General features: G+C 37.3%; 4 protein-coding genes, 1 long non-coding RNA gene and 1 other non-coding gene across 14 annotated transcripts; 4 read left to right on the top strand and 2 right to left on the bottom strand.

Moving 5' to 3' along the window:
* The first annotated feature begins 16,095 nt into the window (after positions 1–16,095).
* On the top strand, positions 16,096–23,025 carry LOC110788203 (serine/threonine-protein kinase BSK1). Its single transcript, XM_021992836.2, has 9 exons — positions 16,096–16,809; positions 17,212–17,347; positions 18,632–18,765; positions 18,885–18,990; positions 20,495–20,580; positions 21,225–21,413; positions 21,615–21,779; positions 21,858–21,971; positions 22,103–23,025. The coding sequence occupies exons 1-9, from the start codon at positions 16,471–16,473 to the stop codon at positions 22,352–22,354; spliced, it is 1,521 nt and encodes a 506-aa protein (XP_021848528.2). The 5' UTR covers positions 16,096–16,470; the 3' UTR covers positions 22,355–23,025.
* A 2,987-nt stretch (positions 23,026–26,012) lies between these two features.
* On the bottom strand, positions 26,013–39,338 carry LOC110788161 (uncharacterized). Of its 9 annotated transcripts, none has more exons than XR_008932461.1 (8): positions 39,095–39,338; positions 36,045–37,084; positions 35,751–35,875; positions 35,526–35,619; positions 33,918–34,829; positions 30,592–32,230; positions 29,191–29,335; positions 26,013–26,342 (listed from the first exon to the last, which is right to left on the bottom strand). It is a non-coding gene; the product is annotated as an uncharacterized lncRNA (long non-coding RNA). The 9 variants fall into 9 exon arrangements; XR_008932463.1 differs by lacking the exon at positions 39,095–39,338 and having other exon boundaries at positions 30,592–31,130; positions 31,255–32,230; positions 36,045–36,179; XR_008932465.1 differs by lacking the exon at positions 39,095–39,338 and having other exon boundaries at positions 30,592–31,352; positions 32,109–32,230; positions 36,045–36,170.
* Positions 26,858–28,497, top strand: LOC110788202 (uncharacterized). Its single transcript, XM_021992835.2, has one exon. It carries the CDS (start codon positions 27,070–27,072, stop codon positions 27,976–27,978), a length of 909 nt encoding a protein of 302 aa, XP_021848527.1. The 5' UTR covers positions 26,858–27,069; the 3' UTR covers positions 27,979–28,497.
* LOC110788177 (uncharacterized) lies at positions 39,003–40,484 on the top strand. The gene is made up of 2 exons (XM_056843051.1): positions 39,003–39,232; positions 39,955–40,484. Exon 2 carries the CDS (start codon positions 39,956–39,958, stop codon positions 40,403–40,405), a length of 450 nt encoding a protein of 149 aa, XP_056699029.1. The 5' UTR covers positions 39,003–39,232; position 39,955; the 3' UTR covers positions 40,406–40,484.
* A 19,915-nt stretch (positions 40,485–60,399) lies between these two features.
* On the top strand, positions 60,400–60,481 carry TRNAS-AGA (transfer RNA serine (anticodon AGA)). Its single transcript has one exon. It is a non-coding gene; the product is annotated as a tRNA-Ser (tRNA).
* Positions 60,482–62,061: 1,580 nt separating this feature from the next.
* On the bottom strand, positions 62,062–63,545 carry LOC110788159 (NAC domain-containing protein 6). Its single transcript, XM_021992796.2, has 3 exons — positions 63,268–63,545; positions 62,817–63,085; positions 62,062–62,658 (listed from the first exon to the last, which is right to left on the bottom strand). The coding sequence occupies exons 1-3, from the start codon at positions 63,434–63,436 to the stop codon at positions 62,104–62,106; spliced, it is 993 nt and encodes a 330-aa protein (XP_021848488.1). The 5' UTR covers positions 63,437–63,545; the 3' UTR covers positions 62,062–62,103.
* Positions 63,546–72,089: the final 8,544 nt, after the last annotated feature.

Raw genomic sequence — 72,089 nt, 5'->3', positions numbered from 1 at the left:
GAGAAACCAGCGGGCCCGCTGGTGGGTCGCTGGTTTTCGCGCCCAAGGGGAAGATTGGGCCATCGTTTTGGGCTTCGGGCGAATCGGATAGTCGAGCCATCTTGTTTATGTCATAACTCTTGTTCTACAATGCCTATAAGGACGTGTGACCTGTCGTTGGAAAGCTCTTGAAGTCTACTTTCTAGGCCAATAAAAATCGCCTCATTCCGACATGTAGAACTTGAGATATCATCAAAAGAGTGAACGCTTGTCCGTTTTGATGCTTAGAAAAATAGCGTTTAGCTTCGTTATTGACTCAAAATTATCCCTAGAGATATGCAATGATCCTCGAGTCAACATTCCATCCGTTCATCATTCAAATCAACTCATAACACTCCGAAAGCATCCAAATGACCGTAAAATCACCTGAAACATTAAGAAAACACAAACGGGGCGTAATAGAGTACGATAACGATAACTTATGCAAATGTGATCCTAAATGCAACTAAAATGATATAAATGCCTAATAATGCAACCTAAATGCGCCTAAAATACCCTATACAAATATGACTCATCAGATGGCTGATTAGCCATTGGTAAGTTTGATGCTGTTTGTTTAGAGCCATTGGGCTTTGGACTTAGTGGCCCAATTGAGAATCAATTGGGAGCCCAAACAACATGCCCCCCAGACCCGGTCCATTTAGAATTAAATGGGTGGGTTTCCAGCTGTCAGAAGTCCAAAAGTTCCCTCTCTTTTTTCGAAAAGGGATGATTGGCATTGATGACAAGTGTTGGGAGTTGTATTGTGTCGTGGAGATCGTGGGTTGAGGAAGTTGATGCGCCCCCTTTCTTTTCTATAAATACTGGGTGCTTTGCTCCTTTCGAACTTTTTACTCCTTCTTTCAAACCCATTCTCTCCCTAAATTCCGGCGATCGCAGTTTTCAAGTTTCTTCAGATCTACGGAATTCAGTCAGCTTTGGACTTCGGGAACTTGTGTTGTTCGTTTTATCGGCGAATTCCGCTTCGGAAAAAGGTAATTTGTTTCTGAATTCTCCTTACTTCTTCGTTCTTCCTTCTACCCCTCAATCTAAACCCTAGACCGAGAATTCGCGACCATGGCAAAAAATAGGGGCAAAAGCAAGTTCGTCGTTGGCTCCTCTAGTGAGAGGGAGAATGTGCCTTCGGGAAGGTTACAGAAAACTTCGAGGGGTCGGCCTTCGGAGAGGCCGGTGGAGAGGCGTTCGACTGGTTGGGATGCTTCCAAAGATGATGTTGTTGGCGGGTCTAGCGTGTCTGAACGCGCAACTTCTGGTAAGAAAGCTGGTTCTTCGGGTGTGCGCCGTCCTTATCCTGAGTTTCCAGTTCATTGGACTGAAGCTGATCCGCAGGGCAAGTATGCCCCGATCTTGCATGAGACCACTAAGATCGATGGTCCGTTGGAGAAATCGGTCAGTGGTGACTGGTTGGTGGAGGCGAAGCTGGGGAACTACCATCGGAGGGCCGAGGAGCTATACGGAATCCAGCACGCCTTGGGGTACTGGTGCGAGCTTCCCGATCAGGAGCGTCCTCGGGTGACTCATCCGCCGAGGGGGTTCATCTCTGTGTATACTCATCACTTGGAGAACGGTCTCCGCTTTCCCTTGGATCCATTCATTTCCGAGCTCCTGGTGTCGTACAACATCAGTTTGGCCCAACTTACACCCAAATCTATGAGGCACATCATCGGATTTAGATGGGTGTGCGATTTTGTTAACTTTCCCTGTTCTGTCGCCGTGTTTCGGGATCTCCACGATCTGTCTTTCAATCACGCTTCCAAGGGGGATGGGTATGGTTGGTGGACCATCATCAACAAAAAGTCCCGAAGAAAGGGGGAGCCGAACTACATTACGGCCTACCCTTACCTCAGCTCTGACCATAATTGGAAGACGGAGTGGTTGCTCGTTCGTGTGCCGACAGATCCGAAGCATCCCAATTTTTATCGCCCTCCGAAGTGGTTTGTGACTCCTGATCCTGATATGAGAAGCGTGGCTGCTCCGGATCGGAACCATCACCACTACGTGGATCTCCTCCAGTGGTTTTTGGCTCGGGAGGACAACTACAAACTGCCGTCTAGCTGGCTCCCGAACCTCAACTATATCTTGCGGGAGGACATTCTTGCTGTTGCCGGTCTCAGCAGGATTTTTGACAGGGGTAGGTGTCTTTCGGCTGGGACCGTGCTTCAGTGAGTTTGTCTTCTTCCTTTCTGTCTCGTTTTATTGACTTGTTTTGTGCTTTGTTTCTGCAGAGTACGGCTTTAGCTGCATTGATCCTGTGGTTTTGGGCATCTCTTTGGATCTGAAGACTATTCACGATTCGGCTCCTGATTACAAGTTCGGGAAAGAGAATCCTCGTAATCCTCGCTTGAAGGATTACGTGCTGTCTCCTTCGGGTGTCGCTCGGCTATCTGAAGTTCGAGCTGATCCGTGGGATTCTGCCTCCTCTCCCGAAGCTGTTCCAGTGAAGGTCGTGCTTCCTGATTTGAGGACAACCTCAGATCCGGTGAGTGTTTCTATTTCCCGAAGTCTTTTGTTTGTCTTTCTTTCTGGTTGGCCGTCGGTTAACGTCTTGGTCCTGGACCATCTTTTTAGGGTCCTGGGACTGACGCTGTGCCGCGTGCCGTTCCTTCGGTTTCATCTCCGGCTCGGATAGATATCTCTTTATCTAGGAACCGGGTATTTCCCGCTTTTTTCTTTATTTCTTCCTTTGTCTTCTTTTGCATTTATTGACTCTTGGTCTCCCCTTTTTAGGATCAAAGAAAAAGGAAGGGTAGCACTCTTTTGAGGCCTTCCGCGCATCCGAAGAAAGCGAAGGCTTCTCAGTCCTCGGAGAAGGTATTTGCTCTGACTTGGAGTTTTTTGTAGTCCGTTTTCCCCTTCTTCTTCTTTTTCCTTGAAGCTGATCTTTGAACGCCTGTTTTGTAGGAAGCGGTTTCGGAAGACATGCCTCCTCCCAAGAATCTCCTTCACTTCATGCCCTTGCCAGGGCAGAAGTTGAAGAGTGTGGTGGTTGCGGAGCCGCCGCCCGTGGATCAACCGTTGGCTGAGGAAGATACCATCCCCTCTCCGCTGAAGCCGTCAACTGCTTTAGGGATCGAGATCCAAGATATCACCAAGGTGATGGAGGCGATTGAGGCCGACCTTGTTCCTGGCTCGGTTGCCCCTATCGTGGTCGAGCAGAAGGAGGAATCTGCTGACGTTTCTCTCGAAAGAGAGAAAAGTCCAGATAAGGAGATGGTGGACCTCACCGAAGCACACATTGAGGTTCCCGAAGCTGAGAAGGAGGTCCCTTCTGCTGAGGAGGAGCAGCCCGAACAGGGTCTGACGAGGAAGAGGCGCCACTCGACCTTGGGCTCTACTTCGACCTCGGCCTTGGATAGACTGATCCACGCTGACCCTTGCTTGGATGTTCCGCTGAAACGGATCCCCGAGGAGGTAAGGGAGGCGATGACTCGCTATGCTAGGGCTCCGGTTTTGGGGGAGAACCCCATGGCTCATGTGGGATCTTTGGTGGGTCCCGAAGCTGCTCGGGAGAATCTTCTTCGGGCCAACCCGCAGTGGAGGGTTCCTGGAGCTGAAGAGAGGAACCCAGCTATGATGGCCCAATACTATCTGAATGAGGTAAGTGTTGGATTTTCTCTTTTGAGTTCCGCTTTTGTTTATTATTATTTTTTTTCTACTTTTCCTCATCCTTCCTTCTCTCCCAGGCTGTTTTCTGGTCCTCGTTCGCTTCCGAGTGTAGCTCGGTTGAGGAGAGACAACTGAGGAGATATCAGGAGGCTTATGCTCGTGATATCCCTATTTTGGACCAGAAGGCTGGGCAGCTCTTCACCGAGCTGGTGGAGGTCAAGCAACTGTACCTTCAGTACAGTCGTGAGGCTAGGGAATCGGCTGAACAGATCGGGGCCGAAGTTGGGAAGCTCACTTTCCAAGTCGAAGAGGATGCTGAAAAGATAGCTTCCTTCGACAAGGAGATAAAAGAAATGGCCGCCAGGTTTGCGGGCGAACTTGAAGAAAAAGACAGTCTTCTCAAGGAGATGACGTCTAAATTTGAGGCGGCCATTAAGCAGAGCCAGGAAGCGGAGGCGAGGCTTCAGCAGTTTGTCAAGCATCGAGAGATTATTCAGAATCAAGCTGACAAGGTGCCTGTTCTCCAGCTGAAGATCCGAGAGAAGGATGCGGCCATTCGGAAGTTGGAGCAAGAGCGAGTCGACCTCTACACTGCTGACCAGTGTAGAGAGCAGTACTGGAATGGCATCCTGGGTGCTCGGCGCATGTTTGCGAAGCACATGCCTCATTTCCCTTGGAATGAGAAGGTTCCTCTCTGGATGAGGGCCCAGGATCACTTGGTGGAGTGCCAGGCTGATCGGGACGAAGCTGAAGCTGAACGCCAAGCTGCTCTTGCAGAGGCTCGGGCCCAGAAGGCGACTTCCGAAGGTGACACTACTGCTGGGGGTTCTTCGAAGGATGCTCCCCTAGGGGCCGCTCCTGAGACTCCCAAGAGTTAGGGATTCGGGCAGTCGTCTTCTTCAGAGTCGGTCGGTTCCAGTTGAGGACTTCCGAATGTGTGCTTGCTTTTCCCCCTTTTGCCTCGGCGCTGCGTTGTACTGTTTCTTTTTTCTTTCTTAGTACTTCGGTAGGCCGGTATTGTCTGTTGATGGCTGCCGATTTTAACTGTTTCATTTTGTTTTCAATTTTTGAGGGTCCTCGGGTATGTACCGAGTTTGTTTGATGTATTTGTACTTCCCCCAAATATTGAATGAAAAATAAATGTTTGTTACTTGGCTGCTTCTTTTCACTTTTGTACTTTCGCAATTTTAAGTCTTTGAATCCGTAGATTTTTCGAGCCCTTCTTTCTGTAGACTTGCTAAAAAAAACCCTTTGATCTTGCGAGCTCTTCAAATCCGTAGATCTGTTAAGAGTCTTTTTAATTTGCGAGTTCTTCCAATCCGCAGATCTGCTAAGAGACTCTTTAATTTTGCGAGTTCTTCAAATCCGTAGATCTGCTAAGAGACTCTTTAATTTGCGAGTTCTTCAAATCCGTAGATCTGCTAAGAGACTCTTTAATTTGCGAGTTCTTCAAATCCGTAGATCTGCTAAGAGACTCTTTAATTTCCAGACTCTTCAAATCCGTCGATCTGCTAAGAGATCTGGATTGTTCTTCCGATCTCTTGTGGTTCGGAAACCTGGGCAAGAGATCGCTAGTCTGCCTCTTAGTTATGACTTCGGCGATCCGTGGATCTGAGCCGAAGTTTTATAACTTGATTCGAGCGACTGTTTGTTGCGAACAAATTTTATCTGGGTATCGCGAATCCGAAGATTCTGGACGATTCCCTGAAGTGTATGATTTGGTCATTTCTTGCATTTTATCAAGGAATGGGCAAAGTCAACCTGTTTTTAGTCTCGGATTAATCAGATCCGAGGCTACATGTATATATAAAGGGACAATAAGTATAGAGATAAGTTTAATGAAACACATGGTGCCAATGGCTTTCCTCTTCTCATTAAACAACTTACTTGGTTTACAGATAGAGATCATACAAAATATTTCTTGAGAACATCGGTATTCCAATGGTTCTTCAAAATTGTTCCATCTAACTGTTTCAGCATAAACGTGCCTGGCCTTTTTTCGGAATGGATGATGTATGGTCCTTCCCAAGTGGCTGAGAGTTTGCCATGGATCCGTCCTTTCTGAACTGAGGCGGCGTTTCTGAGTACTAGATCACCGATTTTTAGGGGTCTGGCGTTGACTCTTCAGTTGTAATGCTTGTTGACCCTCTGCAAATAAGCTGCGTTGAGTGTCCTCGCATCGTTCCGAGCTTCGTCTAGTAGATCGAGAGCTTCGGACAGAAGTTGGTTGTTGCTTTCTCCTTGGAGCCCATCATACCTGTTGTATGCCTGGATCCTCAAGCTTTCTATTCCGATTTCCACAGGGATGACAGCTTCGGATCCATATACAAGGTGGAACGGTGTTTGCCCGGTAGCTTCTTTCTCAGTGGTCCGAAGGGACCATAGCGTTCCGGGTAGCTCTTCTAACCATTTGTTTTTGTCATCCTCGACTCTTTTCTTGAGTGCATTGAGGATGAGTTTGTTAGCAGCTTCGGCTTGCCCGTTGCTTTGTGGGTGGCAAAAACTGCCGAGTAAGCTAGGTGTATGCCGAACTGTTTGCACCATTTTTGCAACGGGGTGTTGTCGAACTGCTTCCCGTGGTCGAAGACCATCAGTCTTGGTATGCCGAACCTTGTGATGATGTTCTGCCATATGAACTTGCGGACCTGAGGTTCGGTGATGGAGGAGACAGCTTCAGCTTCGATCCATTTGCTAAAATAGTCGACTCCTACAATCAACCACTTCTTCTGGTTCGTAGCTGAGGGGAAGGGACCAATGATGTCTAACCCCCACTGTGCGAATGGTAAGGGATACAGTGTTGATTGTAAGGTTTGAGCTGGTTGATGGATAGCTGGTGCGAACCTTTGGCATTTCTCGCATTTCCTTGCCATCTGCTTTGCCTCGGAAACCATAGTGGGCCACCAGTATCCGGCCCGAAGGGCTTTGTGTGCCAATGTCCTGCCTCCGATGTGGTTTCCGCATATCCCGAGGTGGATTTCTCTTAGGATATAGTCAGCGTCTGTTGGACCCACGCATTTTAGCAGCGGAGCGGAGAATGATTTCCTCATGAGCTCTCCTTCGGCGCTGATGATGAACCACTTGTTGAATCTTTTCAGTTTTCTCGCCTGCAGCTTATCTTCGGGAAGTTCTCCCCTTTCTTTGTATGCAACTACTGCGTCCATCCAGCTGGGTTCGGTACGTAAACTGCATACTGTGGTGGGTAGCAAGTCAATGCTTCTCTCTTGGTGAACTTCCACGTGGACCGACCTGTTTAGGTCGATGAGTGTTGAGCTTGCGAGTTTTGACAGTGCGTCTGCTTGCGTGTTTTGTCCTCGGGGGATGAGAATGACTTCAAAGGATCTTAACTTTGACGTTAAGGATTTAATTTTTGCTAAGTAAGCTGTCATGCTGGGCCACTTGGCCTCATACTCCCCTCGGATCTGGTTGGCTACAAGCTGGGAATCAGTTTTGAGGCAAACATGCTCGGCCTCCAGGGATAAGCAAAGCTCTATCCCTGCGATTGCGGCCTCATATTCGGCCTCGTTGTTAGTTGCTTTGAAGCCGAACTTCAATGCATACTCTATGCTTTTCCCCGTCGGGGGGATTAGTACAACTCCTTCTCCTGAGCCGTTTATTGTGGAAGATCCGTCAGTGAAGACCTCCCAAGTGCTTTTCGTATCATCCAGCATTTCCTGGTATGAGCACTCGGCCAAGAAGTCTGCCAACGCTTGTGCTTTGATTGCTGTCCTCGGTTGATATTTGATGCCGAACTCTGATAGTTCGAAGGCCCAGGCAGCCAATCTTCCTGACCTCTCTATTTTGTCGAGTACTTTCTCGAGCGGTTGGTCAGTTAGTACTGTGATCTGGTGGGAGTCGAAGTATGGCCTCAGTTTTCGTGCAGCTACCACTACTGCATATGCGACTTTCTCGATGAGCGGGTACCGAGTTTCGGCCCCTGTGAGTGTTCGGCTGGTGAAGTAGATTGGCTGTTGCTTCTTCTCTTCTTCCCGAAGAAGCACTGCGCTGACGGTTCCAGGGCTGACTGCGACATATAGGTATAGGGTTTCTCCCTCCTTTGGTCTGGCCAGTGTCGGCAGTTGAGCTAGGTGGGCTCTGAGTTGCTGAAAAGCTTCTTTTTGCTCCTGTTCCCATATCAGTTCGGGATCCACCTTCCTCGGGACCCCCTTTTTCTTGACTGGTTCTGCTTCTCCCCCGGGGAGGTTCTTTGGTTTCAGTGCTTTGAAGAAGGGGGCTCCCTTGTCCGAGGCTTTTGATATGAACCTTGTTAGTGCGGCTAACCTGCCGGTTAGCCTCTGCACATCTCTTTTGGTCTTCGGCTCGGGTAAATCCAATCCCGCTTGGACTTTGTCTGGGTTCGCATCGATTCCTCTTTCGCTCACCATGAATCCGAGGAACTTCCCTGACTTCACCCCGAAGACACATTTTTTTGGGTTCAGCTTCATGCTGTATTTCCTCAGATTTCCGAAGGTCTCTGTCAAGTCTTTAACATGGTCTTCCTCCTTGATACTTTTTACGATGGAGTCATCCACATAGACCTCGACATTCCTCCCTTTCTGGTCGGCGAAGACGTGATCAACTAGCCTCTGGTAGGTGGCTCCGGCATTTTTCAAGCCGAAAGGCATCATTTTGTAGTTGAACACTCCTGCGCTTGTGATGAATGCTGTCTTTGCCCTGTCGTCGGGGTGCATGAATACTTGGTGGTAGCCTGAAAAGGCATCCATGAATCTGAGCAGTGCATGGCCGCTGGTGGAGTCAACCAATTGATCTATCCTTGGCAGGGGATAGCAGTATTTGGGGCAGGCTCGGTTCAGATCTGTGAAATCCACGCACATTCGCCAGGAGCCGTTCGCTTTTTTGACCATCACCACGTTGGCCAACCATTTTGGGTACATGCATGGCTCGATGAATCCGGCCTCTTGCAACTTTTTCACCTCTTCGGCGATGGCTCTATTTTTCTCCGAGGAGTAATTCCTTTTCTTTTGTTTGATTGGCCGAGCTTCGGCGTTGACGTCCAGCTTGTGACAAATCAGCTTCGGATTTATCCCTGGCATATCTGCTGCCGACCATGCAAAAATGTCTTTGTGATCCCTGAGTAGTTGGATCAAATCGATTCAGAGCCCCGAGCTTAGGCCCTTGCCTATTCGGATGCTCCTGTCTGAACCTTCTTCGAGGAAGATATCCTCCATTTCCTGATCTGGTTCAGGAGACAGGGTTTCGGGGCGGGCATCGACCTCTGCGGGAGATAAGCTGCTCATGCCTGCTTTCCTCCTTTTTGCCTCACTCTGCTCTTCTGGAGCATCTTTCTCCGCCTCCGAACTGTCTCCTAATTTGGGCTTTCGGACGGCGGTGTGGCAGGTTCTTCTCGCGACCTCTTGATCACCTCTAATTCGTTCGGCGAATCCTGCATCCGAGACGTATATCATCAGCTGATGGTATGTGGAGGGGACTGCTTGCATCTTGTGGATCATGGTTCTTCCCATGATTACGTTGTATACGGAATCGCAGTCCATCACCAAAAATTCGTCCCGAAGGGTTTTCGCTGCTTGGCCTTCGCCCACTGTGACTGGCAAGGTGATCTTTCCTCGAGGGATAGCTGCGGATCCGTTGAATCCGATCAGGGGGTAACTGACTTTCGTCAATGCTTCCTCTGACTCTTCGAGGATCAGTTGCTCGAAGCAGTTTCTGAAGATGATATTGACGGCACTTCCTCCGTCAACCAACACTCGGTGTACGTTGTGGTTATTGAGGTCCATGGAAATGACTAGAGGATCGTCATGTTTGTATTGGACTCCGAAGCAATCATCGGCAGTGAAGGTCATGTTCGGGGGGTGTGGTTGGTTGTCTCCCACTGTGCTGAAGTTGACTCTATGGGTGAGAGCTCTCAGGTGTTTCTTGCTGGCTTGGCCAGACTTCTGTCCCCCGAACACCACTAGGATGTCATTCTTCTTGTGCCCTGTTGCTTCGTAGACCCTTTTCTGGGTTTGCTCGTGTTGTTTGCCACTTGCGGCCTTTTCTTTTTCCTCCCTTCGGTCTAACAAGTACTGTTTCAGGTAGCCTCGGCGAACGAGGTCCTCAATGTTGTCTTTCAGCGAGTTGCATTCTTCGGTGTGGTGACCGAAGTCATCATGAAACTCGCACCATTTGTTCTTGTTTCTCCGAGCTGGGTTGGACTTGAGCTTCCCAGGTAGTTTCCATTTTTCATCGTTTCTGTTGAGGCTAAAGATTTCTTTTCGGGGCAGAGTCAGTGGAGTGTAGTTAGTGTATCTGGGTTGAAGTTCACCCCTTCTCCCGTCTTTCTTCGGGCTCATCTCTCTAGCTCCTACTTTCTCCTTCCCTTTCCTTGAGCCGCCCTCGGGCTTGCTCTGGGTATTCTTTGTTTCTCTCGGATCCGACGATCCTTTCAATCTTGCAGCGGCTTTGTTGAACTCTTCGGTTCTGATGAACGCATCAGCCATTTGGAGCACGTCGGCTATTTTGGAGGGGTTTTTCATCGAGAGCTTATCACGGAATTTCCCTTCCTGGAGCGCGTGTTTCAAGGCGAAGATGGCCACATCTGGTTGTAAGTTTGGTATGTTTGTTGATTCCTTCATGAATCTGGCCATGAACTCTCTTAGACTTTCGTCTTTTTCTTGTTGGATCGAGGTCAGTTCTGCCGTGGTTCGCTCGGGGCGATTGTTGCTCACGAATTGTGTGCAGAATCTCTTTTTCAGCTTCTTCCAGCTTTTGATCGATCCCTTCGGCAGCGATCTAAACCATTCTCCCGCCACTCCGGTTAGCGTGGTTGGGAAATATTTACACCAACATGCTTCGGAGTAGGGACTCAAGAACATTTGCTGCTCGTAGGAGATGACATGATCCCTTGGATCCGTGATTCCGCTATACGTCAGGTGTGCTGACAGTCTTACCTTTGGTATCTCTTCCCTGATCAGCTCGTCCGAGAAAGGGGATGACGTGGGAGTCATGATTCTTTTCCCGAGTCTAGCCCTGATGCCCTCGTTCGCCGAGGTTCTGTGGTTAGAACGTTCGGGCGTACGATGGGGGCTAGGGGTTCGATCATGCCTCCTGTCTCTTCTTCTTTCTCGGCTACTGACCTCGGGTCGTTCGCCAGATCTGCTTGATTCGCCTACCTCGAGTCTCGTATGGATCGAGGGTCTTAACCTTGAGTGGACCGATGGCCTCAACCTGCTGAGCACCGAGCTTCGGATCCGGGTGTTACGAGTAGTTGATTCGCTTTGGAGAGCTGTTGGAGTAGGCGATGGTTTTGCAAACCAATCTGGTTGTTGTTGTGCCCTTTTTTGGGTGTCCCACGTGCTTTCCATCCATCTCGACGTCAGGTGTGTTCCTGTCAAGGGGAGGAGCTCTCTTCCGGGTCTGGACACTTCTACACTGGGCTGCTCGTTTAGCCTTCGCCTGGTCCTCCTCTCCTCTCTGCGGTCTTTTGCCAATCCTTGCTGCTTCTCATTGAAGAGGAAGTTTTGCATGATGGTCATGGCCACAGTGAGCTCTTCCCTAGTTGGAATCGAAGGTCCTGCATTTGTGGCGGTCGTAGCTCTGCTTGGCTGTGACCTCGCCATCGATTGAGGGTGCTCCTCTTCGTCAGATTCCGAATCTGACCGCACTATCATATCGTCATCATCGTTGTTGATAACATCATTAACCATTTTGCAGAAAGAGGTGGTTAATGTCTTTCAAAAGGCTTTGAAGTGTTCTTCCCCACAGACGGCGCCAAATTGTTCCGGTGTTGTAAAGATGGAAACAATGGGCTTCGAATGAAGGCCCCTTTGTATGTGTTGAAGATCTTGCTTGCTTGAATGAGTAGAGTCCGAATTCACCTGCACAAGAGCAAAGTCACTAGCCTCGGGGGTGTTTCCGAGGAAAGCCCCTCCGATGCCTAAGTAAGAATGATGCTCGGATTCTAGAGAGAAGTTCTCTAGAAGAGTAGTCTTAAGGCGATTAATTGGACGTACCTTGAGGTGTGAGCCTTGGCGGCCTATTTATAGTGTTTGCATAATAAATGCCCATAGGTCATTTATTGCTATTGGGCCTTGGGCCCTGATGGATGGCTGATTAGCCATTGGTAAGTTTGATGCTGTTTGTTTAGAGCCATTGGGCTTTGGACTTAGTGGCCCAATTGAGAATCAATTGGGAGCCCAAACAACATGCCCCCCAGACCCGGTCCATTTAGAATTAAATGGGTGGGTTTCCAGCTGTCAGAAGTCCAAAAGTTCCCTCTCTTTTTTCGAAAAGGGATGATTGGCATTGATGACAAGTGTTGGGAGTTGTATTGTGTCGTGGAGATCGTGGGTTGAGGAAGTTGATGCGCCCCCTTTCTTTTCTATAAATACTGGGTGCTTTGCTCCTTTCGAACTTTTTACTCCTTCTTTCAAACCCATTCTCTCCCTAAATTCTGGCGATCGCAGTTTTCAAGTTTCTTCAGATCTACGGAATTCAGTCAGCTTTGGACTTCGGGAACTTGTGTTGTTCGTTTTATCGGCGAATTCCGCTTCGGAAAAAGGTAATTTGTTTCTGAATTCTCCTTACTTCTTCGTTCTTCCTTCCCTAGCATTGTTTAGGGTACGATTCCTACCCTCAAACATTTGCTTGGAATTAAATTGGGGGTATAAAGCTTGTAATGGGCCTCTGGGTGGGGGCCTTGTGCGAGGGTATCCCAGAAGATTTCTTCTTACCTGTAAAAAAAATGTAATAACTACTGAGTATTATCTAACTAGATTAGGTCCTACGTATGCACGAATATTCTTAAATTATTTGACCAATATCAAAAATATTTGACTGAAATATTTCTCTACCTAAAAATATTGCATTGTTAATAAATCTTGAATATACTCATTTAATCATCTAATACAATTTTTGTCATACTAAGTATTGCATATATTTTAATGTTTGATAAGTTGATTTGACCAAAATATTCGATATACTAATATATTTTATCAAAATATTAAGTAAATATATTTTTCATTATTAACAATTTGACTAAAACATTACCAAAAATCATTTTTAGCAAATTATTATGTGGCATATATTATTTTCATAATCTATAGGAAACTTTATGAAACACTACCTTTAAGTTTGGTGGTTTTGTGAATTGCTACCTTATAAAAACTTTTTAAAATTTAACTACCTTATAAGTTTGGTTTGTTTGACTAACACTACCATTTGACGTTTTCCATTTTCCACCGTGTATTTGTTCTATTCTTTTAAATATCTCTGTTCATTTGTCGTTTTGTTCATTTGCCATACTAAATAACCGTTGTAGTGGAGTTCAAAGACGGAAAACATCAATAAAAAATGGCAAAACAAACCAACGTTATAAGGTAGTAAAATATAATTTATTTTTTAAAAGGTAGCAATTCACAAAACCATCAAACTTAAAGGTAGTGTTTCATCAAATTTCCTAATCTATATTCAAATTACAAACTTTTACATAATATAAGGTGGTCTTACACACACCTTGGTGTCATATACGTTAAACATTGTTACCAATTCGTTAAGCACTGAAACTAGTTAGTTAAGCACTAGAACTAATTAGTAAAACAACGGAACCAATTAGTTAAGCAATGGAACCAATTAGTTAATAATCAATGTGGTCTTTTCAGTAAGGCGGTCTACACAAAAGTTGCCGTTTGTGAAACAATGTTGTGACTGAAAATTTTGCATCAGGAAGTGACACTTGTCATTTCAAGTATTTATTTTAATATAATATAATAGATAAGAAAAGGCGAAGAGAATATAACCTAAACTTCGAAGCAAAAGCCCAAAAGCCAAGCATTTCAAGGAAGCTAACGTGAATAAGAGAGGAATCAGAGGACGATGGGGGAAATAGATTATGAAATTTATATTTTACATTTTACATCAAAAAGGATTTGATATAGACTGCAAATAATACTCGGTATAAATAAAATGTTGTATCTACTTCAAAGAACATCATTTGACTAGGAAAGGATTTAATACAAAAGTCAATTAGGGGAAAAAAAGTGTAATGAAGTACGTAGTACGAAGTATGAAACTAGCTTATGAAACACACTCCTTATAATCCACAAAAAATTGAGTCAACTAAAGATATAATTATAAGTCAATAAATTTTGTAGATTTATACCTATAAATTGATAGCAAAGTCCTTAAACTCCTTATAATCCACAAAAAAAATGAGTCAACTATTTTGATCTATAAATTTTCTCCGTTTCTATCACTAAGCTTTTTATATATTTCTGAACCTTACTCTTTAATTAAATAAAAAGGATATATTCTTCGATTGAACTTAGATCCGATAAATCAAAAGGACTTCACCCGCATGATAACACTACAAGAAATTGTACCATTAACGACGGGAAATTCCGTCGCTAATAGTCAATAATCGTTGATTAACGACGGGATTTTCTGTCGCGAACCCGTCATATAAGGGATCGTCATTAATGGAAAATCCCGTCGTTAACCCGTCGTAAAAGACATTTGCGACGATTGTCCCCGTTTTTGTTTGGTTGTTAGTCCCGTCGCAAAAAGATATTAGGTTGTTATTAGGTTGTCATTAAAGATACAAATTAAAGGTGTTACCTCTTAAAATAAGATCATTTTCCCTTTTCTTTAACCAATTTTATATCTTCTGTCAAATAAAATAAAATTATAACACTCAACTAACATTCCCAAAAAAAGTTCCTCCCATTATACAAATTGTTAATTACATCCAATGTATAATAAATGTAAGGTGAATATTACCAAAAAATGCTTAAAAGTTATCCCGGTATAAATAATTAGTGATAAAATTATTCTTTTTAATGAAAATTATTCTTTTAAAATCACTCATAATGTACAAAAATAACCATGTTACACTTTAAAAATTTTATCCTTCTAAAATTACTTCATAATGTAAAAAATTGATCAAAATATGTTAAAAGTTACTAAAAATTGGGTAAAATTTACCCTGACATGCAATAAACTTATCGTACACCGGATGTGTGCAAAACCTATTTCATTACTTCACAAGTGTTAATTTAAGAAATAGAAAGGATCTCTAACCTGTGATAAAAGGTACGCCACTATTTTTTTTTTTTTTTGAAAAGGTAAGAAGAATAGTACATTAGAAGCCCCTCCGCACGAGGGATACTCCTAAGTAATCACCGTTTAAAATGAAAAGTAACTGGGGATTATTACAAGGATTCAATACACATAGTATTGCTAATTAGATGACCAACATTTGCTTTCCAATCTGCTGCTCGATTAGCTTCTCGGTAGACGTGCTTAATATCTTAATTGTTGAAGAAGTTGAGAATATCATGTATATCTTGAATGATGAAGTGGAGTTTCAACAGGATTTCCCAAGTTCCTTTTATTGCGTTGATGACCATCAAGTTGTCTCCTTCAATGCTTAAATGCTTGATGTTGAGTTTTTTCGCTTCTTGAAATCCTTTGTGAAGACTGAAGAGCACAAGCTTCTGCCATGAAAGCTTGTGTTATGCCTAGATTGTAAGTATGAATACTGATAGGGGAGCCATTGTTGTCGCGAATGATGAACCTAGCTGCTGCTGATGAAGTTTTGCAAGATCCGTCAAAGTTGAGCTTGAAAGCACCATGAGGAGGGGGGGGGGGGGGGGGGTACCAACGAACTAGAACAGGAGGAGTGTGAGTAGACGTTGTGTGAGTGTGTGAAGTGAGAGGGGTACCCTTAAGTTGATGCAGGTCAATATTAGTTCGAAGCTGCCATTCTTTGAATGCTATATTGGCCTTAAAGAAGACTCGAAAGGCATTAAAAATACTATTGTTGAAAATACAGTCACTGCTCTGTTTCCATAGAGCACAAATGGTGAATAAAAAATTGCAAAGAGTTGTTTGGAGTAGCTTTTTAGCAAAGGTACACCACTATTATTCTTTGGAAAGATAAGTATACTGCAACTGCTCCGTATTTAAAACACTGCTACTACTCCGTACTACAAAAGTTATTTTGACCTGTGTCATACGTAGTTCGACTAGCCTCATACTTGACAATTGACATGAAATTTATGTGTGGACCGTAGACAATTGTCTTGCTTATCAATTTAGGTTTCTAAGACACTTCATATACTTGGTTGAAAAATCCACAACACCATCAAGGCATGGGTGTACGTACTAAAATTGAAATATGGAAAAAGTTAGTGAACAGTATAAAAGTCAAAACTCATATAAAGATGTCTTCTTTCATACGAAGAACTATGCAATATTATTTCCATTTAGGAAGGAACCAAAAGACTTCCAAATACTTCGTATATGTTAAATACTAATAAAACCCGGCTTAATACACCGGGGGTCAGAGGTGACGCTCCAACCACTATATTTAAGTTTAAACAATTATTGGCCACTAAATGAACAAAATTTTTAAGTACTAAAGTTGTACAATAATATTATAAAGTTTTGATAAACTCATTTACACTTGTTGTGAACTTGTGAAATCAAATACTCACTACATCAACTGATATTCCATAAAAAATAAAATTGAGCCACTAGACATATAAATCAAAGAATCTCACAACCAATTCCTGTTTTCCCACTTTCCATTCCCATTTCCCCAACTTTTTTCTCTCTCTCCCTCTCCTTTTTCTCTCTTTCGTTGTGAATATGCACACGGTTGGGTTGAATTGGAAAGACAAAACTCCATAATTTTGGTTTCTCTCTCTATTTTTCCCTCACTGATTGAAGCTCAAAGTTGCCAGCTTACTCAAATGCTTTTCTTCTGACAACCAAAAAGCATCACCAAAACAAAACACCCAACCAAAAAAATCTAATAGAAAAAAGTAAATAAATAATTATAAAAATTATCACCCATTAATTAATTTCAACATGGGGTGCTGTCAATCCTCAGAAAACAACCCAGAAAAACACCCCAACAACACCAATTCTAACCTACCTCTTCATCACCAGCAAACACCGTCTACTGATGGTGGTGGTATAGTAGGAGGCGGCGGTGGGGTCGGTGGTGCTGGTGGAGTTCCTGCTTTTGCTGAGTTCTCCTTTGCTGACTTGAAATCAGCAACAAATAGTTTCAGTTCGGAGTTTATAGTGTCAGAAAGTGGTGAAAAAGCCCCTAATTTTGTTTATAAAGGCCGCCTCAAGAATCAACAGTGGATTGCTGTTAAGAAGTTTACCAAATTAGCTTGGCCTGATCCTAAACAGTTTGCGGTTTTTCTCTCTCTTTTGTCCTTTTTTTTGTATGGCTTTTGCATAAAGTTGATTTCTTTTGGGCTACATTGGGTATACTTAGGCAAAATTTCATCTGGGGTTTTCCTGATTTTGTTGTTTGAATTATTGATACATTATTTCTTTTATGCTTTTGGATTTTCTGTTTTTGGTAAAATAAGTTAGGTTTTTGTGAATCTTGGGTTTAATGCATTTGCTTTTGTTTCCCTTTTATTTTTTTTGGTTTTTAGACTTATTATGGCATAAAATTGTGGTGCATTTTTGGAAAAACTTTTATATGGGTATTTCTTAGACTTTCCGGTATTTTGTTCTTGCTTTTTTTTGGTGTGTGCGTGAGGGGTCTAGTGGCTGATACATTGCTTATTGGCTATTCTATGATTGTAGGAAGAGGCTTGGGGAGTAGGGAAATTAAGGCACCAAAGGCTTGCAAATTTGATTGGATATTGCTGTGATGGTGATGAGAGATTGCTGGTTGCGGAGTTTATGCCTAATGATACTCTTGCCAAGCATTTGTTCCACTGTAATTTAATCTACCTTTTCCTATTTGTTACTTATTACTTCTATTTAAACTTAAAAGTTGCCCTTCCAACCGGTTTCCGGCACCAGAGTCGTGTAGTGTTCCTGATCTCTATTTTAATTTGGAGATAACTTTGTGATCATGTTATTTAGATTTTGCAAATCTTCTTGTGTGGGAAAAGTCTATGCAGGAGAGAATATTGGTCTTTGAATGACATAAATGTTGTACTGTTTTTATGGGCAAACATGTTTTCTGCCCATGTTGATTTCTATTGTGGTAAGGCAAATGCCTCTTGGTGGTCCAAAGTGATGTTGTGGAGAATGGGATTTATGCTCTATCCTGCCTCCATGTGATAGGTGTTCATTCATTAAATGATGCCTTGGTTTGTTTGTCACTCACTTGTAGTATTTATTGGGTGTTCTTCACCTTGTGGAGGGTATACTGGCTATATTATATTTGGTTGCTGTTGGATTCCTTACTGCATTGATTATCTATCATGTTTTCTGGTTACTAGGAGTGTGGAAGATTTGTGCTTACATCTTTGAGTAGTGCAGTTTTAATTTGATAGATATTTATATTGTAGTTGATTGTGGGTCATTATTTGGCATTTTGAGAGACATTTGCAAGCTCATTAGTAGGGTTCGAGTAGTTAGCAGATTAGTTATGCTGATTGGGTTCACATTGGTTGTCCATATTTTATGAAGTTCTGCCAGTAATGCACATTGGCCGTACTATGCTTCTAGGTAGAGCATGAATAACGGTTTGAGTTGTTACTTCCACCACCACAAATTAATGTCCCTCTTTCACAAAAGTATGTTCACCTCTTTGGCCATAACTATTAATTACTGATCTCCTTTTGACCTGGATCGGAAGAATAGGTATACCCGGTACATCTTATTCTGACAGGACAAATGTGTATGGGCATCATTGCTAATATAATTCATTAATAGTCGCTAAGACGATGTTTACAAAGATTAGAGTTTGACATTGTCTTGCTAGTGAGGAAAAAGAGCTGGCCGTTGGTTTGTTCTGAGTTGAGCTTGGTAATAATTTTCATGAAAGCCTTCAAACTTATGTGAAAGCCCCATATGACCACTTAATAAGTTTTAGAGTGTCAAGTGACTCAAGTATTAAGTGTTGCTAAAAAGGGTGTCAGCTTTTACGGTAATTTGGGTTTAGTTTCCCGACTTCCTATAGGTGCTGAGTTTTAATCCACAGTTTATGACCAATTTTGGTAATATTTCTGTGTTATATTCTCTTATGCCTTTTTTCCTTAATGTCCCTCAGGGGAAAACCAGACAATTGAGTGGGCAATGCGACTGAGAGTAGCTCTTAATGTTGCTGAAGCCTTAGATTACTGCAGTTCTGAAGGTCGTCCATTGTACCATGATCTAAATGCTTACAGGGTTCTCTTTGATGAGGTACGGTCATTAAAATCCGTAAGAATTTGTTTTCTTTTACTTAATTACGCAAATATGTTGGCCACTTTCTAAGTTCTACACATCAACTTGATTTTGTGATTTTATGGTGGCTGTTGTAGAACGGTGATCCTAGACTTTCATGTTTTGGATTGATGAAAAACAGTAGGGACGGAAAAAGTTACAGCACAAATCTTGCCTACACCCCTCCAGAGTATCTAAGAAATGGTAATCACTTCTCAGTTTTGGATAGCTTACTCATTCCATGAGAGGATTGTCTACCATCCTAAAGTTGTTTGAGCAGCTCTGACTACTTTCTGGCATGTTTAATACCTTAAATAGATGTTTTATGCCCTTATGCTCATTTCATTTAGAGTATATTAGAATTCAATTTTAGTGTATCAACATGTTTACATCTGGAATTTTCTTGTGGCTGCTTTGAATGTCTCTTCTCTCTTTCTGGCGAACAGAAGTTTATAAATGTATCTATTGTTATGACTATTTGATATGAACATAAGTAATAAAAAGCTTAGAATAAGTAATCAACAGAAAGAGGTAATATAGGGTCAAGGCAAAGGGATATGTGAGTCCTTGCCAAGTTCTTCTAGGCCATAGAATGATATGTTAGCCGAAGTCAGCTTTTAGGCCTCTCATATTACTATTTAGGATAAGAGTTCTAGCTCTAATCTAGAAATGAGTCTTGAGGTTTTACCCCATTTAAGAAGCTGGCTACATCACATCTTGGCTGGGAGCTGTCATGAAACCGTTGGTAGTTTGTTCTATGCTTTTGAATAGATTTTGGATTACACTATTATAGTATGTAAGAAGTGGGCAAGATAATACTCCATAGGAATAAACCAAATAACACGCGTAATATTATGGGGAAGATTAAAGGACTCCTAATTGATTGTTGAATGAGACTCTGAGAATTGAGAGTACAGTCTCAATTGCGCCTCCCCTTTACAGAAATATGATAGACCTCTCCTCAAGAAGAACCTATATCTAGAGATAACAAATCTCACAGGATTTAGACTCTAATCGCTTTGGTAATACAATCCTACCATGCCACTGAAATAGTAAGGAAACTACATCTTATGAAATATCCTTAATATTTTAGGAATCTGAGATGATGACAACAGACAACTTTGAAATAACTAGGCTTCCTGAAATACACAGAACACATAAAACACTGCACAATACAATTTTCGAAGACAGGGTCATGTTTCGAACATGTGTGCAACTTTCTGCCTCAACCACGAAAACTGCTGCTGCTTTTGGTTGAGCATGTTGGGTTACACAGCTCAGCATGTAACCTTCTGCCGCTAGATTGTACCTTTGTTGTGGGCTTGGGCTTAAAACCCAATGTAAAACTTGTACGGAGTACATTCTCTTCTTATCTTGGTCCCATTTACAGTTTCGTGCTGCCATTGTGACATGTTCTACTCATGGTTCACCAATTGTTGAAATATCTTCATGCCTAAGTAGCAAAATCTTATTGCATTAGAACCATAATTAAAATTATGGAATCTAATCGCTTGGATTTTATTGATGTGTCTTTAGTTTGGTATGTGACATATACATCACCAAGCTGTATTGAGCAAAACTGCCCACCCCAACCACTCCCCTCACCCCCATCCCCCACGTACCACCCCCCAAAAATAGAAGTTGTATGTTTTATGCTTTGACATTCTAGCACACATTGCCTCTGACTTCCTTTACTTTTGTATTTCAGGAAAAGTTACTCCTGAAAGTGTTATTTACAGTTTTGGTACGATTCTTTTGGATTTGCTGAGTGGAAAGCACATACCTCCAAGTCATGTAAGTAAAATGTGATTATGTGGTATTACATGTCTGCTGGAAGATTAGTTAAGTTTTGTTCATGATTTTAGCTCATTTCCAATGTCATAAACCTGATCAGGAAGACATTCTACTGACGACTTAGTAGTCGACCTAGTTGTGTAAATGGTTAGTCAATACTGTTATACCGCATCTTGCTACTGCATACAGCTTGTGCAAAAGTGAATTTCTCCTGAAAAAAGGACCATGTTGTGTGCTTTCTTTGTTGTTTTTTGTTTTAACTTCTGCAACATATTCATAAAACCTGTCCTGACATAAAAAGTTTAGAAATCATGATAACATCCAAGAGGTTTTACAATTGTATACAATAATGGTGAAGTTTCCAACTGCCGAGTTTCAGAGAGTCAACTGGAAAACGTGCTGCCGTGAACCATATTTAATGAGTTAATTGACAAGATAGTTGATCATTGATGTGGGGAATTGGGGACTTCTATATTAGTGTATACTAGCTGGGTTTTCTTTTGGAAAAGAATAGACGTGACTGAAATCCTTTGTTATTATGTCCGTAAAATATGTTAATGCATTTTGTTATACTCCCGAATATTTTTCCATACTCTTATTTGCTTGGTGTGGTTAACCTTCTTCATGTGCCTTTTTTCTTTTAGGCCCTAGACATGATACGTGGAAAAAATAATATCCTATTAATGGATTCCCATCTGGAAGGAAAATTTTCCGCTGAGGATTCTAATGCAGTTGTTAATCTGGCTTCTCAATGTTTGCAATATGAACCTCGGGAGCGGCCAAACACCAAGGATCTTGTTTCAACGCTTTCCCCATTGAATACAAATCCTGAAGTAAGGGCCCTATTATATTAGTTGCTTTTGTTGGAAGCATTATCTTTGTATTATCAATTTATCATTCTCAAAATTATAATCATTTCTGAAAATTTGTGGGCTACTTAACCCCCCCTGTGCCACTCAGGATGTACAATTTTCATATACTTGATAAAGAGCTTCTGTCAATAATAATATTGAACTGTAATACTTGATATTCAGGTTGCATCACATGTGATGCTTGGGATATCACAGCAAGAGGAAGCACCTCCTACCCCGCAGCGGCCTCTTTCTCCGATGGGTGAAGCATGCTCTCGGATGGATCTAACAGCGATCCATCAGATATTGGTTATGACACACTACAGAGATGACGAGGGAACAAATGAGGTTAATTTGAACAACTATAGGTTATGTTTTATAATGTTTCTAGCATTGGGTTTTAACGTAATTATTCTGCTGGTTCAGCTATCTTTTCAAGAATGGACACAACAAATGAGAGATATGCTGGACGCAAGGAAGCGGGGAGACTATGCTTTTAAGGACAAAGACTTCAAAGTAGCCATTGATTGTTACTCTCAGGTATCTGCATCTTGTTTAAATCACTGAAAGTCTTCACATGAAATTGATTCGCAAAAAAGCTTGTAAATGTATCCTGGGTTATGATGAATCTATCCTCCTGTTTGTTTTGTGTGTGTTCTCCATTGGGGCAGTTTATAGATGTGGGGACTATGGTGTCGCCGACTGTGTATTCAAGGAGAAGCTTGTGCTATCTGATGAATGACCAAGCAGATGCAGCACTAAGAGATGCAATGCAAGCACAATGTGTGCACCCTGATTGGCCAACAGCCTTCTATATGCAGTCAGTTGCTCTTGCTAAGCTTGATATGCAGAAGGATGCTCTTGACATGTTAAACGAAGCGGCTGGCCTTGAAGAAAAGAGGCAGAAAGGCGGAAGAAGTTAGTCATCCACAAAACCTGACTTTGCATTTCTGTAAAATCTGAGATGGAAATGGAAGTTTCTTATTGATGCAAAAATTGCATCATTCTTACACTTTCGATTGTATGATTGTGTGGTCATTATTGTATGTTACTGGGGGGGGGGGGGGGGGGGGGGGGACTGTAATTTGAGAAAAAAAAAAGGGGGTAAAGAAAAAAAAAGAAAATGAAATTTGCAAACAAAGATGCAAATTATTCTTTCACCGTTCATTTGTTAATCATATTGATGTTCCAAACGCAACACCGATTATTAACAAGTCTTAAAAGAGGAATGATTATCACCATTTCTTACTTAAATCTTTGTACAGACAACCTGTTTGAACTTTGAACAGCTAGGGAAACGTTGTTAATATACAATTACAAACTGGTTGTTACAGTTTTTCCGTCTCCACATTTACCAAAGCTACGAAATTGAGGTGAGTGTCGGGCTGGGCTGGACCTGGTACTGGCCGATGAATCAACTGAGTTGGGCTAGACTGGGAGGCTGGATGTTTTAACGGACTACTATAAATTTGGATAAAATCAAGTTGGACCTGATGTCGAGTTTAGGCCTTTGTTTTGGCTTAACTGCAGTTTCATAATTTCGCACTTCAGTTCAATTTAACTTATTATTATTATTATATTATTATTATTGTTATTTACTATTAATTTATTATTTATCATTTATTACTCCGTATTATTTTTATTATTAATTAATTAGTAATTAGTAATAATTAATAATTAATAAATAAATAATTATATATTATATATTATATATTATATATTATTTATTGTGTATTATTTATTTAAATTCAGTAATATTCAGTTAAGTTCAGTTCAATTTAGCTCTAAAAAATAGGGCCTAAATGACGTATAATTGAACCCGTTAGGTGAATCTATTGTGTCCCCACTGATGGCTTGGCAAGACCGAGCCTAAACCGGTGGACAAACCCGACATACTAAGCACCTCTAGTCCTCTACTAACTAGTAACTACCAACTACTAAGAATAAAAGTTAATCTTCATTTTTTGGTCATTAAAGTTCGACCATACATAGGCACGACATATATAATTGTTCATGTTCTGATGTTCGTAAACAATGAAGTTGTCTATTATGAAGCCATATTTTTTTGTAAGTGTCTATTATAAAACCACATCATTGTATCACATCATTAATAAAAGTAAACAGCTAGCATTTTTAGTTTCTATAAAAAGTTGCCACTAATCTTATATGTACGCGATATGTGCGAGACTATATAATCATTATCATTAGTCTTATATGTACGCGATATGTGCGAGACTATATGGAAACTAAACATTGATTATTCTTTTGGAAATTTAACGTCCCTTTTGTTCAGGGATGAGTGGTTTTCTTTGTCATTTTTTTATCCCTTCATTTTAACTTTTGGTCTTATGTACATTTATCTTCGTTTTCGTCCATTAGAAAACTCTAAAACTACACATACATAGCACTCCCTCTGTCCCGGAATCTCGCAACGTTTTGACTGGACATGCTTGCAAATGCACAACTTTGACTATTAATATCTTTAATTATATATTATAAAAACTTCTAAAATATTACTCCCTCCGTTTCTTTTTGTTTGTTACGTTTGACTTTTGCACGTTTATTAACGTATACTCCCTCTGTATTTATTTAAGGGATACACTTGTCTTTTCCGGCCGTATAATTTAAGAGATACACTTGCCATTTTTAGTAACTTATCAACCCCACTATCTAATTAAATAATCTATCTTCACCCCACCCCCACCCCCACCCCCCTAAAATGACATGGTCCCCACTTGTTTTTCTTATTAAAACATCTACTCAACCCCACTTGTTATATTACTTTATTTCATTTAATTATTCTTCTTAATACCCGTGCCCGGCCAAGTGTATCTCTGAAATAAATACGGAGGGAGTAATAAAGATTTTTTTTTCTTTTTTATTAAAAAAGTAACCCAAGTAAAACCTCAATCCACTAATCATTACACCAACCAATAAGATTGTTTTATTTATCAAAATGAACCAATAATGAAAAAGCACAAAGATTGCTAACTTAACATACTTGGGAAATTATAAAGAAATTTAATGAGTTGAAAAAATTAGACCAATTAAAATTTTTTGTTTATGCACATGTGTTCTTTTGGTGCACATGGTGCACCATGCTCTATGTGCACCATGGTCCATAGTCCACGGATTGATAATTTTAGGAGAGTGAGTTGAATTTATTAAAGTAAGATGAAAGTGGGGTAGTGGATGAATTATTTATTATAGTAAAAAATAATGTAAGTGTGCGGACAACAACAAAGAGAGAAATATTAATGTAATAGAAGTGGATACCAAAATATGTCTAAAAAGGAAAGTGTATCTCTTTTTAAAATATAGTTATTTAAGGAAAGTATATCTTTTTTTTAAAATAGTTATTTAAGAAAAATGTATCTCTTTTTAAAATACAGAAAGGATATAATAAAGATAATAATAAGATCTGAACAAATTGCAAATTGGCTTGAAATAATGTGTAGGGCAATGTTGTAAAAAAAAAAAAACAACGTGTAGGGTACATTTGCAAGTTTTGCAGTTCACTATCTTGTGCACACAGCACAGCACAGCACATTCCTGCGGTACACTAATTTAATTTGTTTTATTTACTGAGGCTCTTTCTATAACATTTTCTCTTTCAAGTTCATCAACAAGTGAATTACCATAAGCCATAATTATTACTCCCTCAGTCACTTAATACTTGCACCGCTTTTCTTTTCGGGCCGTCCGTTAATACTTGCACCGTTTTCTATAAATGGAACTTTATACCAATATTATATTATTTCTCACACTTACTTACTAACCCCACCTACACCCGTATTCCCTATAAAAAATCATTTAGAAATTCACACCCCCACTCACCACTCCCCACCTCTTACACATTTCCCACTAACTATATTAAAAAAATGCCCCACTATCAACTAACACCCATTAAATTAATAAGTCAATTCATTTGTCTTAAACTCCGCACCAGTCAAACCGGTGCGAGTATTAAGGGACGGAGGGAGTACTATATAAATTTCTAGCTCCTCTACTCAAACGGCCTTTACAAGTTGAATACGGAGTACAATACAATGCTTACATTTTTTTTATATACTTTTGGTGCGCATGAGGCACAATGACAATACAAACTACAATAAGATAGGCAAATTAAAATGATCTGTCGTACACATATCCTTAATTTTAGCCATTACACCGAGACATGATTGGAAATGCTTACCTTACATGACAAGTTGACAACATCATACATTCATGCTCAAGATACGAAAAGGAAGTTGCATTTTTATGTTTTGGGAAGGTGGTCCACATTTGTAAAGTAGAGCTATGGACATTATAAACTTTTTCATCCAAATGCAAAATGGGCCAATCCAAAAGTTTCAGTGCACCGACGAATTTATTTAATTTTGGTTTTACGATATTTTTCCCAAAAACCAGCGTCCAAAAATATCATAGATTCATAGTCCCTTGGATATGCATGACTAAAAATATGGTTGAATTGCTCATATTACCACGAAATTATACTTTACTTATGAAAGAGGAACATTTATATAAAGAGTTATCCTACCACTTCTGATAGTTTAAAATACAATTTAAGTTTTATAAAAATGAAAACTAACAATGCGACAATAATATTACGACAAAATAGCACGAAGAGTACAACCTTAAATAGAAATCACGAAAGGATAGTCATTTTGTTATTTGTGCTCATTTCTTGTTGAGTTCGAGTATCTCTCAGTAACTTCATGCCAGGTTAGACTGCCAGTCTCACTTGAGAGAAAATATTTTCACAAACTCGATTTAGCGGCTAGGAGACCTCATCAGTATGACTTAATTTAACACTTGTGGCAACAGATAAATTGTTCGTTGGACTTGACAAAAAAGAGCATGTGCTGCAAACTTCTCTGCTGATTTGTGTTGCCATTTTGCCTAGTAAGCCTGTAGTAACTTGAGAAATAAGTTAATAATGTTTTCCTCGTAACATGAACCAAAAATTACATAGAAGTTTGAGAGAATCACAGTTCCATGAACATATGTTCCCCACTCGTGTAATTGCACATTTTATGGATCATGATAAGATAAAGCACAACCAAATCATGTGAAGAAAACACACTCTACTACTGCCTTAGTGAGTAATCAAACCATCTGGGGTGGAAGACCAGACATAGCTGTTTATATTGTACTATATATTAGTAAATTATACAAGTATATGTGGAACCCTTGCTAAACTGTCTAAACGTATAGGGTTCAAACATGTCGTTTGGACTCGAGTCACATTAGTTTGAAGTTTTTAGATAATCATAAAGAATAGGAAAAAGAAAAGGATAAATCATACGAGTTGTTGTGGCTTTAACTTGACTCGAGAGACAAAATTGTTACTGCAGCAAAGCTTGACAGCTAACTTGGACCTTGGTAACCAAGTAAAGCAGAGAGTAAAGCAGAGTCTAGGAGAAAGACATGCCATAAAATAAGCTGGTTTTAGCATTAAAATCATGTTACCTGAATCAAAAGAATACAAAAACAAGGGATTCTTTTTGTCTTTTTTACTTCATCTATTTACACATACTGTAAACCAAAAACACTTCCAAGGTAATCACCCTATATGTATATATATATATATATATACATACATATATTCAGAAGTTGAAAGAGATCATTGTGAAAAATGGCCAGCTCTCCCTCAAACCAACCTATTCGTTCCATTAGTTTGCCATCCAGACCTCACCCACTAGTCCCCCAAATCGATGAACATTTATCGAGTTTAAGGTCATCTGAGGTGATTTTAACCTCGGTGTCTCAATTATCCTCACTTGGCCATAAACTTAACATCCTTAAAGATTTGTATGATTGTTTGGATAATTTAATTCTCCTCCCACAAAACCAACAAAAATTAATGCAACTTTCTAATGCCAGATGCATCGATGAGTTGCTCGATGGATCATTGAGGCTCTTGGATGTATGTGGCATTGTTAAGGATGTATTGGCACAAGTAAAGGAGCATATGCAGGAAATACAGTCTTCTCTTAGAAGAAGATCCAATGCTGAGTTAAGCATTGGCAATGAAATTAGTGGGTATGTGAATATGAGGAAGAAGACCAAGATGATGATAAAGAGATGTTCAAAGGATGTTAAGGGCATGATCAAGAGATCTATCTCTCGAGAAGGAGATTGTAAGAATGTTGCAATGGTTGATGTTTTGAGACAAGTGGAGGGAGCTACAGCTGAGATTTTCGAGTCTTTATTAGAAGCAATTTCAGGGTCAAAGGCACAATCTCCTAGGAGAAATGCAAGTTTGTCCATTGTTATGTGCAAGCTAATCATGTACCAAAATGAGGCATTCAACAAGGAAGAAGAGGTGTCAAGAAATGAATTTGAAGATGTCGATTCAACTTTGAGTTCATTGGTCATTATCCAAAAGAAGAGGAGCTGTGTCAATGTAGTGCAAGCTGAGACTTTGAGGAGAAGATTTGTGAAGCTAGACTCAGCAATTCAGGATTTGGATGAAGTGCTAGGAGGCTTGTTCAGGTGTCTGGTGAAGACCAGGGCAACCCTCCTAAACCTCAGTTACTATTGAAAAGTAGAAAACCATTAACAAACCCAAAAAAAGGGGAACATTCACACAAATTTCCTAGCCAGCATCGACTTTGTTCGGGTTTAGGCAGTCTTTTCTGATCTGAAAATCGGCCCTCAGGTAATTTTTTCGGGCTTTGGGGATATTTTTTTTGCTTGAAATGTTTCAGGCTATTTTTCCCCTAAGGCCCGATCCAATCCGACCCGATTTTTGCAGTTATTGGTAACTATTGACTTTTGAGCCCAATGTAGAGCTTGACCAAGAATGTCTGGCTCAAATGTGGTTCTTTTTTTTTATTTTTTATCATGGCCTAACTCGGTCCATGATCACCTCTAGTAGACACTAGACACACATGTATAAAATAACCAAGTGAACTATAGTATTTTCTCAATCTCATGTTTTACCCCGTTTGAGGTCCTTCGAGCTATATAATGTAATTACCTTTTTTTAATACTTTGTATATTGTAATTATTACTTGTATGGTATCTGGTGAAATGGCCAATTTCTTTACACAAATTTTGCACTGCTGTGAACCTGGAATAATACTCTAATAACAAGCTCAGTAAGTTGAATTTATTGTCAACAAGCTCAGTGTGATAAAACAATGATCATTAATCATATAAATTCAGGGTTTAGGCCAAAATCTAGTCATGTAATTTCCAGTATAATTTAGGTTGGGATCTGGTAATTCAGATCGGGCAGGTTATTACGTCTAGTTATCAGTAAGTTATGTACTTATGGGAAGAAGAGCAGGTCCATGGGGGGGTTCCGGGCTCTGTCCTTTTGGAGCCTATTTCAAGAGGGCAAACAAAGAGCCAAAGAAGATTACTAAAAGACTGCCAAAGTGGTGCTATTTGAATCCTCTATTTGTACTTCACCAAGCAAGCAAATAATCTAGACCGAAATGTTCATTTTGGGAGGGGGTCAAAAATCAAAACATGTGCAATGACTGAGGGCATATTTGATTGACATTTTACCTATCAACTCATGTTTGAGAATTATTTTTGAGGGAAAGAACAAGAAACCTAAGAGTGGTATTATATTAATTTGAACAATACAGATGATTTAAGTAAACCAGATGAAATTTATTCAATCTTGCAAGAGTAGATATAACAAAGCAATATTTGTTCCTAACTAATCATATTAAGCATGGAATAGGTGTATAGTTGCAGACTTCAATATCATGGATAAAGTAGTGATTAAGTTGACCCATACCGTAATATTGAAGTAGACTGATGAAGACCAATTCTGGCAAAACCACATGCATGAGAGCATCAGTCCCTCTTGAACTAACGGCTTTTATTCTATTCAAGCAACACGCCTAATCATATCATATGCCACCCCATGAAGAAGCATCTACCTGCACCATAGGATCATGCTGTCAATTTACTTATAGATAACATGTGTACTAAAAGGACCTTGCAGGGTTTGAGAAGGCTAGCTATTCATATACTTGAAGTATCAACAGTCACCTCTTTAAACCCGTTATTGTGTATCATTTACTATACAAATTATCAAAAAAGAAGCATCAACCCAATTTCCCAATATAGGTTGTTAATATTGAAGACAAGTTGTCACTTGTCATTGCAACCTGTGTGTAGCACATCCTCAGGATCGTGATTTGAAGTTTTAACCTTGAATATAGCACCAAGAACAGCACATAATTATGAGCCAAACATAGGGATACAAATTAGAAGGCAAACATATGCTCAAAATATCTACTCTTTATGTACCAGAGAAACACTCTGCTGAATGACAATAATAGAATCGATATTCTACAATCTAAATAAACAAAGCAACTCTCACAAATTTAACAAGTGCAGAGGCACACAACATGTTCCAATTTTCCGAGCTTCCTAATTTGACATAATAACATATTCACTGCTTCTGGCCTTGCAGACTCGAACTAGAATATACTTTATAGGAGTTATAGGAAATGGGTAAGAACTAAGAAGTCAAAAATTATTGTACTCCCTCTTCCATGAATATACACTATAGTGACATACTTCTTGTTGTATACACTATAACACTCCCATATAGATACAGATACACCATGGTGATATATCATATATCTAGGAGTTGTTGGACAACGAGGAATATGGTGAAACATATTGATGCATAATCAAGAACTATCTTGGTCTTTCTTTTCTCTAGTGCAAGTGTGCAACATCACCATAAGTTCCCTGATTAACTTAAATACACGTGAATATTTTATATATAAGCATAACAAGAGGGAAGGACACTTATACATACCAAGCTTTCCTATTGATAAAAAAAAAAAACCTACTGCAGAATGCTTATAAAATTTGACAGTTGGCAAGTCTAAGAATTTCTAGTTTCTTTCCAATAGAGATATAAATATTTTTAATACATGATGTGAAGCTGGTAGGAACAAGCATGCAGTTCAATACTACAATAAAGAAGTAATGGTGCTATTTCCACTCGTGTGCAGCGCTCATTTTGGATCATGCCGGACATACAACATATATATAACACTGAAATATTAATCAAGAATATGATCATTCGTGCAGCTATTTAGCTGCCAAGCTTGATAGGAGGCAATTTGAAAACACGGCATGCAAGAAAACGCAGAATAGAAAAAGGAAATAATATTACCTCGCACTTAATATGTGATTCCTTCTGTCTGCTCTTATTTTGATATATAAGGATAGGAGAGGGAGAGAAGACACCAAACCAAAACTTGCAGTTCTTAGCCTTTGCTCCACCAAAACAATTAGAAATGACTTCTCAAGTTTCAAAATCCTCTTTCCAAGCCCGTTCTATAAGCTTGCCTTCAAGAGCTCACCCAAAAACCGGTCAATTTGAAGAACAGGTGTGCAGATTGAGGTCTTCTCAAGCTGCCACAACTTCATCACCATCAGTAAGCCACAGACTTAACTGTCTTAAAGATTTGTACGAGTTTGTTGATGAGTTGCTTCAACTTCCTTCTAATCAACTAGTTCTATCCAAAAATCTACATACAACATCCGTTGAGGAGGTCTTGAATGGATCTCTGAGGCTGCTGGAGATTTGTGGCACATCCAGAGATGTCTTGCTACAGTCAAAAGAGCAGTTGCAGGACATACAATCAGTGCTACGCAGAAGGAGCAGCGGTGAATTAAGCATTGCCAATGAAGTAGCTGAATATCTTAACACTAGAAAGAAAGCACAGAAGACCATCAGAAAGTGCTTCAAAAATATCAAGGAAGCTCACAAAAATGTTGAGGCCAATTCCATAGTGAGTGTGCTGAAAGACGCTGAAGCAATAACAATTGATACCTTGAAGTCCTTTCTATCCTACATCGCTGGTGCAAAGTTGCAATCGCAGAGAAGTAGTTGGTCTGTAGTTGCCAAAATAGTCAACCAGAGTGGAAAGACTGGAAACACGGAAGCAGCAGAATCCATCAGCCAATTTGAAATTGTTGACGGTACTTTGAATTTGCTAATCCAGAAGAAGAAACAAGGCATCAATATGTCACAAGTAGAGAATATAAAAGGCCAGATGGGAAAATTGGAGTCGGAAATTCAAGATCTCGATGAAGCATTGGAATGCTTGTTTAGGCATCTCGTTAGGACAAGAGCAATCCTACTCAACATCCTCAGTAATTAGAGTCTGGAACTCAAAAGCTTATGTACAAAGCTACAAACTGTAAATGAAAGTGCACTATCAATGAATATAATTTTCCCTAGTTCTTCTATGTACTTGTGTCATTGTGTTAGTAATACTAAATTTTTGCAGATATGACTCCCACGGTATCTTACAATAGATATTACTGAGGCTGTAACTTGTCTTAGTAAGCAGTAAATGTAGACCACAAACTATGAACATTTTGTTGTTGTTGTTGCTATTGAGATATCCAAGCTACTGATAGTCCAAGTGAAGCTCTTAAACAGCTCGCTTATATATTATCCCCTCACAATAGCTTTCTGCATTAAGGCCATATCTTCTAAGACAAGTACACACACAGAATCACCTTTGCCTGATAATAGAGAGTCATGGGTGTTGAGCATAAGCTAGAGACTCTGGACTGAAAGTCGATGTTGCACACAACCATTTAAACCACAGCTCATCTGGCTAAACATAAAGGATCTGAGCATGGATAATTGATAACTAGATGGACTTTGCCATTTACCATAATATATGATGTAGAAGGATGAAGGTGAATAACGATAAGGCCAGACTGGGTACAGTTAATACATTGTTCAAGCAAGACGGTTAATCATATTACACGTTCCTCCATATTGAAGCTTTTTCCTGCATTATCAGATCGTGAGGTCAATTCATCTAAGATTAACCTGTTAATTTAGGACTTGAAATGCAAGGCATACAAATCAGAGTTATAAAAATAACCAAAATTTTCACATCACTCGTGTGCATCAGAGCTTCACTTACTAAAACAGCTTGTTTATTGGGTTGCATCTCATTAAGTATAATTAATGCTCTAAAAGAAGCAACGAACAAATTTCCTGCTCAGAGCTTGCTCGATATTCAGGAGACAAATTGTCATTGCATCTTCTGTGGTTCAAATTATTTAATTTAAATTATTCAAGCAAGCACACGATTTTGGGTAAAGGGACAGAAGAAGATTTATTAATTGACAAGTTTAGAGTGAACAGACATTAGCACAAAGCCCATTTGAAAAAAGAAAATCAAATCACACTCATCGCCGACACCCTTTGCAGTGGCGGTGCCAGGAATTTGCTGTTACGGGTTTGGAAAAGAAATTAAGTTGTGATATCAATAAATATAATAAAATCAATTTTTTTCCCCTAATTTTTTTCCCTGATATCATTCCCAACTATAAGTCTATAACCATGATATTGGGTGCCAAATTTTTAATTACCCTTTTTTAATAAAAAAAAACCTACTCCGTATGAAATATACTTAAACTAAATTAAATTAAAGAAAAGAAAAATATAAAAAAACCTAACTACTTAGATTTTACAACTATGCATAAACAAAACCATAAACGAAAGTTAACATAACAATTCACGCATGAAGTATGTAAAAGGAGCTGAAAAACTTTACAAAATAAAAGAAACACAACTGTTTGGCTACAGATTCGAACCGTGTCCCTGGTCGAGAGTACAAAACTTCCTCTCATGGTTTAGACCACTGAGCCATTTCTATTTACCTTCTCTCTATTGCGCGCAAATTTTATCTATGCAGTTTCTTTTCTTTAATTGCAGATATTTTCCAAAATCCAGTATGGGTTCAGTTGAACCACTGAACCCATACTGGTGCCGCCACTGCCCTTGTGGCATTGTGTAAACCTAAATAGAAACTAGAAATACTATCAGAGGATCAACTCAACCAAAAGCTTAAGCTGATGGTTGAAGCCCCAAGAATAATTTTATAATCTATCACGTCCCCTCACATAAAAGCTCTTTAGGCTTGAAGTGTGCATGCAGCATGGGCCTCCTCATACCCAACGCTAAATATTCCACTTGAAAGGAGGGTGGATGAGATTTGAGCCCGTGACCATTGTGTCACGCTGGCTTATATACCATGTCAAATGACCAACTCAACCAAAAGTTTAAGTTGACGGTTGAAGCCCCAAGAATAGTTTTATAATCTATCAGATACTTGCAAAAAATAATAGAAATTAGATGGAAGCTTCCTAGTACGAAAGTAGAACAAAGGGATTATTTACTTAGGCAGAGGTTCCAATTTATGGGCACGAGACATATGAAACTAGATGGAAGCTTCCTCAAATCCCCAAATGGCTATAGTTCACCAACTAGCTTAACTGTGTATATGATCATTGTCCCACTAATTAGCTGGCAAGTTGGGTAAGGAGAAACAACAAGAAAACATAGCCTTGTGAAGTGCATAATAGAAAAAGGAAATCATGTTACCCCTAATTAATACGAGATTCCTTCTGCCTACTCTTACTTTGATATATAAAGAGAGAGAAAGGAGAGGAGAGAAGTAGTCAAACCTAGACTTGCAATTGAATTCTATGCTTTAGCCCCATCGAAATAATTATGGCTTCTCCAGTTTCCAAATCCTCTTACTTCTTATATCAGTTTGACATCAAAACCGCACAGTCTCCGATCAATTTCATGAACGTTTATGCAGATTATGGTCTCGTCAAGCTGCCTTTACATGTTCATCCTCATAACTAAGTCACAAGCTGGACTTAATGATTTGTATATCTGTGTTGATGAGTTGCTTCAAATGCCTTCAAATCCTATCCCAAAACAAAAATGGGTTGAGGAGGTTTTGGATGGATCTCCAAGGCTCCTTGCCATTTATGGGACATCTAAGGATGTCTTGCTACAGTCAAAGGAAAGGCTCGAAGACATACAGTCAATTCTGCGCAGAAGGTGCAGCAGCCAATTGCATATTGCCAATTAAGTTCTATAATTGAGCACCAGAATTATAGAGCCAAGAAAACAATCCTTGAAATATTATCGACGAGACTAGTAGAAAAGGCAAATCCAATGCCATTTACTCATTTAGCGTATGTTGAAAGATGTAGAAGCTATAACAGTCGATGTCTTAGAGTCATTGTTGTCCCATATTCCATTAAGAGCATCCAACATCCTTCAGTCCTTGCTATCATACATAGCTGGTACGAAGGGCTCCTTCAAGAAAAAGTAGATGGTCATTGATTTCTAGATTCAGAAACCAGCAGATCGTGTGCGAACCAGAGGTGGCATGTATTGGAGAATTCGAAGAGACCCATGCTGCCATAAGATCCCAGCTCCACCAAAATAGGACAATAGGAGTTGAAGCTTTAAGAAGTCAGATGATGCAATTTGAATCAATCATCAGGACTTGGACGAAGGACTAGAATACTTGTTCTGGAGTTTGTCAAGAACAGAGTAATCTTCTTAACATTCTGAATCTGTAGAAAAAAGAGTCTTCATGTAAATACTTGCAGAATATATATGAATAGAAATATTAAAGAAAATCAGTTTTTGTCCAATGACATCTCTGTAATTTCAGTTCATTCCCATTCTCATCTAACGATTAACTTTATTATGCTATTAATCTTCCAAAAACTCAAACGCATTACACATCAAGCTACAACTTGCTCTCTTCTATGATTTTCATACTTAAAAAAAGAAAAGCAGAGAGTATAATCTATCACAATAATGACCAATTTAATCACATCAAACTTACAATCTATACAACAAGAACAGTTGTAAGCTAGATGAATTTTCATCTTATGCCTTGGAGCAGAAGATATCCTCTCAAATAACTCATTCGCTTCTTACCTCATTAGAACAGGGTTTAAACATACACATAAGTGAGAGCTCCCATGTAATTTTCCACCCTATCATGCATAGAGCTGTGTAAATCTTGACTTACCCAACACAGCTAACATTCAAGCAAGGCGTTATCCTTCTTGTTGTATACAATCATTCAATCAACCGTCATATAATAACCTAGAATATCCTCAGGTTCGTTTAATGATTTATTGAGGAATGTTAAAAAAAGATGAAGGTCCATACAATCAAGAGGAACCTTCCGAAATCTTGTCCTTAACACACAAGAAAATCGAGAAAGTGACGTTTCCCTATTAAGAAGTGCAGGGTACCTTCTTTTTATAACCTTGCTCATTGATAATTAGATATGACTGCAGGCAGAAGTTAAGCAGCAGACAAGACGGATACCATGCAATAAGAGGACTTCTGCACCAGACAAGCTACATTTTAATAACTTTGTTTATTGATATAATTAATGCAATAAGCCCAGAGAGGTATGGAATGCATGCACCTAGACAACCTACATGTTAGAACAAACTGAATTAGGATCAACTTACCTATTGTGATGAAAACGGCTTGAATAAATAGAATGGTTGGCCATGTAATACTCTGATGTAGCAAGAGATGCAGCAAGCGAAGTTTTTGTCTTTTAAGCATCATCCATTATCATGACATTCTGAAACTGCATCATAATATCTTAAATTTTCTAAGTACAAATTTTAATAAAGGATGAAATAAAAGGGGGAGGAATAAGCAATAATTCCAAATCATCTGTACATAGAAAAATATTAACGGTACAATAAAGACAGCCTAATTCCTCTAGCAGAAAGATTTTTTCCATACAGAAATACCTTCCCGTTTCCCAAGCACGTAAAGAAACAAAAGTATCTACCAACTGCAGCAGGAAGCCAGGAAGCCAGATTATACAAAATACTCCCTTCCGTCCCTAAAAGATTTCCCCAAACAACATTTTTCACTTTATTAAGAATGGAGGCAAAAGGAAATCAAGTGGGTTGGTAATTTTGTCATTTTGCTAATTTAAATAATAGAATGTGAGAGGAAACATGTGAGGACCAGTGGACCACATACTATAAATGGTATGGGGCAAACTCAAAGGGACGGACCAAAAAGGAAATTGGGGGAATCTTTTAGGGACGGAGGGAGTAACACAAGAGTAGAAAGTGGAAGGACATGGATAAACCTTGTCTCATTCATGTGAAATATGTCTCTTACCAAATTGAAAAATAATAATGTATTTTCGCATACAAGGTGCATATATTAAGAAGCCTACACATATATTTAGTGGTTGAGTATATTAAGAAGAATCACTCTAGACTTGATTAAAAGCCTGCACAAGCACTCTATTGACTTTTCAAAATCTAGAACTAATGACTGAAGGTCTTCTAAGTGGCCTCTCAATGTTTTGATCAGCACACCCCTATTACATGTAATTGTCTTCTGCCTCGTGAGCATGTGAAGAGCACAGTCAACAACTTCAAATTTATTTCTTTTCGAGTGATCCTCTTCGTCTGTTTGCTCTTGTCTGGAATGGATCAGTTTGGAAAACAAAGACCATTTGCTTGTCTCTGATGGTTTCCTTGAACCAGACACATAAGAGAACAAGGACTTGAGCACATAAACAGATATTGTTTGTGACTTTTCCAAAATGCGTAAAAAGGAAATAGTTTCATGATTTTCATTCGAGGAATCTGTGTTAAATTTCTTTCCAAAGCTCTGTGCAGCCCTTAATGACTTTACAATTCCTTTCCTTACCATCTTCCTTGAACTGAAGTACGAACTAACCTCCTTGGCAACCTCGTGTTGATCGAGCTTTCTACGCAGAACTGATAGAATTCTTTGTGTACCTTCACTTGTCTGCATCAAAAAATCCCTAATGGTTCCACACACATCTATCAACCATAGAGATCCATCTAACAAGAAGTCAACCACTTTCTCATGATGTTCTTTTGGAACATCTTGCTGAATGCAAGCCAGTTGGCACATGTTACTGTACAACTGTATGAGACCATTGAGTTTGTAACTAATTAACGGCTGTGAGGTTGAGGCACCTTCCGAAGACTGAAGTCTGTACAGATGCTCATTAAATTGCAACGGGAAAGGAGGTGGTTTAATGGGTGAGCTTTTCGAACGAGAATGGTGGACAATTTTTGGATTAACAGTCATCTGGTTTCCTTTATGCTAAAGAGGGTTCTGGACTTGTAAGTTGAAAGTACAAATAACCTTCAAAACTTTGTCTCTGTCTGTTTCTTTAGTTGACATGGTTATATATATACTGATAAGAAAAAAAATACAAGACAAAAAATTAAGTAACCAGGAAATCCAACTTGATTGGAAATTTCTGGATATCTCATCAATGTTCATGTAATGCTTCCACCCACCTCCATGTCCAGCTCATATCAGTTAATTGTTTCCTAGTTCATGCATCGTATTGATAAAATACCATGCCGTACATAGCCATCTATTATTTATTCATGCAGATATAGATGTCCAGCTCCACCAACTCTTATAAAAAAATATCAATAACGCCAAACACTCTTCTTTAAAATATTGTAAAACTATATCCAGCAGCATCTTTCCTAAAATCAATAGAATATGCAATGCGTGAAAGTATTTGGTGTGCTCAAGTTTCCATCAAATTCAGCCTCTAGTTAAGCCAATAGTATGTCAATATTACCACGACAACTGCGTGCATAAACCGCTAATCCAAGTGCCACGCAGGGATTCCTCCCAAAGAAATGCATAAAGAATGTATGCTATATGTACTGCCGTACTGCATATTCTTATTGTCTTATAGACCTAAATTAAGTATAAAAAAGAATCTAAAAGACAAGCTTAGGTTTCTACCTTTTGACAAATTATGAGCGTGATTTCTTAGAATGACAGACTAATACCTCCAAGTCAATTGTATTATTTAGGTATGGTGTCAACATAAGGTGAAGCAAGAAATAAAAACCACCAAAATAGGGTATTATTAGTTTTCCTTTAATTACATAATAATTAGTTACCACTAACCCAATTATAAGTAAGTAAGTAACTTCCTACTAAAGAGATTAGGTAGTCCTCCACCAAAGTAAAAGGCCACTAATCCCCAGGAAGAAAACACAAGAAACTTTAAAAATTGATGGAAACCCTATTTCCACCTGCCAGCACTACATTCCCTTCGGATTATACCTAAGATGGATTCACCACTCACCAGCACCCATTAACCCCATAAAAAGTGATGGTCGGACTATATTAAAGTAGTAGGGGTGTTTGGTTCGCAGATTTTAGGTATGAGGTATGGGTTTCGAATGGTCTAAACCCATACCATGTGTTTGTTTAAAAAATTTAAGAGTTTCAAAACCATACCTTAAACCCCCAAGTTATGGGGTTTAGAAACCTAGAGGGAGGTGGTTATGGCACATACCTCAGGTATCAAATAAAAGGAAAAAACTCATCCCTAAACTAATATCACATAGATATCATTCCTCATTCCAACCCCATACCAGTGTGCGAACCACATGCTCCCTAAGTTTAAGCTCAATAAATCTTTAACAAGCAATAGTCCACAAGACCACTCCAGGAAGTTATAATAGGCAGACCCTCAAGACAGAAAAACACTACATCAAATTGGGTTACAAATTTACAATCATCATACACAAATCATAACTTCCACATTCAGATATTCTCTTAGACCAACAATCAAACACTTGGTGAGCATAATTCTGCATCATGAAAAAACACAATATTATGTAATTCTACTTTGATAATTCTCTTGGGATTTTTACAAAGAAATTATATGTGGCATTTTGTAGATGCACATGCACATTCCATATGATGAACTGAAATTATCACGAAACACATCAATTTATGGCGAAAAGGTTAATGGAATTTGACTTACTGCATTTTTCTCATAGATGGACAAATTAAAGGGAAGACATTGCAGATTGCTCCATGTACACTTGCGGGAAGAATTCTCCGTGTAACCTTGCCGGAAGATTTCTCCGCAGGATTTGCTCAAAGGTGTTATGGTGTAAAGGTGTGATCTTTTCACTTTCACCCCATCGGCTAAAATTTAACCTCTGTGATTTTTTATAGGTTTTTCTAATTTAATAAATTTATGCACAAACAATCATTGTATAATTATGGAAATTTTGTGCAACACTACCTTTAAGTTTGGACGTTTTGTGAATTACTACCTTATAATTTTTTTTTTTAAATTTTTCTACCTTATAAGTTTGTTTAGGTTGAGTAACACTACCTTGTAACAGTTTCTGTCAAATTCCTCCGTTTGTGGACCCCACCTCCAACGGCTATATTCAACTGCTTAACTCCCTTTCCCCCTTATTTAAACTTCCTGTAAAGTTTTATCAACCACATTCAACCAATTTTTTGAAAAAAAATCAAGAAATCTGGGTAATTTTTTTCTCAAAGCAAGATTCGCAATTTGGTTGAGGAATCGAGTAACCTAAAGGCGAGTGCATTAAATTCGTTCTTGTTCTTCAATTTCTGGGTTTATTTTTTCAATTTAGGGTTTTTGTTTTTGTTCAATTTTATTAAATTCGAATCCTTTTGATAAATTTAGCGTTTGAAACCTTTGAATTGTCATGTGAAAACAACTACATTGCAAAATTGGGTTCTTGAATTGACTAAAAATGTGGGTGTTCGTGGTTTGAATTTTCAATTGTGATTGTTATTTGCAATTTGGGGGTTTTCAATTGAGAAATCGAATACTAATAATTAGTTGTTTAACTGTTGCAGGATGTCAAGTGGGTCTCCTTGTGCTTCAAAAAAATGTTATTGTGGCATTCCATCCAAGATGTTGACATCGTGGACAACTGATAACCCGGGGAGGAAATTCTTGACTTGTAAGTTCTCTGATGTTCACACTGGTAGAAAAGGTTGTGGCTGGTTTTATTGGGTTGATCCTGATGTTGTGGAGTGGCAAAGAGTCGTGACGAATGAATTGGTGGTGGAGAAGAGATTGCTGAAAACAGAGTTGAGGATCATGATGACTGAATTGCAGAAGTTAGAGGATGACAAAGCCCTTCTTGTTGCTGCCAATGTGAGGCTTGAAAGGATATGCAATGGTGGAGTGGCTGGAATGAAGGGGGCAGAGGATAAGGGCCAAACAATTTCGCATTCTGTATTCTGGTTTGTTGTAGGATTAGTTGTTTGTTGTGTGTTGAAGTTTGTAATGAAGTTCCTCTAGTGTAAACGCGACAATGGAACGAGAAATTGGATTTCATGTAATGTAATGTAATGTTGTTGACATTAGTTGACTCTAATCATTTAATAATGGTAATTCTAGCTTATGACAATATCTTTTTGCATTAACTTGTGTTCGATTATTAGCTCCGTTTAATTGTGTACCGATTAAAACTTGGTTAGTATACGTGCTCGCTTCACCTATCATTCACCACAGAGGATAAATCTATTAATTAGGTAAAGTCCTTGAAGTCAACGGGAGTCAACTTTGGTCCATTGACTTAGTTTAAATGGAGGACAAATTTTTCTCAAATGAACCACACCTGAACATCATCTTATTTTCCTTAACAACAATTCAACAAGTGAACAACAAGAACAACAACTTGTTAAACCTGCACTTAACTGAAACGAGCCACGCGTGAGCCGAGCTCGAACGTCAAATATAATTAAGGGGCAAATGAATCTTTACACAGTGTTCCAATGTAAACCTTGCACCTAATTAGAATTATCATTGCCAAAATGTAACCTTGTTGCTAATTAGAAACCTTAACTACTTGTTCAAAGGAATTACAACCAACAATACTTAAATATGCCACACTGGTTTCTTTGTTGTCTGCAATTTGGGTCTGAGTTTTGGAGGGAGTGATGTTTGAGGCTGATGAGTTGATGTTTGGCTGGATGGACCTGGATGCTGACTTGCTGTCTGACCTAGTTGCTGACTTGAGATCTGACTGAGTGGAGGAGGTTGATAACTCCCTGTCTGACTGGATTGAGGTGGAGCATTAAATGTCTGTTGTTGTGGTTGAGTGACTTATTCAGCATTATACCTCTGCATACACAACAGAAACACATATTGTTAATGACAACAGAAACACAGAAACACATTCAGCTCTAAACAACAAAAACTCACCCTTAAAACTCTTGCAGCCCTCTTGTTTCTGTCAGCCACAACCCATGGGTTCTTGGAGGGATCCCTCCCTGGTTCCTTGGGCTGAATAACACCAGGTGGATTATTGCACTTTCTCTTGTTGTGGCCTGGTTGTTTACAGTTTGAGCAGTTATTCGGATTTTTCCCTCGCTTCACAAACCTCTCCTCAGCATCCTCACCTGCTTCTTTCTTTCTCTTATGTGACTTAGGCCTTCCTGGCATTTTCCTTAACAGTGGAGGCAAAGGTCGAGGCAAATCTGTTTTCTTCCACTGCTTCATCCCGGGCATTGGCTTGATATGAGGCGAGTAAGTTGCTAAGTATTTGGCCTTTGAGTAACACTCATGAACAAAATCTTCAGGCCTCCACCTCTTCTTCACAATACATGCATAAGCATGTGGACATGGTATTCCCGTTAACTCCCACCTAAAGCATGTGCATGTCAAATCCTTCAAATCTACCACATGCCTATCAAAAGCAGTTTCCACCTCCCACTCATCTAATCTAGAAGGACAGACTATACAATTCACAGATGCTTCATAAACCCAAGCTAAAACCTTCTTAACAAATGGCATAAACCTCCCCTCATACTTTTGAATACCCTCCCACTTCTCAGCATTCCTTCTCATTACGTACCTCCTAATCCAATCTAGGCAGGTTATTATTGGTTTATCCCTGGCTTCCCTTATCACAGCATTAAATGTCTCACAAAGGTTGTTGAGAAACATGTTAGACCTAGAATTCGATCCAAATGCATGTCTACACCAATGCACAGGAGGTATGCCACTCAAGTAGTTATATGCATCCTCGTTTAGCTCTTTGATTTCAGCCATGTAAGAATCATGCCAATGCTATACATTTAACAAACAAAAACAAGGATGACATCAACAAACAATAACAAATGCTATACATTTATACATTTAGTGCGACTAAGTCCCGACTCGGGTACGTGTCCAAGTCACGATTCGGGAACGTGTCCAAGAAGCATGCTTTACTTTTCTACCCTAAACACACATGCTTTTAAAATAAAATCACAAGTGCAACCAAATTTAAGAATACTAGTCGATTTCTAAAATAAAATCACAAGTGCAACCAAATTTAAGAACACGAGTCGATTTCTAAAATAAAATCACAAGTGCCACCAAATCTAAGAATACGAGTCGATTTCTAACATGAAAGCCTAAATGCAACTAAATCTAAGAATACGAGTCGATTTCTAACATGAAAGCCTAAATGCAACTAAATCTAAGAATACGAGTCGATTTCTAACATGAAAGCCTAAATGCAACCAAGTTGAAGAATAGCAAACCTTAGTTGTTGATCTTGCTGCTGCCCAAAACAGGTCCTTATAGGCTGTGCCACTGAATTTATTCTTGAAGTTAGCCCATATGTGTCTAGCACAAAATCTGACCTCGGCTTTTGAACTCACAACAGATATAGCATCCAATAGTCCCTGAATTGAAACAATAAACAGAAACACAAGGTTAGTAAACCATCCAGAAACTGTACCTCATTGAACAAAAGAATAAAACTAGATTACCTTTTGCCTATCAGACATAAGAGTCAATCCTTCTCCGTCATGGTGTCCTATGTCCTTCATCAGCAAATCAAGAAACCATGTCCAACTGTCAGCATTCTCAACTTCCACCACTGCCCAAGCTACGGGGAAAATATTGTTATTTCCATCTTTGCTCACAGCCACTAAGATCATTCCTGGATGAGCCCCTTTAAGGTGACAATCATCTACTCCAATTAGGGGCCTACATCCACTCTTAAACCCCACTTTGAGAGCCTCAAAACAAACATAAAATCTTTGAAAGAACGGAGTGGGGTTGTCTCTAATTTGGCATTGTACATAGGCTGAAGAACCAGGATTGTATTGAAGAATTGCATACCCATAGTCATACACGGCAGCATACTCATCTGCAGCATCCCCATACAGAATCAATTTGGCTCTAGCCCTAGCAAACCATGACTTGTAGTATCCAATATGTAGCCCCGTTTCCTTGTAAACCCTTTCCCTAAACTTCACAAGCCTCCAATATGGTTCTGACCTCCACTCCTCCCAATACTTCTCAGCTAACCACTCCGATGTGATTTTAGAACTTGAATGAACCACACCACAAGTATGCTTTAACCTTAAAGACTTGATCTGAAACGTTTCTTCCATCCTTAGTTTCTTCACATGAATCTTAAACCTACACTTATGTGGATCATCACACACACACTTTACAAGCTTTGCATGCTTTTTATCTCATGGACAACTACATCTATACCTACAATACACACTCACCCTCTTCCTTCCATTATGAAGAAGGTAGTAATCGTAGTGGTTCTCGATCGAATGATACCTTATCGCTTTCCTAACAGCATGAACACTCGGGAACTTCAAACCCAAACTGAGCACAATCTTTTTCTTGAAGTCTGACTCTGGATTAAAGGTAGGGTATGGATCTACTTCATCATCTGAACCACAAAGACTTATAAGCTCCTCTGAATCATAATCCACCTCATGTTCTAGATCCACTTGTTCTTCTACAATTGATGGCCTAGACTGCCCTCCTGCCTCCTCATTTACTTTCTCTTCCTGGTTCTCTACCTTACTCCCAGGTACTGCCACCCTATCTACCTCCACCTCAGGTGCTGCAACCTTATCTACCCTCTTATTTCCCCTCAACACAGTAGACAATAGCTCACAGAACAACTCATCCTCCTCTAGTTGTTTTCTGTCCTCTTCCCCTGGTTCAAATTCCACATCTAAATCTGAAAAGTCTGAATCACTTTCAGACCAATCACCAAACTCATCATTTTCAAATAAACAGTCCCCAAGATCCTTTTTCTTTCCTTTCCCCTTCTTCTTCCCTACTTTTCCTGCTTTTCCTTTGACCTTTTTCCCCTTCTGTGCTACACTCTTTCTCCTAGGGGTAGAGGTCTTCAAATCTGGACTAAGAAGAGGTGGGTTTGCAGGCAGAGGTGTTTTTGAAGGTTTTGTGGGAGTGGTGGTGGTATGAGGAGGGATTTCTGTTGGTTCTGTACTTGGAGTGTGAGGATCAGCTGAAGATATATTTGAGGGAATAGGTTTAGGAACACTTGCTTTGACAGTGGCTGAAGCAATTGGCTTTTTTAATTGGGTTTTGTTGGGTTCTTTTACAGTGGATGGATTCTCACTTGGCCCTGTACCCTTTCCCATGTAAATCACATCTGGATCAAAACCAAGCCTTGGGCTTCTCCTAACTGGGGAAAACATTGACTGAAGTGGTTCCATTTTCACTTGTTTTAGGGTCACTGTTGATGGGCCAGCAGGTTTGGTTGTAATGGGCTGGGTCAGTGTTCTTTGTGGCCCAGAAGGATTGCTTTGTGTAGCTTGTTTCAGTGGTCTTGGTGGTTTAAAGTTGGCAGTTTGGTAGGTAACAGATGGGCCAATAGAAGCTGTTTTGGATTCCTCAATAATGTACAAAATCACCCTGTTAGACCCATCTTTTGTCTCCAATAACCTCCCTATATCATCATGAGTGTGTATAATCTTCCTACCCTTAGTCAAATTCATCCCATGTAGCCTAAACCATACACTGAAATTCTCAATAATCCTCCCTATAGTTCCACTCATCCCTTTCATTACAAGCTCCCTCAAACTAAAAACAGTTAACTCATGCAACCACACTGTCAATCTAGTATACAACTTCCCACCAACATAATCAGTTTCCCCCTTATTGAAAACAAACTTTCCCCCATCCATATTGCAAGATCAATGTAACCAAACTGCTCATTCCTACAATTTTAATTACCAAAAAAAAATTAACTGCAAATCAACAGTGATTACAAAAAATTAAAAAAATCCCAAATCGAGTACATGTCCAAGTCCCGACTCGGGTACGTGTCCAAGTGTTCGACTTGGTTACACAACACGAACAAAAAAGTAACCACATGTAATCACTGTAAACTAATAAACTAATCAGTTACACTAATCTAATTTTTCCAATAATAATCAATTATTTCACAACACTAATCCAGAAACCCAATCCAGAAACCCTAGACATTAAAAAATTAGGGGTTTTTCAATTAAACAATCAATTAATCATTATTCACATTAAACAATCATTTAAACAATCATATTAAGGTTTCCAACAACATTAAACAATTGTGGATTTCAATGACAATAAAAAATTAGGGTTTTTGATTCAAAATTTCACAGTGCAATTAAAAAATTAGGGATTCCTAATTAAACAACTAATTAACCAATAATATCACATTAAACTACTAAAATCGCATTGTTTTAACTGTTTAATACCTGATTTGGGATCCACCTTGTCGGTTCGTTGGCATTATCCCCTTTCCCTTATCCTTTGGACCACTTCCTGTCGTTTTCATCTTTCCAAGATCTCCTTTTGGACCACTGCGCGTAAGAAAGAGAAGAATCTCTTGACTTGAAGAAGATTCAGAAGTGTAGCATCATCAATTATGGCTTTAGGGTTTGTGGTTGAGATTGAAGGAGAGAAGAATAAATGTGAAAGCAGAGGAAAAGAAAAATGACAGAGGAAAGAGAAAGGAGAAGATAGAAGTTGGTGGGAAAGTAAATGGGGGGACATAGGGGTAATTTTGATTCTGAAAATGGAGGGAAACGTTGGAGGTGTGGCCCACAAACGGAGGAATTTGACAGAAACTGTTACAAGGTAGTGTTACTCAACCTAAACAAACTTATAAGGTAGAAAAATTAAAAAAAAAATTATAAAGTAGTAATTCACAAAACGTCCAAACTTAAAGGTAGTGTTGCACAAAATTTCCTATAATTATATTAAGAAAATAAATATTTTATCTATAGTTAATTAAAGTGAGATTTTCAAATCCCCTCTTTTCTCTCTCCTTTTAGCGTTTATAAAAATTAGGGTTTTTTAGGGCGGAAATAGCCAATTTTCTTCGGAAATTTGGTTATTTTCGCCTCTTCTCTTTCAATTCTATTTTTGCGTCAGATTTCAATAAAACTAATAGTTTCAGTGTAGTAAGTACCCCTATGGTGGGTTTGATTGTTTCAGTATAGTAAGTACCTCTATGGTAGGTTTGTTTTTAGTTAAGTTTTGTGTGTTTAGTTTAGTCCAGGTTGTTTCTTTGGTAAAGATTTATGCGGGATCGAAGAGCATGTCAATCTTTCGACTACAATCAGACGAATCAGACGGAAATCATATTTGTCACGGCTACAACAGATCTATAGACTCCCTCGTCAATGAAGGCCGTAAATCACAGCGATATAAAAGAGGATATACAGAATGTTTGATATACTACGATCGTAGCTATGGTGAAAGGAAGTTTTTATTTGATTCGATTGTTATGTATTTGTTAAATTTAAATTTTTATGTAGATGTCGTATAACTTTTTATCAATGAATAAATTTGTTTATAAAAAAAAAAGTGAGATTTTCAAACTTCTTATTTTATTAATTAGTTACCTAATATATCACCTTATTATTTCCTTTCTTGTTTTCTTATATATTGTACAGTTGTACTCCTAGAGTACGAAGCACATTATTTCCATATAGCCGGGCTTTATTTATTTTTAAATGGTTCCAAAAAAACACAAATTCTTATTTATAAGGGGTGTACAATAAATATTGTACACTAGAGTAAAAGTTAACTTAAAATGCTTAAAAGTTAAGCTTATATATGTAAAAGTTATCAAGTTTTTAGTGATAAATTTTTTAATTTTAGTAAAACTTATTTCTTCAAAATGACTAATAATGTATAAAATTAATCATTTAACCCTTTAAAATGTTTATCTATCAACTTTTTTTATTACTAATATAAAAGTTAATCAAAATTAGGTTAAAGTTATAAAAAAATTGGGTAAAAGTTATCTTGGTGTACAATAAATTTATTGTACACCTTGTGCGCGCAAGACTTTTTGCAAAAAAAATTGTTGTTCTGTAAATAAATGGGAAAAAAATATTTTTATTTGTTTAAGTTTTTCCCCTCCATATTTTTATCAGATTAATGCATTACGACACTTATATATTATGTTATGTTATGTTATGTTCCAGTGGTTTATTCAGTATACTATTGTAGTGTTTATATTAACACTTTGACCAAATAATTTGTTCTTAATTAAGAATTGGATTTAATATGTTAAAGTAAATGTTGATGCTCATATCCGAAATGACGATTAGGAAAGAGGTGGGGGAGATTTTGGTTGCAGTTGTGAAGAGGTGTTGTTATGAATGAAGGATCCTTTTGAGCCTGAATGTTGATTTGTATGACAATTTGATATTTGAAAAATGAGAAGAAATAATTGAAGAAATTAAACTCACACAAAGATTTAAGGTGGTCCACTCTTCAATGAGCTACATCCACCATGGGGGAGGGTTTGGAGCTTGTATTACTCTTCAATGGAGAAAGAATTACAAAGAGGAATTCTTAAAGGTGAAGAATAGAGAATTCTATGTATGCTTAGATCTAGGGTTTCAATCTCACTTGTGTTTCTCTCTCTTATTCTGAAATTCACATTACATTTGGTATTTATAGTGTTAGACATCAAACCACTAAGGGACAAGAAAATGCCACGTCGATTGAATCTTACGGAGAAGAAAACAGTTCACCCGCAGGGTTCGGTCGAACCTTTAAAGGGTTCGTCCGAACCAAGGTCAGGTTCGGCCGAATTTACCCAAAGTTCGGGCGAACCTCCAAAATCTCAAAGTTCCTGACTCTCTTCAGGTTCGGCCGAACCATCTAAGAAATCGGCCGAACTTCCCCTGCTTCATGACAGCTTCTCGTAAAATAGTCATAACTCCCTCATTTCTCATCCAAAATGAGCTTATGACCAGGCGTTGGAAAGCTATTGAGACAAACTTTCACCACCTACTTGAATCAACTCAATCTAATGAGTAGATCATGAGATATGTCTATTTGAAGTCAGGCCTTCCACTATTACACCCTAACATCCTTCAAGAAAGAAGATTCGAGGCACACATAACAGGTGTGAAATAGTATGGGAGGTTGAGATGGCGAGACGGGTATAACAAGGTACGGCCTAAAGCTTGCGAGGAAGTTGGTGTACGATAATGTGACAATTTGAATGTGGTAAAGGCCATTGATCACAGCATAAATCATATGCTCAAGTTTTATTTTTATTTTAGTGACTATGCTCATGTTTTTTTTTTTGAATGAATATGCTTATGTTGTTTTTGAATGAATATGCTCATATTGTTAGTTTAGTACTCTAATGGAGGTATGATAATTTGCTCCGACTTCAACAACGTATGTCGATAATGACATAAATTACTAAAGCTCTCTTTAAAGAAATAAAAAAGTAGCTACTATATATGTATAAGGAAACAAGGAAGGAGATAATCTAATCTAATCTAATCTAATGTATATATATATATATATATATATATATATATATATATATATATATATATATATATATATATATATATATATATATATATATATATATATATATATATATATATATATATATATTTGCTGAAATATTATTTGCTGAAATATTAAATATATTTAAATGTTTAAGAAAGATAAATATAAGAATCACACTTCATATGATATTACTATAGATTGAGGACGAGAATTCCAAATACACAATATTTAATTAATATTAACGATATATTAATATTAAAATATACGACGTATGTTAATTTGATAACATAAACGAAGAAGATTTTTCAATCAATGGAAAAAACTATCTTTTGCTACATAGTATTTATACATATATGGATTTATATCCAAACATTTGGGTTTTTTTTTTTTTTTTTTTTTTTTTTTTTGTAGTGGTAGATTTTGGGTGGGAAAACAAAAGAAGCGGGTAGATTTGTTTCCCCTGGTTTTAATTATTTGGGTCATAGGTTGAATATTGAAATATGAGAATGTATTTTTTTTAAATCGTACAGTAATAATTAATATTGAGTCATAAGATAAATACTCCATGAGATAAGGTTTGTATTGATAAAAGTATAGTCAAAGTTTAAATTCAATTAAAAATAACTAGAGTTTAATGTAACCTAAACTTTAACCATGAAAACATTATAAATAGTTCTGGTTGTCTTAGGGTTAAGTGTTCGTAGGTTCGTCACTCCTTCTCCTCCTACTCGATTTTGTAATTGTACGTGATTGTGGTGTTTTTCTTTGTAACTTTTATCACCATTTTTTCTCAAATTCCTTCACATGTAGTTAGTTATGCATCATATGCATGGGTTGTTTAAATGGTAACCGGTAAGTGTTATATTTATGCTACCAATGGAAAACGAGTAAGAAGTATATAAATTACTTAGACTAAAATTTATCCTCCTTATTGTTTAGGTTAGTTTTATCTCATCATAACGAAGAAATTATTCGATATTTAATGTAATTAACCAACCGATAAAGAAAATGAGTATAACAAAGTACAAGGTTAACAATATCTTATATGAGTATTTTATAATATATCTTTATAGTATGTATTTGTTGAATTATAAACTAACCGCGTTTTTATATATTTCATATTATTATAGTGTGTATTTCTCATGCAATGAAAATACATATCCGTGCATCGATAAGATTAATGGTTGGAATTGAGTAATAGCTTAGAGTTATACTTTACTCCAAGTTTACGATAAAGAACACTCTTTATCTAAGGAGTACCAATTTTTAGGATAACATATCTGCAAATTAAATGTCATTTGCGTTGAGTAAAATATAATAATTAAAATAGAAATATAAATACAAATCGTAATCCATTAGTCGATGGTTCAAAAAAATTATTAATTACACTCGCTCAGCATGCATGTTTTGTTATTAGCAAATTCTTTGTGTTTTATTCTTAGTTATCGGCATAACTGATTGTGATTTTTTTTTCTTCTAACTTCATTGTATTTCATCAAATAACCTTTTATATATGATAATATGAATATATCTATAATAAACCGTGCATCACACGTGTTTCAAATCTAGTATATGTATAAATGAGACATATTTGCTGAAATATTAGAGAGCCACATAGGAAATTGAATGGTTTCGACCAATGAAAAATAAGATTTCTAATTTATTTTTGAATTAAAAAATCGAGTGCCATGTAGATAATTAATTAGGTGCCACATAGATATTTTAATTAAATAATTATTAATATATACAATTCCATCCACAATAAAACACTCTAATAATTAAAAAATAAATCTAAAATAAAAATGAAAAATAAGATTTCAAAATTATTTTTGAATTAAAAAAGTCGAGTGCCATGTAAACATATTTTCCGAAATATTAGAGCGCCACATAGGAAATCGAATGGTTTCGGCCAATTAAAAATAAGATTTATAATTTATTTTGAATTAAAAAAATCGAGTGCCACATAAATAATTATTTAGGTGCCACATAGATATTTTAATTAATTAATTACTAATATATATAACTCCATCCAAAATCAAACACTCTAATAATTAAAAAAAACAAATCTAAAATAAAATTCAACCCAAAATCAAACACTAATCTAAACTAAATTAATCAAACACTAACCAAAAATAAATTTCAATCCAAAATCAAACACTAATCTAAAATAAAATTCAATCCAAAATCAAACACTAATCCAGTATTAGAGCGCCACGTAAGAAATCTAATGATTTTGGCGAATTAAAAATAAGATTTCAAAATTATTTATGAATTAAAAAAGTCGAGTGCCACGTAGATAAATAATTAGGTGACTCATAAATATTTTTATTAATTAATTACGAATACTACGTATATACAACTCCATCGATCCAAAATCAACCACTCTAACAATTAAAAAAATAAATATAAAATGAAATTCAATCCAACATCAAACACTCATCTAATCTAATATATAAAATCCAACAGTTGGTATATATAAGAGTGTAGACACCTACTTTTGTCCCCATTCCCGAAAGGGAAGGTTCGATGATGAAAACGTAAATCTCCACTTGACAACGCATCTCCTATAAAATAACGAATCTCAATTCCCCTTTTTATTTCACCCGAAACCTGCTATTTATAGAAACCTGCTATTTATGGAAACCTGCTAAAAATAGTAATTACCGTAATGGTAGTTGTTGAAAGTGGCAAGTCATAAAAGATAGAAACCTGTCAGAATTAGGTGTTGCACTCCAACATAAATCCTAAATGAGATAGAAATTGCGAGAGAATCCTATTCCTAATATGATTCGAAAGTAAGAGTCACGTATTAATTAAAATCCTAACGAGCCTAGAGTTCGTAACGGGCCCAGACGCATCCCGTCACAAGGTTAATACGCACTAAAAGACTCAATTAAATCTCAAATACTCCGGATTCTAGGAATCCGAATCTGACTGAGAAAACAGCCCAGGTCCTATTTTCAACGCCTGGTTCTGGGCGCCGAAAGCTTCGGCGCCCAGGCCTGGGCGCGGAAAATACCTGGTACGTGTTTTTTTCCTAATTCCTCGTGGATTAGAGTTCTACAAATCTATCTTTCCACGAACTCTTTTCTATAAATAGGGCCTTAAGTTCGACGTGAAAAAAGAACAACACACAATTATTATTCTGAGTATTGACTCTAAACCCCTAAGCCTAAGCCTCACGCTGCAAAACTGATCATGCGTTCTGTCGCAATCGATCCATAAATCGAACAGAACGTATCCTGTCCCATAATTTGAGATTCGTTAAATAAAAGGAGAAATAGCAAAGTCAAAGTGGTTAGTTTTCTGAGAAGCGTGACGCACCTCTCAAGGGTGCGTCGTAATGTGTCCCTTTTCTATGATTTAATTGCTTTCCTCGCCCTTTTATGAACTGTTAAACTAACTAAATCTGATTGTTCGATCACGCTTAATAAATATGATATTTTTGGGAAATTGGATTATCATGCTAGGTCCCTTAAAACAATCTAAATCAGATAATCGCGCTCGATCTAGTACTATATGTTGCATATTGTTAAAATCAACTCAGATTAGTTTAATAGTTAACGCATGTCCCTTCAATTATTTATGCTGAGCTAGTAAGGATATCCTGCCTCTGGAGTTATCGAAGAGCGAGTACTCCTCTCGGTAGTTACAGTCCCCCGAACCCTCAATCTCTACCCTGCGGGTGTACGTTGAGCGATCCCCACCACCAGGGATCACAAGGGAACCTACGGCCGTCGTGGTTAAACATAATTGCACTCCCTTTATGTCACGATAACCGGGTTTTGTCAGTTTTTCTCATTGTCGTTAAAAACTGAATGGCGACTCCTATATTACTAGTCAATTGGGTGTAAACTCACAGGAAATCCAATTACACTTGATTTGACAAAAAGAAGCGTCACACCCACGAGGGACGAGGTCACGCATTAGCCTCGTGCTTTTTCGACCCCCTCACAAAGAGTTTTATTTTAACTTAATAATTTCATAGAATTCGTGCATTGCGCGGGCTAAAATCCAGTAAGGGAATATTTTAGGGAAATAAGAAAGGAGATAATAATTAAGGTTATATATTAGGGAAACTGTTAATAAAAATAAGAAGGTTGAAAATGTGACATTCTAACCTTAATTAACTAGAGATAAAATACTTAATTACTTAATATAATCATACAATGATTGTTTAAGGTGCATAGGTTAGAAAAATTGAATTTTTTTTATATGCGTCAGGAGTTTAAATCGGTGGCGGATCTTGAACAATTTACGAGGGGGTCGGAAAAAAAAAGCAATTTAATACTCCCTCCGTTTCTTTTTGTTGTTTACGTTTGGTTTTTTTGTAATGTTTTCACTCTTATCAAAATTCTGATATTAGAAAAATAAGAAAATTTTGATGTCCCAATAGAAAAGTGTGAGAGATTAAATGACCCAATGAATTTAATTGGTTAAAATAATCATTTGACACAAATTTTGATAGAAAATTAAATCATTTATTTGATAATATAAAATTAAATGTAAAGAACATTTTGAGACACCTAAAAAGGAAAACGTAAAGAACAAAAAGAAATGGAGGAAGTATATAATTACACAATTACACATAAATTTTAGGGATGGCCATAACAAAAAATACACTATAAAATTTTCCAGCGGGCGAACCCGGGCCCACCCCAATACCAACTAAGACCCTCTCCAGGTTCAAATGGCTACTTATCTCGTATTAGGTTGGTGCGCTCATTATATAAGCCGCTCCCCTCTTTCCCTCTCTCCCCCTCTCTTTTTTCTCAATTGTCTCTCATCGTCTATGATTTCAGTTTTTTTTGGCCCTTTAGGCAGATAATTTAGACTATTTCCGATCCTTCGTCTTGTTTTTTCATTGTTTTCTCTTTATGTTTTTTTTTGTTTCTTTTCGGTTGGTTTTTTTCCAATTTATTCTTGGGTTATTCCTAATTTATTTGGGTCTTTCCTAGATTTTTCTATGTTTTTTATTCTCATCAATGGATGAGAATTTTATTTTTAGGGATTCAATTATTGGGAAGGAAATTTGGATTCATACGGGTTTAGGGTTTGGGAGAAATCCAATTAAAAAGACACAACAACACAACCAGAACACAAACTAATCCAAAGTTTTGGTGAGCATGTGTTGGGCCTCCGAACTGATACCATTATTACATAATAACTAGTTTTAGCCCCGGGCGATGCCCCGGGTTACTGCATTAGTAACATTTATATTATTCTTATTTCGTATTTGAAAATATTATTAATCAGTTCCTTTTTATTACATTTATTAGTATATTTTTGTTGCAATGATAGCATGTAATGTGTTATAGCTCAATGGTAAACACGTTAATGTTTAAACTTGAAGTTGCGGGTTCGAGTCTTATTCATGCTTCATTTCTTAATTTTTCAATATATGAAGTTTACGTAAAATGAAATAATCACAAGCAGAGCGCCACGTGCCACATAAATTTCTTTAGAAACGCCTTTTAATATATAGTATAGATGAGTGTGATTCATGTATTGTATTATTTTAGCGTTATTGGTTATTGATTATCACATCTAATAAATGTTATCAATTCGAGTACCTATTAGAACATCTTCGATGGCTGTAGCTACAAACTAGCTTAAAATTTATAAAAGTTTATAAATTTCAAGCTAATAGCTACATTGGATTGAAAATAAGAAATTAGTTTGCCCAAGGAAATAAGCTAATTTTCTTCACAACTAGCTCCCATAAGAGCATCTACAATGGCAAGCTAATTTGACACTTAGCTTGTTATGCCACATAAAATTTCAAGCTATTTCATTGCTAATTTGTGCTCCAATAGCTAGCAACTAGCTTGTTATTTAAATTGGTCCCACTTGTCTATCAATTATTTGGCAACTTTTGGGAGCTAGTTGTCAAGCAAATTAGCTTGTTTAAGCTAACTAGTTTTTAGGCCCGTTCGACAAACGGGCTGGTTATATGTTGGTTTAGAAGTTATGTTGTTCTTAAGCAAGTGTTAGAAGATGTTTAAACCAAATGACAATAATAAAACTTTACGACCTATAAAGTCTTCTCTTTTTAACCATTATATATTTTTTTTTTCTTATGTTCATCTCTCCTGAAAAAAATAGATCCACTTTAAATCACCTATTACCACCAATAACATACCATTTTTACAAAGACCAAACAATTTGCAACTGTTACAGTTTATGACCATACTCATGTTATCCAATTAAAGGAAAGGCTTAAAGAATTCTAACTATTGAACTATACTGACAAAACTTTTCTTATAGGAGAACTAAAACTAATTGTAAGTTACCTAACAACAAAAATATACAAATAAAATCTACCTAAAAGTCTCAAAATGTCGATGATAATTTACCACATTTAATCATTTGTATGGAAACCATACATTATAAGATTCTCCTTCTCTACAAAATGAAATGCAACTAATTAAGCAAGAAAAATAAACAACATACTTCCAATATGCTTAAGAAAAATCAAGAACATCGTTATTAGAAAGAGAGAGGGGGGGGGGGTTACTACAACTTGAATTGCATGCATGAAAGTACGCAATCAAAATGTTGAATGTCAACACCTGATAATCTCCTACCGTTTCAAAACAGATAAGTCAAAAAGTCTATTAGTGGGAGGTTAAATTTTGAAAGAATGTTACAGGAGAAGGGGGGAATATTTGGGGATTGAATTAAATTGACATTGAAAATAATTAAGGTTGGAGAGTTAATGGGAAGGTGAAGAATGGGGAAGATGAAATAGGGGACGATTGTTTAGGCATAATAAAGTTGAGTATGGATCCTAACTTTTGGTACAATTCTAGTAAATTAAAGAGAAGGGGATTAGTATTATATTACATAATAACCAATGGCAATAAAGTGAAATAATGAATGACCATAACTTTTTTATAACAAATTAATAAGGTTGGGACACGTGTCCTCAACATGGTGTTGCTTACGTGTCATTGAATTGATGCTGGTTTTGTTTTTTAAACTAGTGTGTGGCCGGACGATGCCCCGATTGCTACATTGAATAGTTAAAATTTTAGAATTTTCTTAAGCTCGATATTTGATAAAATACATGTATACCATAAAGTGAAAAGCATCCATCCAGTTCGTTAAATACACAAACACACTACGTCGTTTATCATGGGAAATAATTTTTCAATTACATCATCTTACAATTTATATAATTTGTTTTCTAGTGGAACTAAGTGATTCAAATTAATAAACACCAAATTAGATATATACAGCCATGCAAATCATTTTTGTAGACTTAATACCTAGTAAATCAAGGCAACTTTTGATGGAAGTCTTATTTGATCAATGAAAACCCTAATTCTTATTCTTTTATCGCCTCAAGGTATATACGACGAAGTATTATTTTATCCTTCACTCACTTCAATATTCTCTACTACTGTATTTTGAAAAACCCTAATGGTTCTTTTGGATACTGTCAGGATGGAAATGGCCCAAAAATTCTTATTTGATAATTAAAGGATTTGAATTTGGAATTGTCCCAAATCCATCCCTCTGAAAAATAAGCCCATAGCATTGGAATTTGAAATCCACTTTTAATTGATGTTATTTGAAATCCAAAATTGTGTCTCTCCCCTTTTTCTCTTCTCCGATCCCATAAGGCCCCAACTCCTAGGTTGCATCAAAACGGACACAGATACGGAGGCGATACAAGTACGGGAAAACGCCATCTTAAAAATGATGTATACGTGGACACATGAAATAATAATAAAATAATACCCTGTATAAATATCAATAAAAATAAAATCACAACATTAGTTAAAAACAAAAATATACTCGTAATTATATTTCCATTAATATAAAGTATTTTATCTTATTTTCCAATTACAATCACCAAATATAAAGTATCACAGTGGACTAATTACACATACGAAGCTGCATATATCATAAATCGACCTTTTAAATTTAAAGGCAAATTTGCCAAAAAGGACATTTTATAACTCAAATTTTGCAAGAAAGGACCTTATATAATTTTTTTTGTGAAAGCATACCTTAATGTAAATTTTTTTGCGAGAAAGGACCTAAGGGAAGTTTTTGGAATTGACTGAGCTTTTCCGGCCTTTGACTTGCACGTGAGCATCACATGTGGCTTAAGTTGGCTAAAGACACTGATTTTCCCGAGTCTTGAATTTTCAAACTTGAATTTATTTCAACTTTAGGTTTTAAAGCTTAGAATTTTGGAGGAAAATTGGGTGTGGTTAACAAAATAAAGCCACGCGTGCTTCTCACGTGCAAGTCAATGGCCGGAAACTTACTTTTGGTTGTCTTTCGCAAAAAAAAATTACATTAAGGTGTGATTTCACAAAGAAAAATTATATAAGGTTCTTTCTCGCAAAATTTGGGTCATAAAAGGTCCTTTTTAGCAAATTTGCCAAATTTAAAATACGAATATATGCTTAACAATTAAGACAACGAAAGCAACAAGAAGATGGATGTTATAGATATGAAGAGTGAAGTATTGACAGCTGCACCACAACAACAAAGAGTGTGAGGGTTTGAGCCTTTGGGAATGAATTTGCGCGCTTACAAAAACGCATTGGACCTTTGAAAGAATTGAGATAAGAAAGTACGTAAAAATTTAAAATTTTGACTAATATTGAAATATGTGTCCAATGTGTGTCTAGCAAGTGTTTCCACCACCAATAATGTCTTGGCCTAGTGGTTAAGACTGAGGGCTTGTGTACGTTAGGTCTCAAGTTCGAATCCCCTCGCCCCCATTTGTATTTTATATTTCCTTGCGGCTCATTCGCACAAAAAAAGTGAAGACCGCATATCCGGTTCGTGTCCCCATGTCTAGATATTTCAAAAAAAATTCGGGCAATTAATTTCGCGTGTCCAATAAGTGTCCGACACGGGACATACAGGTCAAACGGCGTGTCCGTGCTTTCCATCCCAACTCTCCAAGCACCATTAACAACTTCTCGCGATGGCTTCATCAACCTCGAGCTCATCGATTTCTGTTCTCCCAAAATCGAAGAGTGTTGGTTAAAAGAGCTTAATGATGCTTTCAAGATGTATAACTAGGGATGGCAATGGATCAATATCCAATCCATTTAAAATTGGACTCCAAAATTGTATCCATATCCAAATCCATTTAAAATCCGGACTCCAAAATTGCATCCTTATCCATATCCATATCCATATCCATATCCAAATTCATTTAAAATTCGGACTCAAAAAATTGCATCCACATCCAAATCCGAATCCATATTCATATCCAAATCCGAATCATGCGTTAAGTGTACTTACATAGAACTTGTATTTCTTAATTTTAAAATAAATTAGAAATCATATTTTTCATTTACTAAAATCTAATGAGTTTCTATTAAATTAATAAATTACAAATATATACGCTTTAATTAACTATATTATAATTAATTAGGAACTTCCTTTTTTTTAAAGTTATCTACGAAAAATAATACACTTTGAAATAATTTCGGGTCAGATTTGGACTCGGATTCGAATTCGGGTTGGAGTCTCTGCAGACTCCATATCCGATCCATTTCGGATTCGGATGTTTTTAATCGGACTCGGATTCAGACTTTTTTTTCTCAGATTTGGATCGGATTTTTTCCTTAGGATTGGCTCGGACTCGGTTCAGATTTGGATGTGATTGCCATCCCTATGTATAACGGCTACGAGAATGGCTTGATTTCTGTTGTTGAGTTGGAACTTGTTCTGAGTCGACTTAGTAAGCATGCTCTGTTGAAGATTTCTCAAAGTCTGTTATGTTGTTGGAGATGGTAATGTTAACTACGAGGAGTATCGTAACATGATGACCAAAGTCCAATACGTGTTCGGCACGGGACACACGGGTCAGACATCATCTCCGTGCTTCCTAGCCCAACTCTCCAAGCACCATTAACAACTTCTCGCGATGGCTACATCAACCTCGAGCTCACCGATTTATTCTCTCCCAAAACTGAGGAGTCCTGGTTACAAGGGCTTAATTATTCTTTAAAGTTGAATTGATAATTATTAATAAGTTGAATTGAATTGAATTAAACTTAACTTAACTGTGAACTGAACTGAATGCTCCTGAACTGAACTGAACTGAACCGAACTGAACCGAATGCTCCTGAACTGAACTGAACTAAACTGAATTGAATGCTCCTGAACTGAACTGCGAAATAAGTCCTGAAACTGAAATTAAGCCAAAAAGAACAAGGCCTTAGAGCTTAAGGTTATTATTTGAAGTGGTGGTAGGCTGGTGGTGAGACTAGCGACTCATACCGATGACTAATCACTTTAATATTGCTTGAACTATGTAAATTCAATATGAAGTGACTTGCCGAAGTGGTTATCCTATTTATCTAACATGACTTGAAATCATGTGGTCGCATTCAAATCCTGCCGCTCACCTTTTTTGTATAGTTTGATCTACTTTTATACTGATTTAGTACCGGAAGAAATCTGATTGATAGATATAGGAATGTAAACATTGGGAGGGAAGTTGGAGTAATGAATATTGATGAGATAAGGGAGAATCAGCTACTTAGGTTTGGAAATGTGAGTGATCGGCCGGTAAGGATAGTGAAGGGTTGGGGTGATGGAGATTGAAAAGGAGCCGAGGGAGGCCAAAAATGACTTGTTGGAGGGAGTTAAAAATGACATGAAGAATGTGGGTTTGGAACTTGGAAGAGCATGTAGCAGTAGATTAAAGAGAATGGAGGAAGAGGATCTTTGTTAATGATGACAAGAGATAGAAGGAACAAAGATTATTGCACGCAATTTACATAATTGTAGATGTTAGGCATTTAATTTACATAATGGCTAGGCATTTAATTATACACATCAGCTCACTTTGTGTTTGAATAATGTGTTAGGTAAGATGAGGATGTCCCATATTGTTTTTTTAACAAAATAAAGTTACTGATATTGAGAAAAGTTACATGAAATGAATTTGTTAGTTTTATATTTTTTGTGGTTAATTTGGAACTATTGTTGAAGCCTATGTTGCTCGAACTTGGACTATGCAGTTAAAAGAATGTCACCATGTTACTTTGACATTCTGGTTGACAAAGGATATCGGGTATTGGATCCTCTGATCACCCAAATATATAGTGGTTTTGTATGAGATTTTTTATATCTAGAGTGTTAGAGGAGTGGCTGGTGCTCTAATCACTTGTCCAACACAACAGCTAAATAGGACTATAGGAGTCTAAGCAACATCAGAACGCCATGATTTTGGTTCAAATAAAAGCGTCAATTATTCGTACCCATGAAGGAAAGTCGGCGATTTGACACGATATGATATTTGAGATGAAGTGGAATGTCGAGTAGCATAGGCCGGTTAGAGTAATGTAACAGAAGATGAATGCTTTTGGAAATAGCGATTAGGCAATTATGCAATTGATTGGTAATTGGATTCTCACCCAAATTCATAGCTGTGTATATTTGTTGTAAAACCAACTTGCTAGAATAATAAATTAGCCTTTCAGTTATAAAATGTCAACCCTAATTAAGCTCCTCACAATCTCACCTGCATGCAGTGAGAAAAAGGGTAAAACATTAATATGCCGCCTGTGATTTTTTTTTTTCCTAATATGCATCTGTAGGCTGTAGAATCTTCTACTGATAAGAGAATAAATAATGCGTATTGTAATATTTATGCAAAATTAAATTAATATTTTGTCGATTGTATTTTTATAGTTTTATAAATCTGCATTAGTAAACAGCTAGTGGACGTGCCGGAGTGGTTATCGGGCATGACTAGAAATCATGTGGGCTTTGCCCGCGCAGGTTCGAATCCTGCCGTCCACGACTTTTGTTTTTAAATGTTGAGTGCATGAAATGTGTCAGAAAGATCTAGATGTCATGTATTATCGTATTCTGAAAGCTGGCTACTTTTTCCTTATTCCGTTTCAGTTCCTTTTCTTTTCTGGTTTTTGGTGTTGCAAGAGAGAGGCTTAGGAAATCCTCCTCAGTCACGGGCTCATGGCCTTGGACTTCTATTGGCTGGTCTTTTGATCCAAAGTTCGAGCTGCTTTCAGTGAGATAACAGCTTAACATACTTGATATTCTCCAGGCTTGATTATTATTATCATGTTATGGTCTACAGAAAGTCTTCGTTCATGTCATGCCTAATTTCTTCACAATTTTGCTGTCATCAGCTTTGTCCAAGCGCAAGTGGTAGACGCAATTCAAGGGAGTGATTATCGGCAAGTATATAGAACAAATCATGTGGGCTCTATTCATTCAAGTATCACTCTTGCCATTGACTTATTTTCTTTACCAAAACTGTATTTGGCAAAAACTGATACATACAAATATACAATCATACATGATCATCTCTTTTGAATTACCTGATCTAACCTTATATAGAATGCGAATGTCCAAAGTGCTCAACTTGTTTTTTATCCAAACCGAAATCAACTCAACCCAACTCCAAAACTATGCGTATGATTTTTTTTATATACGTATCACTTATCAAGTCCAGTAAATCTAAATGTGACCGACAAATGACACTTCACCCAAATAGGATGATTTGAACTACTCTCTCCGTCCCATAATTATCGTCATGTTTGAATCAAAAACACGGATTTTAAGAAAAGTGGAATATAGTACATGAAAAAGTGGAATAAAGTACAAATGATGATTGATTGTATGAAAAAGTGGAATAAAGTACATGCGAAAGAGAATATAGTACATAGAAAAGTGGAATATAGTACATGGGTGGGGTTTTCAATTTATTTTTAATTAATATAGTACATGAGAAAGTGGGGACCTTAGTAGCCAAAATTAGAAACAAAACTATAATTTTGGGACGCCTAATTTAGAAAACAGGACAATAATTTTTGGGACGGAGGGAGTAATTGTTTGCCATTTCTAAATATTACATAGTAACTATTCGGTGCAAGGAAATGGAGCATTGTGTGTGTGTTAAGGGCGAGCATAATTTCCTGTTGTGTTCTTTCTTAACTTGGGCAATTCCACTAAGAACAACATTATCCCAATACCTTTATTTTATAAACTCTGTTCCTGCTTGGGGGTCAGGAGAAGCTGCGACCGTGGTGATCATATATGTTTTTTTTTTATATAGTAGTGGTTATTTCGATCTTATTTCTTATTAATCCTTCTTCTAATAAGTAATGAATGTCAAATTTTCATTATGAATTGGAACACGAAACCAATATAATAAATGCGATACGACTAGTATATGTTTATGAATACACTTAACAAATTAGTAAACTAACTATATATTATTACTATACTTTATTATATGCCAATTTCTTTTTTCACAGACTTGTAGAACCAAACAACCATCTCTTCCCTCCACAACTTTCATATTCTTGATGAAATAGGAAGGGAGGATAGTGATGGGAACAAAACAACAGAGAAGCTCAACTAATTTAACTCAAATTAGTGAAATCAATCTTGCACAACTAAGTAATAAAGTAGAGTTGATTACAAGTTTGGGAAATTAGAGTTGGGCTAGCGAAGTTCAATAAATTCTCAAGCCATGGGCTGCATGACAATGAGAAAAGCGGGTCTTGGGCCCAATCCATGCCCGATTTAGGAACTTGGAGCTCTAAGTTCTCTTTTCCAAAGGGTAGTTGTATAGTATTAGAAGTAACATTCTTAGCAGCAGCTACTTGGCTACAATTGGTCTCCACAAAAGGAGTTTGATCTTCCTTCTTCAAAGTAGTGATCATATCATTTGTAGACATTGGTGTAAAAAAGTCTTGGAAAAATTGACCACTAGCATTCGCATTCGCATTCACATTCACATTCACATTCGCATTAACATCATTAGCGTTAGCGTTAGCATTAGCAGTAGCAGCATCGAGAAAAGAGTAAGTTTCATTTGATGAAGAGAGAGGAGATGTGGGATATGAATATGCAAATCCATTTGTTGATTTCTCTTCTTCTTTGGCTGCTCTCTGTTCAAGTTCTTTTAGTGAGGTTGCCTTCCTGTATATCTTGCACAATACAATGTCCTGCATCAACATTTCCAAACCATTAGATCGACTTGTAGTCAAGGGTAGAACAAAAAAAACACTAGATGTCTAACTTGAATGGTTATGTATGATTAAAATTGATATTTAAATTGAGATTGTTAGTTATTTACATTGAAATTGATAATGAAACGACATACCTTTGGTAAAACAATATTATCAGGGAGGCGGTATTCATTCATAATCCAATCAGTCTTGGAACCTCTTGGTGCTCTACCTTTGTAGAACACAAGAGTCTTCCTTAACCCGATAACCCGTTTAGGTTCTGACAAGCTCACAATCTTTCTGTCTGAACCTGTAGCCTTCCAAAACCCATGTTCTGTGGTTCTGTTTGGCCTCCCACCATTGCTCTGCTTCCTGTCTCTTGGAACAAAGAAGTACCACTCTCTTTCTCCTATTTTTGCCAACCCTGCATTTTCATTTCATTTAACATGTTCAGACATACATACAAAAACTACACCAAATATCAAACCAAAACAAAATAATCAATTACTTATTATTGATATTATGTCTTTGATAGCTGCATGTTATTGAATAGAAACTTATTGTAAATAATAATTCCATAGCAAAAATATGAATGAATGGACAAACCTGGTAAATCCCAAGGATCGAATCGATATATGTTAAGAAATCCGATTATATCATGATACATTTTTCTTCCATTAACCATGTTCTTAAGGTAAAAGTCTAGTAGTTCTTCTTCGGTAGGATGGAACCGAAAACCGGGTAATTCGAAACTAGGGGAAGTTTTATCATCCATGGCTTCTTTTTTTTCAAAATGGATTTTTATTTTTCTCTCTCTCTCTTTCTTATTCTTCTAATACAAGTTAAATGAGAAAACTTAGGTTAATGCAATTAAAGCAGGAAAGTTAAAAGTGTATTTATAAGGAAATAGATGATTGTAATGTTTGATAAAAGAAGGAACAAATATGATCATAATACTCCGTATGAAGCATGGACGAAAAGTCTAGGAAAGTGTTTTCACACTGGGGTCAATTGAGAGGGGTGAATTGGACCCACACGGAGTCGACTGACCCACTGAAAATAAACTTAAGGATAAAATTAGTGACCCTCAAGCTAGCTTACAAACAATTGTCAATTCATCAAGTCTTGGTGCTTGACTCACTTTTTGATTTGTGGTTAGACTATTCTTTATTACAGAGTGGTACGAAGTACATGTTAAAACAACAAGGGTAATAGTTTGTGGCAACATTTTTCCATACGGTGCATCATATTTCACTTAATTACACTTGTTAGATCAACATTAAGGTTTTTATCTTAAGAATTTTCTCATATACCATATCTTTCTACTAATAAATTTATGTCCGTGCTAATTAAAAAAGCCTTGTGTATTAGCACGGGTACAAACTAGTATTTAATTAATTAAATTTTTTTAAGACTTTTTCAGACTCATCCAATTTTTAACTCTTCACCCCTCAAATTCATTTAAAACATCTCAAATAACATAAACGTACATCTTATTTTATTTTTTAATTTCACTCACACATTGAGTCTTAGTTTTCAAGACTCGATTTAAAACTTTGTTAAGACTAACTCACTTCAATGCTACAAATTGATATGTGATCTTAAGACTAGGTGGGGCATATATCATGTCAACAAAATTCAAGTCTTAAGACTTGGCGCTGATGTTGCTCTTGTATTTGAAAATTGACATTAGAGCAATATTAAGCGGGTATTAACTTAAGACTTTTCTCATATGCCATGTCAGTGTTCACTAATATTTAATTTAATTAAATTTTGTTAAGACTTCTTCAGACCCATCAAAATTTAGTTCTTCACCCATAAAACTCATTAAAACATCTCAAATGATATACAATCTTATTTTATTTTTATTTAACTCGCACATTGAGTTTTAAGTTGAGTCTTAGGTTTGTAACTCGATTTAAGACATTGTTAAGACTAACCAACTACAATGCTACAAATTGATATGCTTGATCTTAAAACTAGGTGATAAGTTATGTTAGAGCAACATCAAGGGAGGTCTTATCTTAACACTTTAATCATATGTCATGTCATCTTTTCACTAGTATTTAATTAATTAAATTTTAATAAGACCTCTTCAAACTCATCAAAATGTAGTTCTTCAACCCTCAAACTCGTTTAAAACATTTCAAATAATATAATACCTTTTTTTAAAAAAATTATTTAACTCGCACATTGAGTTTTAAGTTGAGTTTTAGTTTTTCAAGATTTGATTTAAGACTTTGTTGATACTAACTCACTTCAATGCTACAAACTTATATGTCTAATCTTAAGACAACATGAGTCATATGCCATGTTAGCCAAATTCAAGTCTTAAGGCTTGGCGTTGATGTTGCTCTTAACAAAATTCAAATCTTAAGACTTGGCGCTGATGTTGCTCTTACTTGTAGATATCTACTATCCAAAGACAGATTTTGAACGGTTTAAGGGAGGTCAATAGAAAACCGAGTAACATATAATAAAATTTATACTTGCACTCAAATTTTAGGAGGGACTGAAACTAATATATATACGAAGGGACACTCCCATTCTAAACTAAAGATCCACCACTGCTATCAAAATTCATCTAACTTGAAGTACAAAAAATTTTGTGTGCCCCCGGTCTACGGTATTTTACTGTACATCCAACCTAACACGTAAAAGTGAAAAATAGAACTCACTCAAGGTAATAAGTGACTCAGACCAAAGATAAAAGTGAACCCGATCAAAGATATAAGTAACCTTATTCGATGACTAAAGTTACCTTACTCAGTGATACATGTGAACCTAATACTTGTTACACGTTACAACTATGACCAATACAACACCAACAATGAGAATACACTAATACAAAAGTATAATATAGGTAGTAGGCTATGTTGGGCTTGAACCCACACCATGTACAATATTGTACATTTCCTCCCGTTTAAGCTGATAGCCTTGAAAATATAACTTGTAACTACAATAAAGAAAACTAATAACATCAATAAGGGCAACTAAAAGAACAGAATAACTTTCACCTTTTAAATCACCACGCAATGAAAATATAAATTTTCATTATTTAACCCGGAGGAAAAGAAAATCCAGTGAAAAGGACAATTCCGGGCAAAATTATACCTTTTGTGTGCTATTTTTGGGCGAGTGCATGCATGCACCTCGTATAAAGGATAACTCATTAATTTAATTTTGACATTAATTATTTTTTAAAGTATTTTACCTTATTTAAACTCATATGAATTACTAAATGAATGTATTTTCTCGTTTACATTAACGAAATGTGTAATGGGAATTGTCGATGTTTTGGGTGTTCACTTATCTAAATCCGGATTGGAACAAAAACAAAAATTTTGAAAATTTAAGGTCCGTAGACCGGACTGGTTATATTTGAACCGGACTCAGAATGAACCGATTTAGACCGGTGTTATTTCTATAGTTTTAAAAAAAGAAAAATAAATGTGGAAAACTTATTGTTCAACATCCTTTCTTAAAAGATAAAATAAATATTCACATTTTGTTATCTTTCCGACATATTAAAGGAGAAAATTAGTTTTTAAAGTGACTTATATTCATAATTTTAAACCGATCGGATTAAAAACCGGTATTTAAAGGGGTATGGACTGGACCGGAGACCAAAAAACAATATTTCTCAATTCAAAGATTGAGCTGATTTTTCTATGGTCCGGTCAGATCGACGGATTTGGTCCATTCCATTTTTCCGGTCCGCACAGCCCTACCCCTAGTCGTTATTCATTCGATTGTTGACTAACTTGAGTTTAAGCGTAGATGTATTTGAGTGTATAATAATGGAATTAATTTATTTTTTTGGTTCTACCACGAGAAGTTTCCCCCATCTTTGACAAGTAGACTATTTCACGCGGGAGTTTGTATGGTATCTCAATGTGCAGCATCTCTCTTTTTTGAGGTTTTTCCATTCTCAAGGTTCGGTTCCGAAATATTTGATAAAGAGCAAGAGACCCCTAACCACTCATGTTAATTTCAATTAATTATTAGGGACGGTTAAGTTAGTTATCGTTTGCACTATAGTATATTGATAAATGATAAGGATGAAATGGAGTTGCATATGGTGGGATATTTTCCGGGCAATGATGTGGGTGCTTGTATCCTTTTCTCGGTGCTTTGGTTATATAAATACTAATTCAAAGTAATGATTTCAATTTCATTTTCAAGTTTCAACCACAAAAGGATCTTGACGGTCCAAATCTAGATAAAAATGGTGGAATATTACCTCATCTGTCAATATGTTTACCAAGTCTTGTTTTGACGTCGCTTTCGTTTATTGTCTAATTCTAGTATACAGACAACGTCAACAACCGATGTAGATTGTAGGTAGATGCCCATTTGCAATTTTGCATAACCACGATGGCGCTCCAAGACTCCAAGCAACTAATGTGGCTTGATCTAGCGGCAGGACTCTTACCTTGTCATTGAAATTTTACCAGTCCGAATCCTTCTTTCCTTCTATTAGTGTATTTGAGGGTGGGGAATTACCGAATTAGGGATTGATTTGTAATTCAGTATCTTTCCTTGCCTGTCCCCCCAACGAATATTTGGCATGAATAGTTAGGTTGGATTGGCTCGTGAGAAGTTCGTGTCTTTAGAATTCTTCTCCTCACCATAGACAATTAAAACAAATTGATGACTCATCAAATATACCTCAAGTCTTATATGTGAAACTAATTCTAGAGGCTTGACGGAATTAAGCTGTCTGGAGGCTAGCACACCATCAACTTGATGGTGTGACAACCAATTGTCTGTTGGTTCGGTGGTGATTGGGGCTGAACTTAGCAGGGAGGATCCGTGTTCGATTCCCCATAAGGGAGGGGACTGGAACCTATCCACCCAGAACTTGCCCCGAATCCGGATTAACCCTAAGGGTGAAACGGGTGCTAACACCAAAAAAAACTTTATGGTGTGGCGTGTCCACACTTATAAATAAGTCAAGCACGTTTAAAGCCCGAAGCTTTGGTTAACGAAATCTAAAAGTAACACCAACATAGAAAATAAAGTAAAACCAATTTATATAAGGAACCTCTAACATGAAATTGCAATAAAACAAGAAAAGTAACATAGAATACAATGTATAAGTAACATCAGTCTATACAAGGAACTTCTACCATGAAATTGAAAAAAATACAATAAAGTAAAACCATCATATAAAAACAAGTAATAACACTAGTCTATACCAGGAACCTCTAACACGAAATTAAGAACCTGCAATAAAAACAAGAAATTAACATCGAATACAATGTAAAAGTAACACTAGCATAGAAAGTCAAGTAACACCAGTCTATACAAGAAACCTATATCATAAAATTAAATAAACTGCAATAAAACAAGAAAAGCAACAACGAATACAATGTGAAGTAACATCAGCATAAAAAGTCAAGTAATACCAGTCTATATAAAGAACCTCTAATATGAAACTGCAATAAATAAATAAAATAATAACGAATGCAATGTATAAGTAACACAATCATAGAAAGTCAAGTAACACAAGTCTATACAATGAACCTCTAACATGAAACTGCAATAAAACAAGAAAGGTAACAGCGAATACAATGTATAAGTGACACCAGCATAGAAAGTCTAGTAACACCAGTCTATACAAGTAACCCCTAACATGAAATTAAAGAAACTGTAGTAAGACAAGAAATGTAATAGCGCCTACAATGTATGAGTAACACCAGCATAGAAAGTCAAGTAACACTAGTCAATAACCTTCTCCATAATAGCTGCGCATAAGGGAGTTGCGCGCACGTGTCACACCATTAAGTTGATGGTGTGGCTGGTCACACAGGAGACGTGCTGCCAAATATAATCTTCAAAAACAATCCCATACTGAAGTCTTCCATTCTCATTTGATTCTTGAATATACAACTAGTTAGTGGCTCAGGTGATGTCCCGGAGTGTTGCATATAGTTTGATTTATTTTCATTAATTTACTTATATTTTTTTTAATTATGCAATTTGAGAATAATATGAATTTCATTATATATGCAGTTTAAGAATAAAATTGGTTAACCAACAATTAATGAACAAATTTTTTGAGTAATGCTCTTTATTTGTGTAAAGCTTTATTTTTTGTACTACTTTGCTTATAACTTATAAGAATTTTTTTTAACTTACAGTTGTATATTGAGTAACAAAGTTGAAATACATTTTTGAGGGAAATACACACATTTGATTAGCCTATTATTGTGTATGCTAATTTCATGGGTTTATGTTTAAGCTAAATAAGTTTCTAGAAAAAATATATGATTTGATTAGTAAAAGAACAAGAAAATTAAAATGTTATCGTAAATTGTTATTCAAATACATAAATTTGGGCATTAAAACTTTATACATACAGAAGAATGACTTTTCTCCTTTTTAATTGTTTTAGAGCCACAAATTGTATTGTTGGAGTGATGGATAAAACTTAGTATTAACATATAAAAGGTCATGGGGTTAAGGATGGGTAGCAACATTTATTTTGTGATGACACAATAAACAATCATGTGTGCGTATGACATAGCGCGACGATGTCATGTCACTTGCCAAGTCATCGTGACACATGGAGATATGTCATGGATTTCCTTGGAGATTTAATAATATATATAGATTGTAGTACTTACTAAATTTAAACATTGATTTTGTGATCATATGAACCATGGAGGCGTGATAAACCGCTGGACACCAGCGGAAAAAATGCCTATACCCACCCAAAAAAAAAGTAAATAAAAATAAATTGGAAAAGGGTGGACCATCCTTAAAAGAATGGGTAAAAATGTTTCTAACTTGCTACATACTGTCAACATTTGTATAAATATTGTCATTGTTGTATAAATGTTGTCTTTGTTAGATTATAATCTGTCATACCCACTTAAAAAAATGAAATAAAATAGAAAAAGTAAGGGGACCACTTAAATGAGTGAGTAGCGTTGACATATATACCGTTAACATTCGTATACGTATATCCTTGTTGTATTAAAATACTGTCATTGTTGTATTAAAATATTGTCATTGTATCCAATACTTTAGTATTTTGTTTGACTATTCAACATACTCCCTCCGTCCCTTAATACTCGCACCGGTTTGACCGGTGCGGAGTTTAAGACATTTGAATTGACTTATTAATTTAATGGGTGTTAGTTGATAGTGGAGTATTTTTTAATATAGTTAGTGGGAAGTGTGTAAGAGGTGGAGAGTGGTGAGTGGGTGTGTGAATTTTTAAATGATTTTTTGTAGAGAATAGGGGTGTAGGTGAGGTTAGTAAGTAAATGTGAGAAATAATATAATATTGGTATAAATTTTCATTTATAGAAGCGGTGCAAGTATTAAGGGACGGCCCGAAAAGAAAACGGTGCGAGTATTAAGGGACGGGGGGAGTATTACACAAAAACTACTATCTTACCCCTAGGTATGGACATTTTGCCTGCTAGTGCCAAGTAGTATATCATCCCTCATGAAACGTGTATGAAGCACGTAGCACTACTTTTAAGAATAGTTCCGGTTTGTAACTTTGTACTAATGTTTTAAAGTGTAAACTTAGTTAACAGCCTTTCTAATTTATGATCACAAGTATTAATTATACTATTGTAAGTGGGGCTAGTAGTCCACTCCCTTGTACCAAACTAAATAAAATATGAAGTTTAGTACATTCATAATTAAGGGGTTGGAGTAGAGCTGTCAAAAATTGACCCGATTCGAGAAATCGACCCGGATCGACCTGTATTTTCAAGGACCCGGACTCGACCCGAGACCCAAAATTTTGTTAAAATAGGAAATCCATAACTCGACTGTATCCAACCCGTTGAAACCAATGATCGATTTCGACCCGTTGATGCATGACCCTAACCCAAACCTGGCACCCGATCGAAATATAACTGATAACAGAACTAAGTCAGCTTACTCGACAGAAAAATGACCCGAACCCGATTCAACTACCAACCCGATGTCAACCCGAAACCAATTATAACCCGATGATACCTGTTATTGACTCAATTCGTGAAAACCGGTTACCTGATTTTACGCGACCTGTTGACAACCCGATTTGTTATTGACCTAACTAAATAATAACTTAAATCAAGTTAATATTATTTTTTATAATTACCTAATCTAGAAGAAGTGAAAAGCGTAAACCAAATTTAACCAAATTTATAAAAGTTATTTATAAGCTTATCCCGTGACCGATAGTGAACCCGACCTGAATTTCAACTGACCCGCTAATTATCCGATCCGAACTTGACCCGACTCGTTAAGACCCGAACCCGTAATTGTACCCGACTAGAAAAAGCCCCGACCCGAACCCGACCTATACCGAAATGAAAAAATAACCCGACATGACCCGTAAATTTTCAACCTGACTGAACCGATCTGAACCCAACCTGCACCCGGGTGATAAAATGACCCGACACGACCCGACCATATCATGACCAAAGACCCAAGATGACCAGACCCGGACCCGACTCGAGTAACCGCTTTGACAGCTCTAGGTTGGGGTCTTGGGGACTGGATTTGGTAGCTCTAAATCGATTTCATTTACGTGTCGTATTTTGATTTTATCTGACATCTATATCTATACTAATATATAAAAAGCATTTATAAAAATGTATATGTGTCGCTTAGAGCTCTTCTTATTACGCTACATTACCACTACTAAGTATCATGGCATGTCATTGACACCCAAAAAGCATGTAATAATGATTGAACACTAGACCTCTTGAATTAAAAGTTACAATTCTTATCATCCTAGCTAGCCACAACGATGTTACATCTTTCAATAAATAATAAAAATTACCTTTTAAAATGAATAATAATGAATTAAAGAAAATAACGAAAAAACAAAAATAAAAGGGAATTAATTTTATAAATGTACAATTCTTCTCTTCTCAACTTAAGCTTAAAAAGCAGAAAAATTTAGAGTAATGGAGTGTAATTATGAGTGCAGAAGAGGGAAACATTGACAAGGATATAATTAATCAACTAATCATGAAGACCGAAGAGAACTCGACTTTGTTTTGATTTTCAGATATGGGAAGGAAGTTTGTTGACCGGCCACTGATCTTGCATTGAAATTTGATAATGACACCACCTACGCACATTTTTAAAAAAAAAAAAAGTAAATCCCACTAAAAGTAAAACCCGGAGCAACGCCCGGGCCACAAACTAGTATATATATTAAAATCCGTTCTTAAGAACGTATACGTGTTACGTATACCTCTCCTTATTACGACACGTCACCACTAATCAACAATATGACGTGTCTTTTAAAACCAAAAAAACGTGTATCAAGGATCGAACACCATACCTCATTTGTTAAAGTTACACTTCCTACCATCTTAACCAACCACAAACTTATGTTGTGTCTTTCCATATAAACATATATATTATTTTTACAACAAATAATAAATTTAATAAAAGTGAGTGCA

The sequence above is a fragment of the Spinacia oleracea genome, chromosome 4 (assembly GCF_020520425.1).
Source record: "Spinacia oleracea cultivar Varoflay chromosome 4, BTI_SOV_V1, whole genome shotgun sequence".
Classification (NCBI taxonomy): Eukaryota; Viridiplantae; Streptophyta; class Magnoliopsida; order Caryophyllales; family Amaranthaceae; genus Spinacia; species Spinacia oleracea.
The sequence above is the reverse complement of the archived record's forward strand: the minus strand, read 5'-3'. Positions and strand labels throughout refer to the sequence as shown.

What these genes read in the sequence shown, in the direction of transcription:
- LOC110788203 (XM_021992836.2), top strand. Translation starts at nt 16,471, where the DNA reads ATGGGGTGCTGTCAATCCTCAGAAAACAACCCAGAAAAACACCCCAAC. An exon ending in AGCACATACCTCCAAGTCAT is followed by an intron (nt 20,581 to 21,224) that starts GTAAGTAAAATG and finishes TTTTTCTTTTAG; the next exon opens with GCCCTAGACATGATACGTGG. An exon ending in ATGACGAGGGAACAAATGAG is followed by an intron (nt 21,780 to 21,857) that starts GTTAATTTGAAC and finishes CTGCTGGTTCAG; the next exon opens with CTATCTTTTCAAGAATGGAC.
- LOC110788159 (XM_021992796.2), bottom strand. Translation starts at nt 63,436, where the DNA reads ATGGATGATAAAACTTCCCCTAGTTTCGAATTACCCGGTTTTCGGTTC. An exon ending in CGATCCTTGGGATTTACCAG is followed by an intron (nt 63,086 to 63,267) that starts GTTTGTCCATTC and finishes ATGAAAATGCAG; the next exon opens with GGTTGGCAAAAATAGGAGAA. An exon ending in ATAATATTGTTTTACCAAAG is followed by an intron (nt 62,659 to 62,816) that starts GTATGTCGTTTC and finishes ATGTTGATGCAG; the next exon opens with GACATTGTATTGTGCAAGAT.
- LOC110788177 (XM_056843051.1), top strand. Translation starts at nt 39,956, where the DNA reads ATGTCAAGTGGGTCTCCTTGTGCTTCAAAAAAATGTTATTGTGGCATT.
- LOC110788202 (XM_021992835.2), top strand. Translation starts at nt 27,070, where the DNA reads ATGGCCAGCTCTCCCTCAAACCAACCTATTCGTTCCATTAGTTTGCCA.